This window comes from Sabethes cyaneus, chromosome 1, assembly GCF_943734655.1.
Source record: "Sabethes cyaneus chromosome 1, idSabCyanKW18_F2, whole genome shotgun sequence".
Classification (NCBI taxonomy): domain Eukaryota; kingdom Metazoa; phylum Arthropoda; class Insecta; order Diptera; family Culicidae; genus Sabethes; species Sabethes cyaneus.
In genome coordinates, this window is record NC_071353.1 from 147664815 (window position 1) to 147736719 (window position 71905).

The 71905-nt window shown below is 41.5% G+C and overlaps 5 protein-coding genes across 5 annotated transcripts; 1 reads left to right on the forward strand and 4 right to left on the reverse strand.

Moving 5' to 3' along the window:
- Positions 1 to 8056: 8056 nt before the first annotated feature.
- On the reverse strand, positions 8057 to 12926 carry LOC128746414 (uncharacterized). Its single transcript, XM_053843463.1, has 3 exons — positions 12646 to 12926; positions 12030 to 12577; positions 8057 to 11091 (listed from the first exon to the last, which is right to left on the reverse strand). Exons 1-3 carry the CDS (start codon positions 12924 to 12926, stop codon positions 8057 to 8059), a joined length of 3864 nt encoding a protein of 1287 aa, XP_053699438.1.
- Positions 12927 to 15488: 2562 nt separating this feature from the next.
- Positions 15489 to 37932, reverse strand: LOC128735998 (40S ribosomal protein S10b). Its single transcript, XM_053830510.1, has 4 exons — positions 37923 to 37932; positions 16394 to 16424; positions 15654 to 16103; positions 15489 to 15579 (listed from the first exon to the last, which is right to left on the reverse strand). The coding sequence occupies exons 3-4, from the start codon at positions 16101 to 16103 to the stop codon at positions 15544 to 15546; spliced, it is 486 nt and encodes a 161-aa protein (XP_053686485.1). The 5' UTR covers positions 16394 to 16424; positions 37923 to 37932; the 3' UTR covers positions 15489 to 15543.
- Positions 25246 to 27713, forward strand: LOC128746415 (zinc finger protein 532). The gene is made up of 2 exons (XM_053843464.1): positions 25246 to 26548; positions 26611 to 27713. The coding sequence occupies exons 1-2, from the start codon at positions 25246 to 25248 to the stop codon at positions 27711 to 27713; spliced, it is 2406 nt and encodes an 801-aa protein (XP_053699439.1).
- Positions 37933 to 38885: 953 nt separating the features above from the next.
- Positions 38886 to 40248, reverse strand: LOC128746416 (zinc finger protein 664-like). Its single transcript, XM_053843465.1, has 2 exons — positions 40182 to 40248; positions 38886 to 40128 (listed from the first exon to the last, which is right to left on the reverse strand). Exons 1-2 carry the CDS (start codon positions 40223 to 40225, stop codon positions 38886 to 38888), a joined length of 1287 nt encoding a protein of 428 aa, XP_053699440.1. The 5' UTR covers positions 40226 to 40248.
- Positions 40249 to 55862: 15614 nt separating this feature from the next.
- Positions 55863 to 58106, reverse strand: LOC128742263 (sin3 histone deacetylase corepressor complex component SDS3). Its single transcript, XM_053838568.1, has 3 exons — positions 57721 to 58106; positions 57394 to 57472; positions 55863 to 57320 (listed from the first exon to the last, which is right to left on the reverse strand). The coding sequence occupies exons 1-3, from the start codon at positions 57902 to 57904 to the stop codon at positions 56201 to 56203; spliced, it is 1383 nt and encodes a 460-aa protein (XP_053694543.1). The 5' UTR covers positions 57905 to 58106; the 3' UTR covers positions 55863 to 56200.
- Positions 58107 to 71905: the final 13799 nt, after the last annotated feature.

Sequence of the window (71905 nt, forward strand, 5' to 3'; positions counted from 1 at the left end):
CATCACGGCCTCTGGTTAGAGCGCTCGTGACCTCGAAGGCGGGGTTAGACGTCAGGTATTGTAGAAATATCGGGGGTCTACTGCAACACTGGTCCGGTGTACCCAGGCCCGTCACAGCCTCTGGCGCGAGTGCATGTGACCTCGAAGGCGGGGTACGTCCGCGAGTGTGGAGTAAGCTCTTACGTCGAAACAGGATCGATATTGATCCCAGGCCCGTTACGGCTTCTGGCTAGAACGCACGTAACCTCGAAGGCGGGGATTGTTCGAAGATGCGGTGTATATGAGATGTCCGGATGATTATCTGGGGCCACGTGTGCCAAGTGGCTGCATACGTGTAGGTTTTCGCCAACGAATGCCGGTTCCGTTCCGGCTTTTCGGCTGCTACTATGCTCTCGGCTGTTGCGATAATAGCAATAATGGGTCCTAGTACGAAAAGATAATTGTTCTTTAGCGTGACATCGTGCAGGGTAGGGTACAACTCGCCCTAAACTTTGCCACTGATCATACCTGACTGGAATACTAGATGATTTAATCTCCTTTTGGAGTTTATCACACATCTATGGTCACTTTTATACTTCGTACTGACACCTTTTATAATTATAAAAATATATTATGCAGCGAGTTAGATTTTTACACCTCGCTCTATCGACTACTTGATCTGAAGTGATCGACTCTCATTTTTCCATGGCTAACCGGATCCTTTTCGTAGTAAGTTCAGGCTCTTTTAGCCACTGAACTGCAATTTTATTTTGCGTTTTGCAACGCCCTCTATTTTAGATGGAGGTCTATGGGAGTTTCGTTAAGCACAGTGAGCTTTCCTAACCTGCTTAATTTTGACTACTTAAGATAAATCGGAGGAATTTTAATTTAGCTTTAATCGTTTCCTAATGTATATATTTCATTTAGTCTCTAGGCTTTTAAGTTTACTTATGTTCATTTTAATTTATAACAATATTATTTTACCAGCAAATTAAACGCATACCCAACCTACCTCTATAATTATATAATTCAATTCATACCGAACTCCAGTATACTGCTATCTAGTTGCGTTTTTCTGCAACCGTACCTATGGGTATAGGGTAAAGATGTGAAACGGTAACAAGGGTTTTGACCTAAAATCAGTTATATCTTATTAATTAATGCAGACAAAGCAAAACAGTCTTCAGCAAAAATATTCCTCCTTTATGTGCAAAATGTTGTCTAGAACATCACATTGAGCTGTGTGTTGAAATAAACATGTTACAATAAGAAATGTGATTAGAGGAGTCGTTTATAAACAAAGGTCTATTGCTGAAAATGGGTAAAAGGTAGAAGTTTGATATCTTCAGAAAACATATTTGAAATTGGTTTATCTTTAATATTTTGAAACTAAAAAAATGAAAAAAGTTTACTCAAAAAGTTATTACTTAAATTGTTGTTTAAGTACGCTTAAATATTGGACGACCCCTTCAAAATATGCATCAATTTTTTATTCAAAAAGTTGCCGAAGACCACGTTGAGCTGAGACATGCCGTTTAACTGCAAATATATTTGTCCCGAAATTTTAATTTCTGGTCCATAGTGGCACAGGTCGGCTAGGGGGAGGAACATAAACCGGTGATTGGAGCGTTCAGCGCACACCCGATGGCCAACGAAATGGGCCTAAGATTTATCGACTTTGCCGTCTCCAAGAACATAGTCGTACAAGTATCACCTGGAGGCCACTAAATCAGTGAGAATTACAGATCGACCACGTTTTTATCGACGGTCGGCACTTCTCAGACATTAGCGACGTCAGATCCTATCGAAGGGCTAACGTTGATGGTTAAGATGCACCCTAAAATCTTCGTTTTGTTAATAACATTCTGTACCGACGCCAGCCAGTACTAAACGCGCACTCATTTGAAGCTTGGCATGCCGGAAGAGGACGAGTTGGACGAAGCCCCTCTCGAGGACTGACTATTGGAACACCATCAAAAGTGTAGCGAAGGACTTTAACGGGCATGTGGCACGCAATCAGCGAAACAAATTTGTAAGAACTTATCAAGCCGGCTTTGTCGAAGGTCGGCCTACAACGGATCAAATCTTTACACTGCCGCAGATTCTCCAAAAGGGCAGCGAATACAGAGTTCCCACGCAGCATTTGTTTGTTGACTTCACAGCCGCACATGATACCATCGACCGGAAAGAGCTATGGAAAAAAGAAATCTTGTTCAACAAACTTTGTCCTATGATACCAAGCTAACTAAGTAAGTAAGTAAGACATAATGCGTGAGCAATTGCGCCATAAGGCAATAATGAATCGCAATGCTGAAGAATATACACGCCAGTACTTAAAAGTCATTTTAATAAACTGCTTGTTTGGTTATGACTTTCTGGTCATAATCTTTTGTTATGGCTCTGGAATGTCGCCTTCTCTTTGGCCCATATATTCAAGGCAAATTATCAAATTGTATTACTAGATTTCGTATGTAACTTGCACATTTACAAAAGCCTACGACCAAAACATCTGTTATAGAAAGCTGCGTCCAACTTAGAACGCAAATTGCAAATAACTCACTAATTTGAAGTTCAATTTTGGTATCCAGAATGCCAAGTTTAAACAATCTACAATTAAAATGTATGCATTAGAGTTGTGCCACACGTGAGCACGTGCTCCAGGGAGCCTCATTCTAGAAAAGCCGGTGATTGAAAACCGTTGTCAGCGATTGAGTGTCCTTCTGGCTCGATAAAGAGTCCGTTTTAAATTCCATTTAAGTGCAAATAAATTGATTGAATTTAACGCCATTTACTTGTCACTGACAGTGACGGACAGCGGAAAAACCGAACACGTATTTGATAGAACTGTCCGCCCGTACTGATAGCAAAAGCAAATGTCTTCTTCATCGCAATCGCAATTAATCGAATTGCGCAGTTGACAGATTAATCCTCCGGATGTTACGGACGATAGCAAAATAGCATAAAGTTCAAGCGACTTGAAATTGAAATACTCACCGTTCACAGGATCTAAATTTCATTTTGATAAAAATCTATCTTCATCATTTCAGTTCATTCCTTGACGTTTGTTTCACATCCGGAAACTTCGAAGCTAACGATTCTATTATATTAACTAAAACAGTCTTTCCTGCGGTCAACCGGAAAGCATTACCCGGCCTTTACGGAAAATGTTCAAACAAAACAGTCCGCCCAAAGGAAATCCTAATTACGGCGGAGCCGTTCGACGAGTCGAGCGGAAATTCTGTTTCGCCATCGCCATCTGAAAGCCGATTCATCTTTCCACAGCAAATCCTGTACTGAATATTTGAATGTGTCAATTCAGTAAACCAATATTTGAGCCAATCGTTCAGAGCAGCCAAAGGTCAAATTTCTTTCATCGTCCCACAGACCGAATGTGGCCCCGTGATTCACCAGCAGATATCGAAAAGGACAATCTCTTCACACCGTTTGTCGCTTCGCTCGTCAGCTCGAGCTCGGGATTGATTCAACATCCGATTTAGTTCCACTTCAGCGCGCTGCTAACGACGCACTATTGTACCCTTCAGACAAATTGCAAACCATCGGAAAACGAAAAGGAGCACTTACTTGTATATCTCTGGATATATTCTTCGCAGCAGGTCAATTCCGTCCGTTGCTCAGCACATTTCCTTCACTTTCCTTCACACGTGGCACACTGGAATCTACAAGATTCGAACGTTGAACAGAGTATCAGACTGCGCGCCAATCACACCAAAGGGCCACTTCAGCCCAGACCGGACCAAATGAAATTATGTAGTTGTAATCCTTTTTTCCCGAGGAAAGACCAGGATGGTCCGACGACGACGGCGACCCGACACACTGTAGACACTAACGTCTATGCGCCGTCTACCGAAACGTAAAACACACTCACTCAGCTGTACCAAGCAGCAAGCAGCACGTCGTACACGTCATCTAGCCCCGTTATAATCACCGACAAGCCAAATACTAATTTTCTACCTACTACAACCCTCCGCTCTACATTATTGGGGTTGCAGCGTGGCGTGTCCGGTTTAAATTTAGGCCATCAACCCCATGACCCCAAACAATAGGGTTAAATTTGCACAGAATGCCGCGCACTGTCACTTTTCTTGCTCTTCTCTACACAGCACACTGACCCAGTCCTAGTAGGCTTCGGTAGAATAATAATCACATCCACGGTGACACTTCGATTTTTTCGCACGAATCCTGACGTAACCAGAAACAGCCACTAAACAACGTCTTACGGTATTTTCAGGTGTTTTTTTCCTTATTCGAACCAACAAAAAACAGGTAACAAAACACTACCAACACACACAGGGCTCTCAACTAGCGACCACGTATTCCACTTGTGCTACTGTTCCTCCGAAACATCCGTATCCGAGCAGCCACGTCCAAGAACTGAGGAAACCCACGGCGGCAAGCTCCGGTTTTATGAAACTCGGCAGTCGGGAAAGCTTTCCCGCTTTCTTATCGTCGCCCGCCATATCACAAAGAAAACGAATCCGTGCTGCTGCTGCTGCATTCGGCTCGTGCCGGAAAGCTCCCAGCCAGCCGGTTTCTGTAGGTCACGCATGCGCCCGGAACGCAGTTCCGCCGCGCTTTCGTTCGTTTGTGGAACCACTTGATGAATGTGTTTTTATTATGATGGGAATAATTGTATCCACTGGCACCTCTAGCCAACCCGTCCCGGGTGATCAACCCGATTATTGGACTTTTCAACCAACCAACCAACCAACCAATCGTCGTCGTCGTCGAGGATTTTAAAAGCGCTACGGGTCACGCAAGACTGCAATCAGAAATGCATTTTCCACCGTCCCGAGTCCCGACACCGACAGTTATTTAAATCGAAACGATCAATGTAATCCCTTTTGTGACCACTATACAATACTGACTGGCTTTAGCTTAGCGTTGGTCAATCCGTTGTTGGCTTTAATTGCGGGAAAATTCATGCAAATTGAATTTTGCTTTCTCTGTTCCACGCTCCCCTAGCTTAAACCCGAGAACTGTACGCTAGCTAGCACAGGGGAGTAAAACAATTATGAATGCTAATTTAAAACACTATAAATAGTAGCTAGTCCATCAAAGATTGCAATTGGGAAATGGAAAAATTGAACGGACTCGGAACGGAACGGTACAGAACTTCCGATAATTTCTGAACATTTCTTATTCGTTTATTATTGTACCAGGAACCATAAACTCGACCCATTTCCATTCCAATGAATGCTTTAATGGAGGAAATTAGAAAGCTTATGGAGTTTATGATCACCAAAATCAAATCACTGGACTGAAGTTGCATAACAATTTCCACAATACTACCTCTCTTTGGAATACGAGTTACGAGTTAATGACAAAAACATTGAAGAACTGGCGTCCAAAAACAGATTTTCATAGCGTCCTGTATAAGTGTCGGGACACTGCGGACTACATTTGATGGGTAATTTGCTTTTGGATGTTTGTTCTTTGTTCGCTGCTGATTGCCCGTTTACTTCCAACTATTTTTTAGGGTCTCCTTCGGTATTCTACCCAGGCAGCTGTCTGAAATCTGCCTTGACGTAGGTTTCATCGTTCATCACCGCGCAATTGAACTTCGTCCGTATATTGTTGTACAGCTTCCGAGATCGTGTTTTGACCGGTTCATTTTGTTTTTCGCCGCGATTCGAGCATACTACCTTCTTAGAAGTCGACAATTATGCTCCTCTTTTACCCGATACTCGATTATAGACGACATTTCCAGCTTGTTAACGACATCTCGAACGAAGAGTTTGGGATTGCGCTGGTTGGTTTCACTTTTAGTCATCGCTGCGGCTTCTAGCTTACGATTTCTCCTTTATTCAGACTTCCTGGATGTCGGTAAACGTTTCCCGAACACTTTTATTGCGTTCGCGGCTGTTGGTTTGGGCATTTTTAGCGCTTTCACTAACTTGTCGTGTGACTAGTTCGGATTTTCGAATTTTCAAAAGATTCTTCGTTCAAAGGATGTTTCTATGCTTTCGCTAATAATCGTTTTCACGAAGCCTGGCATCGTAGTAAATGCGACACATCATCGAGGATGCGTTCTGGAGGCTGGTTTGAAGCCGTAAGTAGACAAATATTTCGGTTGGACCTTTCAACAAGATTCGGCACCGTGAACCAAGGATACCTAAAAAACAACGTTCCGAACTTCACTTCTACCACACAATGGTTCTCAAAGTCAACGGAAGCAAATCCAATGCAATAATGCTTTCGGGGTTAAATTGGAGAGCACGATCCGAGCTAAAAAAAACACACCAGCCTCGAGACGTTGAAGAATGCGATTGTCCGATTTTCGGGCCAGTTCGTGATTCGTTTTGTAATCGTCTCGAGACCATAGCCAAGACAAAATGCAATCATATTGAGCCAAAGTCAATTAATTCTGAATTTTAGATTATTTTCACACATCCTGTACTTTAAAATAAAAATAATTTTCCAACTGTTATGGCAAGTGAAATGGCCCAGTAATTGATCATGCCTTCGGTGTATCGTAGAGATACACACACAAACTCATGTGTTATCAATAAAAGAGGTTTGCTGCCGAGCAGTAAACTTATTCGTTATCAGACACTTAATTTGAAAGCGTGCTTCTTTACGGAACGTAAGAGAAAAACCAACTCAGTTTTAGACAAAACTATTTAGTGGCGACGAGATAAAAACTTATTAGTGCGAAAACATACCAAAAAGTGATTTGTGATAAAAAAAATAGTTAAAGTGAGTTCTGCAGCTATAAATTGCACAAGTGCGGCTATCATTAGCCAACAATCAAAGGTGCGTTTTGTGGCAGAAATTTGCAAAGATTGCGCTTTGTGACCGGTACGAGGCGACAGCGGCTACCTACAGTGAAGCACATAGCTTTGTGGCAGAGAACCCGGGGAAAAATCGCGTTTTGCGACCGCGGTTAAAATTGCTAAAAGTGTCAGCGTATGTTGAGGTGGACGAGCCGGAAAACGAGAGGTTATTAGAACCTGGACTAATCACTGACGCCAGAAAACGGAATATCACCGGAGGATTGAATTGAAACCGAGAAATACGAATAAAAACCGACCGAGTACAAAATAGCGTGTTGATTGCTCTACTTATTCGTTGGAAGTGAAAAATTTGAATTTCTTCTTCTCGTTTGTTTATATAGATACTGTTAGTTGATAGACCGGTTGCGTGCGCTGGGGATTGTTAAAAACTCCGCTCCAACATCCTCCCCGCCTTGAGGTAGAACATCAATCCGGAAGTGGACACAACTTCTGAACCGGGCGTTGGTATTCTGTCTTGCCTCGACGCAGCGTAACGATGCGGACTAACCCCTGTTGATCCGGATGCACTGCTGACACCCTGGCCAACTCCCAAGCCGAAGGCGGCACGTTGTCGCTTTTCACCAGGACGAGCTGACCCGGTTTGATGTTCTCCTGTCTGGTTCGCCATTTGCCCCTGGACTGCAGCGTTGCCAAGTACTCGTTACGCCATCTGTTCCAAAACTCGATTGTATCGTTGGACCTTCTCCCAATGATCGAGTCGATTCATTTGCACTCGCGAGACGTCTGGTTCGGGTAACAGGTTTAACGGTTGTCCTACGAGGAAGTGCCCCGGAGTGAGGGCTTCGCAGTTATCGGGTGATGATGACATCGGACAGAGAGGCCTGGAATTCAAGCAAGCCTCAATCTGACAGAGCACAGTGGTCAGCTCCACGAAGGTCAGCTTCTCATTTCCAACAATTGGTCGAAGTAAGCCCTTGGCGCTTTTCACCGCCGCTTCCCAAATACCGCCCTGGTGAGGACTGGACGGCGAAATGAATCTCCATCGTATACCGAGGCTACTGAGCGCTTAGCATCCTTACCGTGTAACATCAAGGCTGTGTAAGTTTCTCTGAGTTGTCGATCAGCTCCAACCAGGTTGGTACCGTTATCAGACCAGATCTCGTTGCAATACCCGCGTCGTGCAATCACCCGTTTCAACGCTCCCAAGAACGTAGCTGTCGTAAGGTCCCCTGCTGCTTCTAAGTGCACCGCCGTCGATAAGCAGACGAAGACCACGATATAACCCTTCATCGATCGCTCTCCTCGAGTGTTACTGCAGCGTATCAGAATGGGACCGGCATAGTCCACTCCGACGTGTGCGAATGGACGATATGCTGTAACACATGCCGCTGGAAGATTATTAACAGTCGTGTGACGCGATGTTCTTTAGGTAGAATTACGGGATGCTTAATGCGAAATGGACGAGCCGAATGCTGCAACCGACCGCCAACTCGCATGGTTCCGTCGCTGTCCAGAAATGGATACATGTCGCTGATCTTCGATTTACAAAAAACCTCGCTACCACCCTTCAAGCTATCCATCTCGCTTGCGTAAACGTCATGTTGCGCTAGCCTTGCGTATTGTACTCTAGCTTCATGTAGTTCAGTTAGTGTGATCGTGCCGGAAAGTTTGGATTGCTTACTTCGCTGTGCCTTCATATTGGTTATGAAACGATTAACATATGCTAGTTGCCGACACGCGGCATGTAAAGTAGACTTGCGTTCAAGAATCTGCCTTTCAATCTCGAAGCTGGTGCCTGGAAGCTTAATCATCGTATTGAGTGTTTGAAACCGTTTACGTACCTCAAGTGTGCCGTCGTCGAAATCTTCCGGTGGAACATTGTGCTTCCACGACGAAGAATCCGCTGCTAGCCAATGCGGTCCAGACCACCAAAGCGGATGATCGACCAACTCCGAAGGGTTTATTCCTCGCGACGAGCAATCTACAGGATTTTCGTGTGTTGAAACATGGCCCCAGTGTCGTCGCGATAAAATATCCAGAATAGTCGATGCTTTGTTCGCTACATACGTGTTCCATTTACGGGGATGGTTGCTAAGCCATTGGAGGACTATCATCGAATCTGTCCAGGCATACTGCTGAATCTGGAAACGTTCGAGCGGTTCCGCTACCTGCTTCATCAGCTTCGCCAGAAGTTCCGCTGCGTTGAGTTCAAGCCGAGGTATAGTTACCTGTTTCACCGGCGCTACCTTTGTTTTAGCTGCAATTAAGCTGACGTGAATACGACCATCTTCGTCGATTGATCGCATATACACAGCTGCGGCGTAAGCTTCCTCAGAAGCGTCTGAGAAGCCGTGCAGTTCAATACGACCGTGAAAGTTTGCCATCCATCTTGGAATTTTCACCTGTTCAAGTTGCCACAAGTTTTGTTTCATTTCTACCCACGCATCCTCGATACACGGGGGCAACGGATCGTGCCAGTTCAAATCGTATAGCCAACAATGTTGATAAAGAATTTTTGCACAAATGATGACTGGTGCGAACCATCCGAACGGGTCGAACAGTCGTGCTGTGTCCGACAGCAGTTGATGCTTTGTGTTAGGACCATCTACTCGAAAGTTTACCTTGAAAGTGAAAACGTCTTCCTCAGGCAACCAATGTATACCAAGCGCTTTCACCGAATTCTGTTCGTCTGGCAAATTGATCGGCTTAGCGTTAACATTTACGTCACTGAGTAAGTCGAGAACCGTTGCTGAATTCGAGCTCCATTTGCGTAGAATAAAGCCCGCATTATGTAGTATCTCGTTAATCTGCTTGATTAACACCATCGCCTCTTGCGCAGAGTCAGCTCCAGAAGTCAGATCATCAATGTAGGTGTGCTTTTTGATCCGGTCAACTGCCTCTGGGTACTGCTTCTCGTATACTTCAGCTGCCTTTTTCAATGCTGCCATAGCCAAAAATACGGAATTCTTCAGACCGTATGTTACAGTCAGCAAACGAAAATGTTGTATCGGCATGTCCGGGGAATCACGGCATACAATGCGTTGATAGTCCGTATCGTCAGGATGCACCAATACCTGACGGCACATCTTCTCGACGTCCGCCGTAAATACAATCGGGTACGATCTGAATCGCAATAGAGCATCAAACAAATCCGCTTTGATATTGGGCGCACTCAGCAGCAAATCGTTGAGTGATACTCCGGAAGATGTAACACAAGATCCGTCGAATACGACTCGCAATTTTGTCGTAAGACTGTCTTCCTTTATGACCCCGTGGTGAGGCAAATAACAGGACCTTGACTGGTCGACTGCTATCTCCGAATCTGGGATTAACTGCATATGTCCCAGCCGTATGTATTCTCTCATGAACGTTGTGTACCTAACCATGAAATTTTCATCGTTCGGAAACCTGCGCTCCATTGCTCTAAGGCGCTTGACAGCAGCGATCAAAGATTCACCGAGCTTCTGCTTTGAATCGTCCAGCGGTAGTTTAACGATAAAGCGTCCTTCTTCCGTACGTGTGAATGTTGATTCGAAATGGTTGATTACCCGTTTCTCTTCCTCCGTCAAAGGCTGGCTGTTGCGTAGCTCTTGGTCTTCCCAAAACATCCGTAGAGTGCGATCGATATCAAATCCCTGATGTACGTTTATCACTGAATGATTGGTGTGTAAACATTCCTGCTTGGAGATTCTTCCTTCGACCATCCATCCGAATATGGAACGTTGTGCTACAGGAATACCGTTAAGATTCTTGACCTGCCCCGATCGAAGTATGGACAGGAAGACATCTGCACCCAAAATGACATCCACTGTGCTCGACTTGTTGAATCGCGGATCAGCAAGTTGCAAACCTTTCAAGTATAGCATATCCGATGCGCTGAATTGCTGGCACGGCAGGGTTGCCGTCAGCTTTCCTAATACGTATGCTTGTATTGTAATTGTATCACTATCGTCGAATCGCGATGAAACTATCAACGATACCTTGCCGGCTGTAGTACCGACTATTTCTCCGCTGACACCAGTAACTTCCACCTTAGCGTTGATCCGCTTCAGTCCAAGACGTTTGACACACGCCTCGGTGATAAGAGATGCCTGAGATCCCAAATAAATCAAAATTCTCACTTCGTTTGATTTGCCATCTACTCCCTTGATATTGGCTACCACCGTCGGCAACAATGAAAATGTGGACGGTTCCGAATTGCTAATTACTGCCTGTGTCGCGTTAGCCGAAATTGAAGACTCCTCAGTATTCTGCTCCTCTGGTTCGATAACAGCATCATTCTGCTGCTCCGGTCGCTTGACGTCTCTTCGGCATAGCAAGGTATGGTGCCGTTGCTTACACTGTGCGATATGACAAACTGATTTCGATGTACAATGTTTCGCCGTGTGTGACGGGCGCAAACAGTTGTAACATAGCCTTGAAGAAAGTGCGAGCTGTCGACGTGCTGGTACGTCCATTGCCTTAACCCTTTATAAGGCCGTGGCAACTACGCGTGGAATTAACACAAACTTCAGCGAAACATAATGTAAACATTCGGTAGAACCTATTTATATTCTTTTTGTTGAGAAAATTGAAAAACTTGAAAAAATTGGTGGCAATATAGTTGCCACTGCCCCTCTAGCGCAAAATGTTGGTGGCAATATGTTTGCCACTGCCCGTTTAGAGCCAAACATTGGTGGCAACATAGTTGCCGCTGCCTGTCTGGCGTAAAACGTTGGTGGAAATATTTTTGCCACCCTCTCGCAGGATCACTTTTAAGAAACTGATCAAGTTTTACCATTTAAATCTACAACTATACGAAGTATTCGTTAACATTTAGCTTTTTTTGCTTGAAAAATAGCTGGAAAACTTGAAAAAATTGGTGGCAATATATTTGCCACTGCCCGTCTAGCGCAAAACGTTGGTGGCAATATGTTTGCCGCAGCCCGTTAAGCCCAAAAAACGTGTTCTCGAATATTGGTTCTAAGTTTTTGGATAAATCCGCATAATCTATCACAAAACGCCGTAAACTGAATATTACCATCCAAAAAGTTTCCAATTTAATGGTTTTTCTACGAATTTAAACCAAATTTACTGTTGACATTCAAAAACCAAGATTTGTTTTCATAAAAGTGGTTCGTAAATTACCATTTTTACAAATTCAGCGATTTAAAAACATTGAGAATGTTGACAAAGGCTATCGGAGCATATTGAGTACATAATATGCTAAAACGATATTGTTAGAAGAGCAAAAACCATATTTTTCGTTGGTGGCAATATAGTTGCCACTGCCTTATAAAGGGTTAAAAGACTCACACTGGTACACTGGGTGGTCGTTGGAACACTTTGCACAAGATATCGGAGTAGCAGTAGCATGAAAAGCTTGAAGTTTCCTTTCGTTGCCACTGGCTCTAGAGTGCTCCTTCTTCACGGTGTCAAGCGATGTTTTCTTCACGAAAGCCGAACAGGTTTCCAATGCATCACAGCGCTTCTGCAGAAAGTCCAAAAAATCCATAAACAAAGGGTTTTCGATGTCGATTATTTTCTGTGCCCAAAGCGAACGTGTGTCTTTATCCACCTTATCCAGCAGCAGGTGAATGAGCCACGGATCACGCGTTCCGTATTCATTGCCCAACGCCTTGAGCTGACGAATGACGTCATCAGCAACATTCACTAGTTCTTTCAATCCATTCGTGTTGCTTGCTGAAGGTTGCTCCAGAAATTCCCGTATGAGTGCAAACACTGTATATGTACCGGAATGTTCAGCTGCGGTAGCTTCACATTGATATGTGGCTCGTGTTTCACCGATTGAATTTTCAAAGCTGGTTGCCGTGCGAGAACTGCCTGCTGCGTCTCCAATAGAGCTTTGATTGCGTCACGTAAATCACTTGTTTCCTCAGAATTGGAACTCCGAACTTAAGAATTTTCCTGCTTCTCTTCCAGATACTGGGTGTAAATATCCTTAACCTGGAAGTACACTTCATCGAACAGGAGCCGATGATTGAAAACTGATGCAACATCCTCCAAGTGGACCGTTTCTTCTTCAATCGCAGTTTGAATAGCGTCGAAATGATTAGCAAGTTCCGTGAGTTTACTTCGCCTTTCCAATACTTCCGCAGCGGACGGCTTCCGGCAGCGGATGTTCTCTGCGACAGATAACTCCCATTTCACTTTCGCATAAATAACCTTTCGCTTCGAAGCGAGATTTTCCATAGTTGCTGTATCCATAATCCGAGCGTGAAGGACCAGAATGTTGAGGTGGACGAGCCGGAAAATGAGAGGTTATTAGAACCTGGACTATCTGGACTAAAATCACTGACGCCAGAAAACGGAATATCACCGGAGGATTGAATCGAAACCGAGAAATACGAATAAAAACCGACCGAGTACAAAATAGCGTCTTTATTGCTCTACTTATTCGTTGGAAGTGAAAAATTTGAATTTCTTCTTCTCGTTTGTTTATACAGATACTGTTAGTTGATAGACCGGTTGTGTGCGCAGGGGATTGCTAAAAACTCCGCTCCAACAGACGCATTTCAATATCTTGGTAGCCAAACAACGCCCGATGGTGGTACCAAGACTGATATAGCCACACGGATCAGGAAGGCCAGGGGTGCCTTTGCAGGTCTGCGAAACATTTGGCGCTCAAACCAGATCACTCTACGTACGAAAACCCGAATCTTTAATTCAAACGTTAAATCCGTACTGCTGTATGCCTGCGAAACGTGGTGCGTCTCATCGGAGACAACGCAAAAACTGCAGGTATTCATTAACCGGTGCCTGCGATACATCATTCGTGCCTAGTGGCCTGATAACTGGATATCCAATGAGGAACTCCATCGTCGGTGTCATCAACGGCCGATAGCCACAGAAATTCGCGAACGTAAGTGGAAGTGGATCGGACACACCTTGAGGAAAAGAGCGAACGAGGTTTGCAGAGCAGCACTCGACTGGAATCCACAAGGACAGCGTAGAAGAGGCAGACCCAGAGGCTCATGGCGACGGAGCTTAGCCAACGACATCCGGGCTGTAGACGAGAACCTGTCCTGGCGACAAGTAAAAGCCATGGCGGGTAACCGTCAGCAGTGGAGATCTCTGATTTCATCCTTTTGTTCTGCCGGACCGGCGGACATGGATACATAAGTAAGTAAGTAATTAAGACGCTTCGATCAAGGAGCATTCGCTGTCGCACAAAGCTGACGATGTCAAAACGCCAATCAGACCGGTAGTCCTCTACGGACTTGATACGGCAACTTTGCTTACGGAAGACATACGTGCACTTTCCGTATTTGAACGAAAGGTGTTGCGAACTATTTTTGGCGGAGTACAAACGAAAAGCACAGAGTAGCGCAAGCGTATGACCAACGAGCTGCAGGCACATGCACTACTTCCATCGTTCACCGGTCCGGTCACGTTGCCAGGATGCTGGACAACTGTGCAGTGAAATCCGTTCTCTCCAAGAGCCCCAACGGCACCAGGAATAGAGGGGCCTACATGCGAGAAGGTTTGACCAGGTTGAAGCCGACGCCCAACGAATTGGTGAACAAATAGCCCACGCAGCCAAGAGCAGTCAGTGGGGAGGAATTCTTGATACGGCAAGAGCCATTCCGGCTTCATGCTGCTGGAAATGAATACGTAAGCCCGAGTGGAGTGGAAACAAGTTCTTAATACGGTACGGCACTACGTTCTTCGATTTTAAGCTGTTAAAAAAGCAAAAGAAAACAAGGAACCGCGATACCTGCTACTGTTTTAGATGACCGAAAGGAATTCCATTGACGGCGCCCGGGCTATCCATCTTACTCCTGGAAACGGTGTTCATTTATTTCACCGCGGAAAGACGAAATATTTTTAAATAGGTAAAATAATTGGAATAATTATCACAAAATATGTGGAAACGACTCAAGTTGTTGAATCGTAACATTGCTAAAATTCATATAGTTCTAAAAATCAAGATATACATATAATAAAACTTCTAGCGTGGTATTCATTGTTGTTCAAATACAATTTAACAACTGCCCCCTAACTTTTCCTTTTTCCGGTATTGAAAAATTGTAGTTCAGCGACTACTAAGCAACGGTCGGTTTTTTTGTTTGTCGATTACCTGGACATACGCCTACTTGGACATGTGTCATACAGAAAAGCATGGCGAACGTTGACAAATTAAAAAAGACTATTGTTTAAATAATAAAGAATCAGAAAGGACAATGTTAGGAAAGATCTGACTTTTGACTTCAGCCTGAACTCTTTTTTTTCAGAAATCGATAGCTTCAATATCACAGAATAGGGACAGGATGAAGATGTTCGTCAAAGTTTTCAATGTAATGGCGTGCGAGACTAAAAAAAATCGTTAGTCATTTCTATTCTACCTGTTACTTTAACAGTATTTCTAGTGAAAAGTAAGTTTTTAGACTACAGATTGTCCTCAGAATTACACTTATCTACGTAGAACATTAGGAAATAGGTAAAAAAAATTCAAAACAATTGAATCATAACAGAACACATTAATGAAGTTTTGAAAAATAAATTTTTTCCAGCATTAAACTGTTTGATCTGTAGGTAAAAAATTAACACAAAATTACTGCTACTGCAGTAATCGCCAAAATTCACGCTGTCCCTTTTCTCAAAACAAACATAAAAAAACACAAACAAATTGTAGACTCCGAGATAAAACAGGTACCTTGAGATTACGAGGGTTATTTGATTCTATTCAATCCGAATGACTTGAATTTCTTTTCCTTTCTTAGAAACGATTCTCAGTTTGACGGTTGTCTCCTCTTACAAGTTAGTTCTTTTTATTAAATATACACAGATTGAAACGTTCCGTGCTATTTTACTGTGGCTTCGATCCGCGTCCGAATCCTCCACGCTGCAAATAAACAGAAACAAAACATTCATAAGCAAACAGTCACTCAAAGAAGACCGTATTCATCGTTAACTTACGAATTCGAAATCTCCAGCTCCGGCACCGACGTCGCTCTTCTTGTCCGGACCGCCGGCTTGCTGTGTGCGCCGATAACCCTGTCGGTCCTCACCGCCCTTCGGTCCTGCTCCGGAATGTGGTCCACCGGCCTGTCCAGCACGAGCCCGCTGTGGTTCCGAACGTGCCGCTCGCTTCAGCGTCGACGGCACAATCTCCGGGGGCAGATGCAGGTACGAACGCAGATACTCAATACCTTCGTTCGTCAGATACCAGTAGTAGTGGCGCCAGGCGAACTGTTCCTTCACGAAGTTCTTCGACTTCAGCGACTGCATCGTCTTAATGACGTGCAGGTTGGGGATGTTCTCCAGCTCCGGGTGCTTCGGGGCGTAGAAATCCTTTTGTGCCACGAGCACTCCCTCCTTGAAGAGGTACTCATAGATGGCGACGCGATGGGCTTTGGGCATAAACATCTGCGAAGCGAAAACGAAACAGTGGAAACATTTATCAAAACTGCACACGTCCGTCCGTCCGTCCCGTGCTGGGGCAAGTTTATTCTAGGTTAATGTATGAAACAGTAGTTGTTGACACTTTTCAAGCGTTCGAACTTTGCGGGTCGGAAAAAATTTCATTTTCTACACTAACTGCCATCCATAAAACTAAAAATTCGGGTTTTCGGGTAACACACAAAGCCCTCCACGGTTTCACACATTTCCCCGCTGTATTTTAAGCTATTTTACAAAGAATTTTCACGATAAATCACCTTGCACGAAATGTGTTACTACAATTCCATACGATTGCCGGAAAGAGAAAGAGCGAAGATTGTCTTCGGTTGACAGTTCAGTCAGTGACAGTTTTGCACTTTGACAGCCGCTACCGCAGAGAAACGCAAAAAACGCTTCCGCCTGTGTGCGGGCTCTCGGACTGCACGAATAATCGAATCAATCCAACGGACAGTTGGAAAGCAGGAAGATTTTCGGTCAAAATTCAAAACATTAGCGGGGAGAAAAGCGTTTCAACAAGTTTGAAACAAACTGTTTATTGCTGATTGCAAGAAAACTTGTACAGCAAAGTTTCGTTAATTGGTGGTTCGTTAATTGGGCGGTTCGTTAATTGGGTGTTCGCTAATTGGGCTATATGACAACTTGAATGTCAAAATTGTATGGAATTTTCGAGTTTAGAAATTTCTAACAACTGTCAGTCGGCCCAATTAGCGAATCAGCTGGAGTGCAATCGTGGCCCAATTAACGAATTCAGGCTGTACCATCCAAAGTGCGAAATCGCTCATAAAAGTGCGATCCTGCATTAAATTGTTTCGGTATCTTCGGCGTACTTTTTCGTTACATTTCAAGCAAAAAGTGCGTCGAAGTGACCGAAACGATTTAACTCAAAATAGCACTTTTATAAGCAATTGCGCACTTATTGATTGGACAATCTTCCTTGCAATCAGTAATAGAAACGAATAAAATACAAATATAGGTTTTTGCGCGGTTATAAATAGCGTCTTTGCGTCATACTGTCATTTCTATTTTTAGTACGAGAGATAGTTTTGCAATGCCTGAACCATAAGCGTTCACCCTCGCATTCACTGTATCCACCTTTTCGCGCGCTTAATGGCAGCTAGTGGGTACACTTTTCAAAAATGTTTATTTGCTTTTGGGATCTCGACTCACATACACTTGAAAGTTCTACAACAACAATCAAGGCTGGATATATTAACTTGTCGTGAATAACGTTGCCAAAGGCATGCTAACGTTTTCCGAAAATTGTACCCACTACTGTGTTACCTGACTCATAACGAATATGCGTTATATATGGGGGAGGGTCTCGTAACTCACAAACTTTGTGGTTTTTCGTTTGATTGATCGTAAATTCGACTAGAGCATATAAATATCAACTATATTCAGACAAATTGAAAGGTAATATTTATTCTAGTTGCTAACATGGTAATATAACACGGATAAAATATGAAAAGGGCACATTTAAAATAAAAAAATAAAATATATTAAACTTTCTTTTAAATATCTTAATCGGCTGCATTCAGAAGCTAATTATTATTTTGAACACGTGTAGTCAAGCACCGAGGGGCAAGACACTGTCGAAAATATATTACTTTTCCCTATGGAAATATTTTTCCAACCTTAATATATTGACCTTTCCCACCCATAATATAACCGAAAGCCCTATAAAGTTACATTTATTTATACATTTATAGGGTTTTAATAGAGCCTAATATATTAATATTATGATAATATTATGAAGTGTCTTGCCCCTCGTCAAGCACATACAGTCAACCAAAAAAGTATTCGGACTGCAGCGCATAAAATTTTCTTTTAGTAATTTTGCACAGTATTTTTGCAAAGAATGGTAACTCATATTTTTTAAAACAATGTTTAACTAAAGCATATTTAGATGCACAACAAAAATTCGGGGAAAAGCTTTCCGTTTTGAAGATAGGGTACATATAGTTTGAATTGCTCAAAAATGCAGCCAAAAAAGTATTCGGACAGTTAACTATTAGTTGAAACAAATGTCCTTTCTCGCTCAACTACTACCTTGTAGGACGATTTACATTCTTGATGACCTGTTTTAATCTATTTGGGATAAAATTAACAATTTTTCAAATATCCCTCTGTGAATTGTTGACCTTTTTTTTTTGCAAGAGCTCGGTTAAAGTCATTGTGATAAGAAATCGAATGATTTCTCATTTAGAAATGAAATTATCTAAAAAGATGTTCAAAAGGGTTCAACTCTAGACTGAATGCTGATGTTTCGATAGCGCTAGGACAATTGTATGGTGCCTACCGCTTAAAATTATCGACAGTATGTTTAGATTCAACATCCCGGTACAATAGGTATGTACCACACAATTACAATTTTGCTTTAATTTCACCTAAAATTGTTCAGATAGTTGAGTTTACATTTAGTTCTATCCAAAAATATATATCTTTGCTGCCTCGGAGCTTTCCATGCACCCCAACATGGTATGACATCAACAACCCTTATGCAAGAGTAACTAAAAGGAAGGGTTACAAGAGAAAAATCACTCGTCAGCAAGTAAACAAGCAATGCGGTTAGTGTCATACCTTGTTGGGATGCATGGAAAGCTCCGAGGTAGCAAAGATATATATTTTTGGATAGAACTAAGTGTAAACCAAGGGGTCGGTCACTCGGCACAGCCGTTTTTATGTTAGGCGACTTGAAACGAACCGAACTGTGCCGGTGCTGTACCGAAAGTGCCGAACTGGAAGATTTGTTAAATTCGTTAAAATCTGATAGATCTGGCAACCGTGCGAGATGATTTTGACAACTGGCAGTGCTCCCATTTCATATGTAAAATTGAGCCGGAGGTGTGTAAAGCCCTATAAATGTTATTTTTATAAGGCTTTAGAGGTGTGCCGTTTAATATCTCTGCAGTGCCGGGGCACTATGTGCTGAGTGTCCGACCCCTTGGTGTAAACTCAGTTATCTGAACAATTTTAGGTGAAATTAAAGCAAAATTGTAATTGTGCGGTACATATATATTGTACCGGGATGTTGAATCTAAACATACTGTCGATAATTGTAAGCGGTAGGCATCATACAATTGGGTCCTAAAATTTGTGATAAAAAGATGATTTTTTTAGCAGGAACGATAAAGCTTCCCATTATGACTACCAGAGTATAGTTTTTTCTTTTTTAAAAAGATGCAGAGCACTAAAAAATTAAAAAACAAAATTATTGTAATTTATTCTCCCTTGACATTAGAGATCTTCCTTGACATAACGAAAATAACACGTTTCTGGCAACAATGATAACTTTTTCTTACTGGCAACTCTGGTTTGACATTAGAGCAGCTGATCGTTTTGACAGTTACAGCTTCGCAGTTGTCTCTTGTGCTTGTCTGCGTTTTGCTGGTCGTGAGGAAGTGGAACATCAAATTTGTACTACTGTGTTACCTGACTCACTGCGAATATGCGTTGTGTTCGCGGGATCGTGTTGGTTCGAAAGGTTTCGAAAAATATCGCCCTTGTATCGAAAATATCGTTAATTTTGATCACTAAAAATAACGTGCTTAAACGTTATATTTCATGCGCCAGTAGTACGCAATAATTGTGTTGTACAACTGAATTGTTATTCGTGCAACTTTTTACAAATTAAATGCAATAACAAAAGCACAACTTATTAAAAATCGTTTGTTATCGATATTAACTGCACATGCGTTATAAACGAATAAAACGTATGGTTACATTTTATTTCAATAATACGCATATTCGCAGTGAGTCAGGTAAAACAGTAGTTATCGGATAAAAGTTTTGATTCGGGCAATGTATTCCAATCCATCGATTCACGGTGCTAGACTTTGTCCAAATCTAGTTTGCGCTAAGAATGACTAAACGATGTCAAACTGATGGCCAACAGTATAATCTCGGTACAATCGACCCGCAAAACAGTATGAAAAAAAAACGCCAACCGAAACTGGCACCGTATTATCAATCCGATTGGTGTGTTCTGCTACTCCGATGTGAATCAGCAGTAGGGCGAACGGCAGACCAAAAATTTCTGTGCGTTTCTAACCAAACGGTCGCATCTCGATGGCGGGTGTTGCATCCGAAAACTGAAGCCATCCACGCTGTGACCAAGTGCAGTCACTACGCTTATTGCTGATTTTGACAAAAGCCTTAATTAAACTGAGATGACCGGAACCGGAAAATGAGCTGTAAACTCAGAAAATGTTTTAGGTCGCGATTGCCAAGCCATTTCCTGACTTTGCAACTTTTGACTTTTTGACACACTATCACATGAGCGTGAAGGTAAACAAAAAGTTTTCCGTGACATTTCAAGACTATGGTTTCTTTTTATAATTCGTGTTGTCTAGACACCGCTTGGCACAACCATGCACAACTATAGTTTGTCTATATAAGGTTGCCCAAATGTTTATTTTTTGTTCAAAATTTCACAAAATTAAAAAAAAGGTTTTTAACGGCAATAGCCTAAAAATATAAAATTGAATATCACAATATGTGTTCCTAGCCCTAACCTCATCGATTCAAGCTAAAAACGACATAGGGCTTTAGGACCCAATTGTCCTAGCGTTCTCAAAACATCAGTATTCAGTCTAGATTTGAACCCTTTTGAACATCTTTTTAGATAATGTCATTTCTAAATGAGAAATCAATCGATTTCTTATCACAATGACTTAAACCGAGCTATTGTAAAAAAATGGTCAGCAATTCACAGAGGGATATTTGAAAAATTGTTAATTTTATCCCAAACAGATAAAAACAGGTCATCAAGAATGTAAATGGTCCTACAAGGTAGTAGTTGAACGAGAAAGGACATTTATTTCAACTAATAGTTAACTGTCCGAATACTTTTTTGGCTGCATTTTTGAGCAATAGAGGTTTTCCGTCAGATCATACCCCTCCTTTTCTTATTTTTTCTCAAAAGTACTCCCAATACGAGTGACAATGGTGCAAAAATATATTTTTTTCGTTGACTCTAGAATTTACTACGATTTTTTAAACAATGCAAATTGCAAGAATGTTGAGTTTCTTTTCACCAAATCACGAATGTTGAGTTTTAAAAAATTCGTTTCGGCTGCACTGTTTATCAAAATTTTCAGATTTTCTGGCAGCATTGCAGAACAGTTTTTGACATATGTGTATCAGCGGTAGAGTGAAAAGGATAAAACGAATGAAAAGCTAATGATTACCTCAAGGGGTCGGACACTCGGCACAGCCGTTTTTATGTTAGGCGACTTGAAACGAACCGAACTGTGCCGGTGCTGTACCGAAAGTGCCGAACTGCAAGATTTGTTAAATTTGTTAAAATCTGATAGACCTGGCAACCGTGCGAGATGATTTTGACAACTGGCAGTGCTCCCATTTCATATGTAAAATTGAACCGGAGGTGTGTAAAGCCCTATAAATGTTATTTTTATAAGGCTTTAGAGGTGTGCCGTTTGATATTTCTGCAGTGCCGGGGCACTATGTGCTGAGTGTCCGACCCCTTGGATTACCTTCTTTTTCATTTCGTTTGTTGCTTGCCACAAGAGTAAAGAGTGGCACAAATGGTTTCGAAGTGGTGAAAATAGAGGACACTGGTACAAAAAGGCATGTAAGACATCCGAGAAGTGACCGGTTGAAATATACGTATTTTAGTTTTTCATTTTTACAGTAGTTAGAGGCTTTAATAAAGAAAGTTTTATATGGGTATCATTTCTAAGAGTCAAAACCGAACATTTAGTGAAAAAAAAATTTTTGACGGAAAACCTCTATTCAAACTATATGTACCCTATCTTCAAAACGGAAAGCTTTTCCCCGAATTTTTGTTGTGCATCTAAATATGCTTTAGTTAAACATTCCCAGGTAACCAATAAGCATTAGTATAAGCAGTAAATCAATCGTTTATTAGCATCCCTGGCGTTTTATACTGCAGGTTGCTGTTTATCAGCCTTTTGACTGCATAACTGTTGTAAATTGGCAGCCACAATTCTATTTAAATTCTTCTTGTCGGTAACGAGCTGCAAATAAGCATTGTCAGCACTAGAAGAGGGCTGGCAGTAAAGTAGCCGCATATTTTGCCAAAATAGCATTTAAGTAGCTTTTAAGGCAACTTAAATGCTTATTGGCTTGCATTTAAATTGCATTGGAAATGCTTATTGGTTACTTGGGTTGTTTTAAAAAATATGTGTTATACCAGAGACAGACATACTATTGTACCAGCGTTGTACCTGTACAATTGTATGTCTGTCACCGTGTACAACGATAGAATCACGCAAGCAAAGTGGTACAACGGTGGTTTCTGTACCTACCTCTTTCACCGTTGTACGAAGGTACAACCACAGAGAACAGACAATTATGTTCATATAAAATTTCATGCAAATGGTGTGTAAACTTTTAAACAAGACGCTAGCGACATCTCTCTTACGCTGCACCAGTTGTCCAAATTCCAAGTTGCCAAATTTATTATATATTCTTGTCATAAACAACATATTCGAAATACTAGCAACTCTATTATCAGTTTCTATAGCAATGGTTGTAGCAACGGCTCGATTGTGTTTATGTTATTTGTTGAACACGGCTAAACATGGAAAACAGAAACCGAACAGCATTTCAAATTTTTCTTTGATTTTTTAAATGTGACAAATAGGCATCTTATTTAGAGTTTTATCACATCGGATCGTACCATTTCATCGTTTTACATAAAGTGCGGTGGTACTAGCAGTAGCCTTTTCGTCTTTGAGCACCGGAAAACCTGTACTACTTCATCAAAATCCACCGTTGGTTCAGCGTTTGGCGCCGTTGCATCGACCTCGAAGGCGGCAGCCTCTAAAATCACAGCCTATTCTCGGTCTGTATGCTCTGTTTGTCTGTATGGTTCGAAACACTGAATTCGTAATCGAAATCACCTTTGTCGCCATGAACTTTATTTTAATTTCAATTGGCCAAAGTTATGGGTCATTCAGCTACATTCATCTGGTAGGTTCGCTTTTTGAAACAGAAACACGGTTTCTCGGACGAATTAAAAAGAAATTATTTAGTCGTTGCTATTTTTCATAAATGTTTACTTTTATTTTAAGCGGTAAACATCGCGTTAGTTACTGTAGCAACTGGTGAATGCTTTGGTGAAAATATGACGAAAGCCGAGCAGGTAACCAATAAGCATTAAAATAAGCAGTAAATCAGCCGTTTATTAGCATCCCTGGAGTTTTATACTACTGGTTGTTGTTTATCAGCTTTTTGACTGCATAACTGTTGTAAATTGGCATCCACAATTCTATTTAAATTCTTGTTGGTAACTAGCTGGAAATAAGCATTGTCAGCACTATAAGAGGGCTAGCAGTAAAGTAGCCGCATATTTTGCCAAAATAGCATTTAAGTAGCATTTAAGGCAACTTAAATGCTTATTGGCTTGCTTTTAAATTGCATTGGAAATGCTTATTGGTTACCTGGGTATCTTTAAAAAATTTTATCAAATTACTGACAAAGAAAATATCTTAAATGCGATTATCGATCTATGAAGGTGTTCAAATATTCGTATCGATATTATTGAAAATTAAACGTAAAGATTTATCGCCACAAAGCTTTATTTTTGCATACACACTTAGTTTTTATTCAGATCTTCGGTAATTTATTTTGCGGATTTGATCAGCATATTTGGAAAAATGCTGAGCAATTCTGTAATTTTTCAAGGAATGCTGAGTATCGTCACTACTTGACATTTCTTAATACAGATCTTCATCAACCGGTGGCGAGTTCGTTAATATTTTTTGCTGTATTTTTTCGCAAAGCGATTCCATTTCGTAACTGTCAATAATTCAGCAATTGTTTAATGAACTATCAGTATTTATTACGGGATAGCCCGCAAAAGCTATGCTGAGATCAGAAAAAATTGCGGGAGTTGTCATCAAGCATTTGTTAGCTGTCAAAATGAAGCGCAATCTAGAAAATACTTTATTGCGTGTTTAAAGTGTGTGGAAATTGTTCAAAATATGAACAATTATAATTCTTCTTAAGAGTTAAGTGGCGCATAGCAGAGCTTCGCTACGTTATTTAACCTTCTTTATATAAGGTATGCCAATTTATTATGTAATTTGTGTTTTAAATATATATCCCTGCATATCTCTCATTCAGTTAATATAGATTTAAATTGTAAATCTTCATTTCCCTTCTCATTCAAAATTTTGTCATCATAAAACAAAGCAGCAAATGCTACTTAGTGCTTCGGTGCAGACTTCGCAGGTAGCTGCAGAACTACAGGACGATTGCGGGGCTGGTGCTACAGATAGGTTAACTCGGAACAACCTCTTTTAGTCCAGATTCCAACATGCGGCGGCTGGCAGAGCCATATCTCGAGGCCAAGTTAGAACCATATCTGTGCATCATAGATCCTATATAATTAATTGTATTTATTTTTAAGATATGATTTCAATAAAAATATTTTTTTAATTTATGACGACAATTCAGTACACATTACCGAAGTATCAGCACTATAATTACGGCTTTCAGCAATAATTTTTGCTGAGAGATTTGTTAATTTATACTGAACAGTCCGCAATTTTTGACATTTCATAAAAATATTTTCATTGCCGAGTGTTCGTCAAGCAAATTAATTACCGAACTGACCACCGAACGTTCAGCAGTTCTAATTTCGTCAAAAAATTACGGTGTTCGGTAAAAAAATTTAAGTGTGTAAAGAACTACAAAGGAATTTCACGAGTGGTTGATCGGGATGGAAATTAAAAAAAATGCAACTGAGCAACCCCTTGCTCCACTGTTATTTGCCAAACGCAGCTGGCATAAACGCAAACTTTTCAAAAACATCATCCCTACTTTATCGACACTCAGTTGAATGCGGGAGGCGGAGGAGAGAAAAATAACGAAGACGGTTGCAATTTTGCAGCATCGAAGTAAACGGAGTATTGTTTGCCGTTGTTATTTTTAGTAGAAAGACGTTTGTGTAGTTTGTTCAGTGCGAGTGTTTCTGGTGTTTTCTATTTCGAATTAAGTAAGTACTGCCTGGTGAAGTATCTATGGTAACAGGAATAAACATTGCAAATTTTCGTTTTTGCCTTGTAGATTTCATTTGAAATTGATACCGTCCGTTGGCTTGTGATAATCCTGCCAGAAAATGGACCGTTTGGTGAAGCTTCGTCACCGTTTATCACCGGGAATTGTATCCCTGAACGGTAGTTCCACGTCGTTGGGCGCTGGTTATGAAACGGCAAATGATGATAGTCTCACATCGGGATGTTCGATGTATTTTTCGATGACCGATGATGAACCGGGGAATGCAGAGCAGCAAACGGAAGAAAAATCGGCCAGGGTGTCGAATGGCCACCGAAATGGTGAGGACAGTTCAATTGACAAAACCCTGGAGAATGATTTTTCCGTTGAAGAAGTCAGTACTATTCGAAAGCCGGTGCTTGCGCACGCTTCACCGGCAACCGTAAAGCTGGCGAATAAGATGAGTGTCAAATATTTGGGAGTTTCTTCGACACCTGCTAAATTACTTAGAAGCGCTGGTAAAAAGATTGCTGTAACCCCCGGCAGTGAGACGGATAATCTGAGCGGATTGGCTAAGCTAGATGAAACGGATGAGGCTAAGCATTCGTCTTCTATGCTGCAAAAGATGAGAGAGCCAAAAATGTCCGATTGCTCATCAGAGGACGCGGAAGAGTCGAAGATAACGCTGGAAGGTAGCGTAATAGTTGCTGTGCCGGGTTTGGAGGGGAATAAATCGTTCGGGACAAACGTACTGGCTAACTTTTTCGCCAATCTCGACGTCAACAAAGGTACACCGATTCCAGAAATCAAAGTAAATCAACCTGATGGAAAGCCGGTTGAGGTCGGTCAAACTCCGCCCAAAGGGCGTGAATCTAATCCGCTGAAGACTTTCTTTGAGTCGCTTAAGAAAAATCCCGATAACAAGCCGGAAAAGGAAAATCAACCTCAGTCGGATCGGCGAAAAAGCGTTAGGAAATCGCTAATTCCAAAAGCGCCCACAAACAATTCTAAAATAAGAAGTCCACTCGTTCGAGGTTCTATCAGCGAAAACCGTGTTGCTTCCCCCATAGCAAAACCTGCCCGAAAATCGGTGCTAACCAAGATGATTCCGGACAAGCTTAAGGAAATGCGAAAAACCAATCAAATGGAATTGGTGAATTTCAAGCGAAAATCTGTTATTCCATCGCCCAAAGCGGTAGCATTAAAGCCGGAAACCGTACCGAAACCAACGTTGCCGCCATCTCGAGCAAAACCCGTTGGCGATTCGCTCAGAACCGTTAGCGCTATGCGTAAATCAGTAATTCCTGGTGGAAAACCTTCCCCGTTGAAGCGAAAATCAGTTGTACCCACAGCCATTGCCTCTAGAAGGTCTGTATTGCCAGCGAAAAATTCTCGTCGCTCGGTAGTTCCCCCGTTTTCCAGTGCAGGTACTTACATCTACCTAAATGGTTTTTATCAGAAAACATTTTAACTAATTTTTTAGTTTCAGTTCCTCCAACAAAAATTGTTCCCCTTCGAGTGCCATCCAAGACGACCGTCACCAGTAGTGATACTTCACTGAAAAGTGTCCTTGGTAAACGGGCCAGTACGGCTGCGACTGCCGATGGTTCGGCCGAACCCGTTTCAAAGCTACGCAAATCACTTGCGCCAGTGAAGGAATCTATTAGCAGCTTACGGCGAGTGTCTCCCCGGGCGGTCAGCGCACCGAAAGTCATTTCGCGAATTCGTCCGCCTTCAACAAACCCCGAAGCAGCCGGTACTGGATTCAAAAAACCGGAGACATTGGCTTGCGAAACTTGCCAGCGTGTGTTTCGGTTCAAATCGTCACTGGAAAGCCACCGCAAGATTGTCCATCAGAACGGTTCACTTACTCAAACAACAAAAGCTTCCGGCCCCAGCAAAGGCAACAAAAGCAGCGAATCGATTCCAACGGAAACACGCTGTCGCTTCTGCTCGAAATCGTTTGCAAACGAAAAATTTCTTTCGAATCACGTAGTTTCGAACTGCGACAAAATTCCGCTTTTGGAAAAACGAAAACTGCTGGCTCACGAAGAGCAACAGCGGGCGGCTGCAATTGGGCGTTCGTCACCGCGCGCTCGTCCGGCCACTGTCCCTCGCGCCAAAATGGACTCAACCGGAAGCAACAAGAGCAACAACCGTTCGGCCGAAGTGACCCCCTCGGACACGTCGACTTCCAGCAGCGTGGGAGACACCAGCACGGCTTCGGCTTCGTCGCTAACTGGTGCCGGTGGTGGTGGTGGTGGTAATGGCAAAAAACGTCCTCAAGTCATGTCAGCCTCTAAGCGGGCCATCGGCCACAGCGGTATCGTACGGACCCCGAAGCGGGAAATGAAGTGCCATCATTGCGGTCGTGGATTTTTAAATGCGGTCGAGTACGGACTGCACGTTCAGGCGCACTCGAACGGTGGATTGGAACCGTCGCTCGACGCGGGCGGGTCGCCGAAGTCGTCCGAAGGGCCGTTGGACGAAACGACGGTGGAGAAAACGTTGCAAACCACCAATGGTGCACCGATCGATATTGCGGCAAGGCTAGCATCGATTCGCAGTCGGATGAAGAGCAGCAACAAGTGAAATCTCTACTAATGATATTTGGGTTTTGGTTATTTTTCGACTCCTGGTTCAAACGTATCTATTGTAAAGCTTACTTTTCGTGATTCCTTTCTAATTATACGATATTTTTTATTTTCTAGAACAAAAAATTAGAGTCCAGACAAATTTACCGAATAAACGGTTTACATTTTCCCTAGTCGGTTGATAGATTATCATTTAATATCATTTCCTGGGTCTGGTTGTTGTCCCAAGGGAACAAACAACCAATGAAATTGACCGTTATTATTGGAGTAGTGTGCAATGAGTTAGGATAAACTGTTCTTAGTAAGCCATGATTTGTTCGGCTCAATCAAATTGTCCATTCTGTTCTGTTCTCAAACGTCACACGTGTAGTAACTATAAAATGGTTAAATTAGATTAGTAGGCCTAGATAGATAGCAAAATAAGAGATAAATATACACTGTGCCATCATCATCAAATTCGTCGGGGAAAACGGGGAAAACATTGTAATAGGCTTCAATTTGTTTTCCACGTGGTAGATGTTTTTTTCCATTTTCGATGGTGAAAACAATCACTTGGAGGTGAATGAAGTAAAACCTGTTTGCTACTAACTTACTTAATCAGCTCCAGGCCGTGGTTTCCTCTGCTGTACGAAGGAGTCGTCTCCATTCCACTCGGTCCATGGCCGCAATTCGCCAGCCACGTAGCCTGCGTAGGGTCCGCAGGTCGCCTTCCACTTGATCGATCCATCTTGCTCGCTGTGCGCCCCGCCGTCTCGTTCCAGTCGGATCGCTATTGAGAACTTTTTTAACCGGGCTGTCGTCCGACATCCTCACGACGTGCCCAGCCCATCGCAGGCGACCGATTTTTTGCGGTGTGAGCGATGGGTGGTTCCCTAAGCAGCTGATGCAATTCATGGTTCGTTCGGCTCCTCCACGTTCCGTCTTACTGTTTATTTGTATAAAAATATCAACAGGCCTACTGGCCCTACTGATACACTTAAACTAGAATCTACGTGTTAGTGTCAGGAAACGAGTTTTCAGTACCTCGCGGCCGACGTTTAAGTCGAAGCTATGTATAAATCGATTGAAATGGCGTTGCAGACCGATGATTGTGCTAAATGTGCTATAGTTGGTTCGCCGATGCGGTACACGCAGAAATGGACCGTTACGTAGAACACGACTTTGGGCGTATATGTTGAGGTTCGCGAGTAGACATGGGCAATCCACTCTCGAGGTCAGCATGTCGCCGACAGCCATTGCTCTGATCACGTCGCGACGAGTGTTCAACAGGTCAAGATCGATAAGTCTGCAGCGTTGTTCATAGCAGAGCAGCTGAAAGGGGTCGTTCCAGGGCAATCTTCGAAGTGCAAAACGTATGAATCGGCGCTGCACTGACACGATTCGGTCAACTCCCTTTTTGGTAGTAAGGACTCCACACAGGCGCGCAGTACTCAAGGGCGACCGGACAAAAGCACAGTAGAGAGCTTTGAGGCAGTAGATGTCGTTGAAGTTGTTGGGGATCCGCATGATAAATTCCAGATTCCGGCAGGCCTTATCGACAATCTATGTGATGTGCTGTTTGAAGTCAAGCTTGGAGTCAAGCAGTATTCCCAAATCCTCGACACAGTTTTCGCGGCGTAAAGGCACGTCTGATAGCATGTAGTCGAAAGCGAGAGGGTTCAATTTCCTTGAGAATGTAATAATTTCACATTTGTTGGAATTTAGCAGCATGCGGTTATCTGTGCACCATTTCGCAAAAATCAGTAGCTGCTCTTGCAGGAACGCGGCGTCGGACGGACTATCGAGCTTAGCATACAGCTTCAAATCGTCGGCAAAAGAGAGATGCGGGCATTTAAGTAGGAAGTTGACATCGTTGAAGTAGACGAGGAAACCAAAGGTCCGAGATGGCTACCTTGTGGAATTCCAGAGTTAGCAGTGAAAGGTCTGGAGGTAAACCCGTCGATGCTAACTTCTAGGTGGCGATCGGAGAGGTAGGAATTAAACCATCGTAGCAACGAGCCTCCGATTCCCAGTTTGTCCAGTTTGGCGATGGCGATTTGATGGTTCAATCTGTCGAAAGCAGCGGAAAGGTCCGTGTAAATAACGTCCGTCTGCGACCGGTCGTCCAAACTTTTTATCACGTCGGACGTAAGAGTTAGAAGATTGGTTGTCGTGGAACGCTGGGGCATAAAGCCGTGTTGATCGACTACGACATATTGCTTAAAGAAAGCAAATACAGGTGCATACACAATAAGCTCGAACAGTTTTGATATCGAGTTTAGTGCAGAGATGCCGCGATAGTTATTCACATTTCTCCTATTCCCCTTTTTCTGAACAGTTTACATATTGTTGAGAAGACACCTGTACTGATTGATAAACTGAACAGGTGGCTCATCGGAGCAGCCAAGGCGTTGATACACTGTTTCAGCAGAACAGACGGAATACCATCCGGTCCAGAAGAACGAGAGGATTTTAGCTTCGCGGCGGCTGATATGACCATCGCGTCGTCGATGGAAAGGTGAGTTAAGCAATTGCTAAGTACGGGGACGCACTGGATGGCTGCGGAAATTTCTTCTCTTGTCAATCTTTCGTCAGTAAATACGCTGGAGAATTTCCGCGCGAATAGTTTGGAAATCTGTTCTGTGTTACTGGCAGTTTCACTACCCAGGAACATTACCGAAGGAAGCCCGTTGTCCTTCCGCTGTTCGTTGACGTGCTTCCAAAAGGATTTGGGATTCCTTTTCAGTCTACGTTCGATGTTGCTCAGGTAATTCCGGAAACAGGAGCGACTCAATCGTTTGTAACGCGTGTTGATCGACAAGTAGTGGTTACGGAGTGGCAACGTTCGATATTTTGAAAATTTCTTGAGAGCGGTCTTTCTCTTGGATTTCAGACGTCGTAACGTAGCGTTTACCCAGGGTATCTGCTTCAGAGCGGGTATGGTTCTTTTTGGGACATGTCGATCGATAGCGTAGTTCAGGATATTGGAGAAAGTCATTGCGGCAGAATCGTTTCGAACAACTTACAATCGTTTCGAACAACTTAGATGCAGCTGATAAACTGGTAATCCCACGGTAGTTTCGTACATTTCGACGGTCACCACTCTTATAAACCGGGAACATATACGAATATTTCCAAACATCAGGGAATTTTCCTTGAGATAACGATTCGTTGAAAATGCAGCAAAGTGGCGCAGCCAGAATTTCCATGCAACGGCTCAAAAGAACAGCCGGAATCCCATCCGGACCAGCAGAATACAAACACTTCAACTTTTTCGCAGCAGTTATTATCATATCGTTAGTAATTTCAAAAATATCGAGATCGATTAAATCGGCAGGAACGCTTTCTGCGGCACGCATAACATCCTCTTCAGGAGAAACTTCAGAAACAAATACCGTGGAGAAAAATTTAGCAAATAGCTCGCATGAACTAGACGCTGAGCAGGATTCCACTTCATCGTAGTACACATCCGTAATAGTCGAGCGGCATTTACGTTTTGTGTTTACAAAAGTCCAAAACTTTTTTGGATTCCGGCGCAGATCAGTTTGAACTCTCAGCACATACGATTTGTACAGACTAGCATTTAACCTACGGTAGTCATCGCTTGAACGCTTGAAATTAAACTTGGTTTCAGTTGATCTCAACCGGCGAAGGTTGCGCAAACATGTGTTTCGTTTCCGTTTCAATTCCCTCACGCAGCGTGTTGTTGCTTTTAAAGACAACGTGGTATCCGTGTTTCCTAAGGCATTTCTTTATCGGGTTTGTGGCTTTATGATAGAATGGCATACTGATCCTTTCAATGTCGTCTTTCTGGTGATATGCTCTGCAATGTAAAAGACAGGATTCCAGCCGAAGATAAGTCGGGAATCTATCAAATCGATTGTAATGATTGCCCGGCAATTTACATCGGACAAACTCGCCGCAAATTTAAACAACGTGTGAAAGAGCATAAGAATGCAACTGAGAACGAACGAGTGAACGAATCTAGTGTCGCGATGCATGCTGCCAATCATCAGCATAAAATAAACTGGAACAGTGCTAAACTAATAAAACCAGTGAGGAAGTCATCGCATTTGAACGCTTGGGAGTCGCTGCATATCACCACAGCTGAGCAATGTTTGATGAATGAAGACGATGCTCCGATAGTATCGCCGCTCTTTCATCTAACAAAGCTGAAGTTGTAACTACTCTCTTATCAAAATCAGTTGGACCTAGCCCCGATGATGGGTAACATCTACCCGAAACCGGTTGGCGAATAAGGTAAATGCTTATTTTATTTTGTAAGAACAACAAGTGATAGTGTCCAGTATATACATCACATTATTAGTTCAATAGTTCTTACGTTGCACGAAGATACGAAAGTGAAAGTAAATTATATCTGTACGTAATGCAGTTTTTTATTTTTCTATACATATGAAAATGCTAGCTGGGGCGAGCCCCCATGAAACCCGCCTGTTAATTCCCTACGAAACCTTGTGCTATCGATGACAACCGGCGTAACAGGATCCGGGGGAGTACCTTGTAGGCGGTGTTTACCAGCTTAATACCGCGATAGTTGCAGCAGTCTAGCCGATCACCCTTTTTGTAGATGGGACAAACCACTCCTTCCATCCATTCCTCCGGTAGCTTTTCCTCCTCCCAAATCCTCGAAATAACCCAGTGTAGAGCCTTTGCCAGCGTTTCTCCGCCATGTTTATACAGCTCTGCCGGTAGGCGATCCTTCCCAGGGGCTTTATTGGTCTTCAGTAGCCCGATTTCTCGTTTGACTTCTTGGAGATCAGGTACTAGGACATTACTATCTTCCATGGGTGCTCCTAGGTTAATTTCCGTTCCGTCTCCTTCTGCGAATTCGTCACTGAGGTGTTCATCGAAGAACTGCTTCCATCTGTCGATCACCTCGCGCTCGTTTGTGATTAGATTCCCTCCCTCGTCCCTACACATGTCAGGTTTCGGTGTGTAGCCCTTCCGAGTTTGGTTAACCTTCTCATAAAACTTGCGCATGTCATTAGCTCGGAATAGTTGTTCTAATTCCTCGGGATCTCTATCCTACTTTTGGCGCTTTTTCCTTCTCAGAATCGTGGTCAACTGATTCCTAGCTCGTCGGTATTTGGCCAGGTTCTCTCTAGTGGCAGTACTTAGATAATTTTTCCAAGCAGTTTTTCCCCTCCGCCGCTTGTTGGCATTCCCCATCAAACCAATCATTTTTGTGTACTCCGAGGCTCTATACCTATAGTGCCTCTCCGATGGCCGAGCGTATTTTTGCTGTACCGTAGATTTTACCGACCTGAGCATTGATTTCTATAGAACTCCAGTCTAAGGGTACCGCCAGAGTGCAAGCGACATGCGACGCGACGCGACATTTCTTGCTGTAGTTACACGCGCGGCTCTTTTTCGCCGGAAGCAGGACTGTGCATTTAGCAACATGTGAGCGAAGTCGTGTCGCGTCGCTGCCGCGTTTAATCTGTACGGGGCCTAAGTTCGACTTAAATATTACACCAAGAATATTAGCACGGTCCACAAACTCGATCTTCTCATTTCCTATTCGTTGTTTCATTATTCAGAGCGATACATCAGTGTCTGTTTTGAATTTGAACTTTTTTGTATTTCTTTATTTGAAAACGTGTTTAATAATAAATAGCTGGTTTATAATACCATTCGGATGCAATTAGAATGCACAATTGCTGAATCAAATGAACTGAGAAAATCGAATGAGTCGCAGAAATGTGAAAAAACCTTTCAAAAAAAATCACTTAAACAATTATTGGATAATATCGGCGCAGCCAAATAAAAGAAGAAACTATATTGATAGCTTTCGAGTATATTATAAGTTGATGCTTCAAATCTGTACAAAATTTTAGTTCTAAGTTAGTTTAGGTTTTGTTAATTCTAAGCTTAGTATAAGACTTACATTTTAGTTTCCTTTTAGGTTGCCAATAGTCATAACTTTTATCTTTAGCCACGCCACGTGGGATCCTTTTTTTACATAGTTTTAATTAAGTTCTTATTTTAAATCGTAAGAATCTTCGTAATTTTTACCTTTAAGTAGTTTAAGTGTCCACTGTTGCACTTCTAGCTTTAGGCCAACTAATTCTAAGTATATATTTAATATAATTTTAAAATAACTCAAATGGAGCGAATCACTGAAAACACGTCTATACTGCACGAGCGTTTTATAGAAAAGAGAATAAATGATATATTTTATCTGACGTTTTGGGTATGCGAACTCGCCGCTGTCACTGACGTTGAAGCGACGCTTCGACGGATGTAGTCCGGAGTCCTCCGGAACTTCACTCTTCTCTCTTACGTCGAGCAAGGCCATCCGTGACACCGGTCGAACCAGGGTCTTTGTACCGATCTTCACAACCGCTCGCCGGCTGCGGCCATCTGGATGTTGGATTGTGCGGACGATTCTCCCTCGTTTCCATCCGCCACGCTTTGCTGGGTCGGCGACCATTACCAAATCGCCAGTATCTAGCTCTCGTGTTTCAATGAACCATTTTCCTTGTCGACGAATTACCGGCAGATATTCGGTTAGGCAAGTTGCCAAAATAACCCTAATTGACGTTGAATGATGTCCCAAGATCTTACAAGTATCTTTCGAAGGACCAGCTCGTTGGATTGTTCTAGGGCTAACATCTTCCCTTCTTCGTCCGGTCTTTTTACCCCGTTCGTGCTCAGCATCAGGAAGTGGTTTGGTGTGAGCGCTTCTGCCTCTTCCGACTCGAGAGATAGATACGTCAGCGGCCTTGAGTTTACCATGTATTCAGCCTCCACGACCAGTGTCTGCAGCCCCTCATCGTCTAGTTTTCCTTCGGCATATGCGTCACCCATAGCCGCTTTGAGTGTACCAAGCGTTCCCAGGCGCCACCCATGTGTGGTGCTCCCGGTGGTATGAAATTCCACTTTGTGCTGGCACTAGTGAAAGTTGTGGATAGTCCCAGGTTTATCTGATCCTGCAGTCCCTGGAAATTTGTACCGTTGTCACTGATGAATTCCGCTGGCGGTCCCCGGCGACCCACAAAAAACGACGAACGCACGAGATGCATGACTCTGTTGATAGCGTGTAGGCGACTTCAAGGTGGACGGCTCGCATCGTCAGGCAATCCGCAAAATCAGCAAAAGCGCAATCCAGCGCTTGCCGTTGGATCACCCCCATTTTACCAGCAGTGGTCCGAAGTAATCTAGCCCTGTGTAGGTGAAGGGTCATTCATGATGTGCCAGGCGTGCTACTGGAAGAGGCGCCATCGGTGGGACTGATGGTCGTGCTTGATGAAGCTTACAGTAATTGCAATCACGCTTCGCCTTCTTTATTACCAAGCGGAGCCTAGGAATTGTGTATAGCTGGCGCATCTCGTTGACAACTGTCTCCACATTTCCATGACGATAGTAGCGATGGTAGCGATTTACCAAGAGTTCAGTAGCACGGTGTCTTCTCGGAAGGATCAAAGGATGTCGCACTTCGTAAACAAAACTTTTCGCAGTGTCGATCCTGCCGCGCTCGCGCAGCAAACCATGTTCATCCAACATTGGCATTAAGTGGTAAATGGAACTGTTCTTCCCGATGGCTCCTTGCCCCGGTTCGTTCGCAACTTTTTTCAATAATGCCGCGACTTCATCTGCGTAGACCTCCCGTTGCACTAGCTTAAAGATAGTTTTTTCCGCTTGTTGAAGTTCTTCCTGCTGCAAATCTCTGGAGTATTTCGACTGTTTCTTGGGCGTATTATGCAGGAATCGCAGCGCGTAGGCGGTGGCGCGTTGCAGTCTATCCCAACAGGCAAACCGCTCGAAATCTATAGCTGGTTCGAAGGCCCTGTGATGCAGAACCGAGACACGAATTTTTTCTGTAGTGGCGGTCAGTGGATCTTTGACCCGTGGCCATTCTTCTTCTGTAAGTTGTAGAAAGTGGGGTCCCGTAAACCAGCTGCTATTCTTGTTGAAGTATGGGCCGCTTCCCCATTTCGTTGCTTCGTCCGCCGGGTTGGACTTTGTCGGTACCCATCGCCATTGAGCTGACGTTGTCGATTCCAGGATCTCGCCTACTCGGAAGGAGACGAACTGTCGATAGTTTCGTGGATCGGATTTGATCCAAGATAGTGCTGTTCTGGAATCTGTCCAGTAGAGAACCCTGGATACTTGAATTTTGAGTTGCTCTAGGATGAATTCCGCCCATCTTGTGCCTAGTACACATGCTTGCAGCTCCAATCTGGGAATGGACCATGGTCTCAATGGAGCGACTTTTGATTTAGTAGCAATTAAACTGCACTGCGGAGTGCCATTCTTGGAGAAAGTGCGTAGATAGACCGCACAAGAATACGCTACCCCGCTGGCGTCTACGAATATATGGTCGGTTATTTGGTCGATCATCTGAATCCATCTCTGCCACTTCATATAAACTTCGTCGCTAACTTGCTCGTCCTATCCTGTACCTTCTCGCCACAAGTCAAAACCTTGCCGTGGATAATAAATGGCAAGAGCAAGCCTAACGGATCAAATAGCGTCATCACGCATCGTATCACCTGCCTCTTTGTTGGGCGCGTAGCTGTGCGAATTAGTGTATGGACTTTCTCACTCATCGTTGTCGATGAAACTAAGTTCATCACTGGAAGGGCACCACAGCATGCCAAGTACTCTTTCTGTTTTCCCAGTTTCAATGAGCTTCAGTTGCTTATCTGCTTCAGGCTGAGTTTCTCCCAACTTGCTCAATACCGTGTCGCTGTTTGATCGCCAGTTGTGCAGTTTGAATCCGGCGCTGCCGTGTACGTATCTCACATCTCTGGCTACCTTCGCTGCTTCTTCCACTGAGCTAAAGCTTGCAAGATAATCGTCTACATAGTGGTCGTTAATAATCGCCTTCGCTGCCTCAGGATACTTTTCCGAATGTTGTTCAGCGTTTCGATTCTTTACGAATTGTGGCGAGACTGGCGAGGAGGTGCTTCCGAATATAGCGACATCCATCATGAAGACCGCAGGCTTCTAGGACGGATCGCTGCGCCATAAGAACAGCTGAAATATCTTATCTGCATTTCTAATTCTGATCTGGTGGAACATCTCCTGAACATCTGAGCTGATTGCCACCCTGTACAAACGAAAGCGTAATAGAACACCTAGTTACGAGGAGAGTTGATCTGGGCCCTTCAACATTGTGCTATTCAGGGATACGCCTTTTACTTTTGCGGCCGCATCCCACACAATGCGGGTCTTCCCCGGTTTCTTGCTCCTGCTAGTAAATACCATTTCTCAAAATTTTCTCATACGTCCGCCATCTTTCAAATCGGTCCGCGGGTCGCACGAATTATCTTGAAGGGCCACATGCGGACCGCGGGCCGCAGCTTGGTCATCACTGCTCTAGGATGTCGTTCTGACATTTCTGCCAACTTATTGGATTTTCGGACCACTATGTGTGGTCGGAATCAGTGTTTAAAAAACAACCGCGCCGCGGTGTGCATCAGGATACGCAACAGCAAGCACGTGAAGTGGCATAGGATGCCGCCTTATCCGTTGTGCTGGCGACGACGACAACCAGCACGCACTGAACCAATATGCGGACGACGGGACGAGTCATTCGTGATCCTCTTGCGACAAGGCTAGGTCAATGGCGCAGTTCATAGGCGACAGCGGAGTTAAAATTAAGGTGAGTTAAGATCCAGTTCCATGCATATAGTGAGTCAGTTGGAACTCAACACCGCTGGTGCAGTGCGGCGCACGCCAACACAACTGGCAGTTCCACCAGTAGGAGTTGAAGAAGCAGGAGCAGTCGGTGGAGAGGCAGAAGGTGAAAATAATATCAGTGGAAGAGCAACGTTGTTGGTAGGTAACCGTTTACAGGTTCAACAGGTTCACCGTTAGTATGAGGTCGAGGTAGAGGCGTCATAGAACATGATTACTCCGGATATCGGTGGAGCTACGGAAACACACAACCAGAGGAGCATTACACACATTACGCATCGTGATGGGGTAATCGGAGCAGAACGGACCACAGACGGCTAGATGGTACACAACAATCGACCACAAATCCAAACGGCTAACTCAACCGCTTGTCGGGAAAAGGGAGAGCAGTTCAACTAATTAAGGGTCGATCTGCTATACCACTTGTTAGGACGAGAAGCTAGGCCCACAGAAAGAGGTGACGTTATGCTGAAAGCCATTCACAACTGGTCATTCAAGTTTAGAGGTGAGAAGGACATTACTTCTTTGAACGTTTTCCTGGACAGAGTCGAGACATTCGTCTGATCGGAAGACGTGACCGATGAGCTGCTCGTAGTCGGCTTCAGTCAAACAGCTGCTGCAAGAAGACGCCAGGGCAATGACGCAAGGCAGCCTAGCATCATGGGAAGCTTTGAAACGGGAAGTACGGGGAAAATTTCTGCCGAGTCAATACGCGCATATTTTACGATTCGATGCAAGTTTCCGGTATCAAGGTTGGAACGAACCATACGCCAAGTTTTACCGAAACATTTCAGCTTTGTTTCGCTTTGTGTCTCCACCGATGCAGGAAGAGGACAAGTTCTTCATTGTAAAGAAAAACATGAGCGAGGACTATGCAGTAATTGTCCGCACAACGCGTTGCTTAAACCAAACTTCGCAACTTCAACCGTGCCGCAAAGGCAAGCGACGTCAGCACAGCAATATCTACGTCTGGGAAGAGTGCACGCGATTGAGCTAGAAGAGGAGAAATTTGCAGAAGCTAATAAAGTCTTGAAACGAAATGGCAGAAGAGAAAACTTGCCAAAAAACATTAATTCGTGGCACAACCGGCCGCAAACACAGCAGAGACAATCGCCAACAGCATCAGAGCAATGGACACGACCGATGCCGGAATCACACACGCCGCAAGAATTGGCAAGCCATGCCGAATAGGATGCAGGAGGCGCCACAGGATTGTGAAATGCAGGTACCGTCGATTGTTGGATTGATTTGTTGGAATTGTGATGAAGAAGGACATCGCTTCATGGAATGGCCGAAAGTGTGTACATTTGGGGAAAGATCCCGGAAAACTGGTTTTCGGGGAATTGCCACATTCGCGGAAACATCTTTCGAAGCGAATTTTGACGAAATGGATTTCGGGGAAGAGTTATACAATCAGATGGCTACCTTAAAGCTTTTCTTTCGTATATTACCTACAAAGATTTGACATAAAAAAGCGATTACAGTTATTAACAGATCATTTTTATGCAAGTTTGTGACAATCTAATCAGCTGCCGCCCACGTCACTGGGTTGTAAATGTATAAGATCGATAAGACCCCATAGTGCAGCATAGGACGCCTCCGATCGATCTTCTTTGACATGCACAAGCTGGTGCCGGTTTCGAGAACTAGAATCCGCGAATGCTCGTCCGCACCGTTCACATTTGAAAGGTTTTTCTCCGGTGTGAGCCCGGACATGTAGCAACATAGAAGCATTCGTGCGGAATGCTTTATCACAGATACGACACACATATGGTTTTTCATTTTTGTGTATCGCCATGTGCACTTTCAGCGTTGACTTGTGTGCAAAAGAATTTCCGCAAACATCACACCTGTAAAGTTTTTCACCGGTATGAGTGCGAAGGTGCATCAGCAAATGGTAATTTCTGTAAAATCCTTTGTCACAAATGGTGCACTTTAGCGGCCGTTCGCTGGAGTGCGTTTTCATGTGATTTTGCAGGATCGATAGGTGAATAAACTTTTTACTACAGATTTTACACTCGAACAAGTCTTGTCCCGTGTGCATTCGCTGATGTCTAGTAAGGTACCCCTTTGAACTGTATCGCTTCTTACAAACTTCACATTGGAAGGACGGTTTACGGTCTTTTCCGCACACGTTACATTTGTTGGACCTTTCGTCGGTATCGGAATGAACGAATTCTTCGCCAGAGGTGCAACAACACGCGTCGGGATGAACAGTCGTATGCAGTAATTTATGGGATTGCAAGCTTGATATCTGTGTGAATACCTTTCCACAAATATCACATTTAAAAGGTTTTTCGCCAGTATGAGTGCGAATGTGTTGCTTCAGATTAGGATTACTAAAAAATCTTTTGCCACAGATATCGCACTCGTGCCGTCTCTCAGTTATATGTGCTATCATATGCGTCTTAAGTCGTGATTTGACTACATACGTTTTATCACAAATGTCACACCTGTACCAATCTTGTCCTGTGTGCCACCGCTGGTGGTCAGACAGTTTCTGCTTTGATCTGTATATTTTTGTACAAATTTCACACTGGAAGCAGCTTGCATGCGACGACTTGTGCAGGTTCCGGGCACTGAGACTGCAGAATGCTTTCCCACACACGTCGCATTTGAAAGGCCTCTCGCCGGTGTGCAAGCGTAGATGAATTCTCATTTCGTATATTCGTGCGAATACTTTGCCACATATTTCGCATTCGTTTGGGCTGCTGGTATCGAGCGTTCTTGAACTGGCATTATCGGGCGCTTTAATCGGCTTGTTTGGACTAAAATCAAGTGACATGTTAGTGAAATTAGGCGGATAGAAGTGTAAACTTACCTGTGAATGTTATTCTCGGAAATATCCATATTTATTAGATTCATATATCGGAATATTTTGTAATAACACCATTAATAAATTCAGTATAATACAAAACTTGCTAAAACATAAACGAAACGTTCTTACGATTCTTACACATTAGACATTACACTCTTAAAAGCCTCCTAAGCTAACGTGATTTGTTTACATTTTTCTAGTTGCGCCTTAATCGCGAATCACCGGAATCACCAGAGATGCCATATTTTCTAAAAAAAAATGTCTGCAGCTGTTCGAAACCCGAAAAAAAATCGAGCAGTTTTCCGGCTACTCGAATTTTCTGGTTTAAAATTAAAAATAATCTGCAAAATCTGCACACTTTTTCAGGGAAGTCTGTGAAAGTTTAAAGAGCTTTTAACAAAAACCTGCACCAAAACAATAACAGACTTTGTAACAGTTTTTATAATTGCAAATATCTGCAATTTTATAATGATCTGCCAGCTCTGCAAGACGACTCCAAAAATCTGAAAAAACTGCTCTCAAAATATTGTGAATTGCAAGAAAAATTGTCCAATCAATAAGTGCGCAATCGCTCATAAAAGTGCTATTTTAGCTTAAATCGTTTCGGTCTCTTCGGCGCACTTATTGCTTGGAAGATAACGAAAAAGTGCGCCGAAGGTACCGAAACGATTTAATGCAAAATAGCACTTTTATGAGCGATATCGCACTTTGGGTGGTACAATTTTCCTTGCAATTGACAATAATTTTCACGTCGAAATTACGTGAAAAGTTATGTGATTATTTTAGTTGAATCAACATACAGTCAACTTTCGTTCGTTGGGCTATCTTTAACTGGGCTACGTTTTAATCGGGCTCCCGTTAATTGGGCTATAGCCCATCTAAAACGAAGTCAAACGTCATTTCTGACAACGTATTTTTTCTTCCGAGGGGCTCTTGAATATAGTTCATTTAAGTGTGGAAAATAATTTATATAGAAAATATTAAAATTAATTGAATGGAACACAATTGCATCATATCGTTTTCCGATCCCTTATGAACTTGACCCTCCTATTTTTAGCATCACGGTGAAACAGTTAAAAATGCCAATATATATTAACATTGTAGCATGAAATTCAGCTATATACTTATTAAACAATCTAGAACTAAATTTCAACAATGAAAAGATTAGGTTCCACTTTGATTCTGTATTTAATATAAGTGTATATTTTTATAAACCTTTCTGCGACGATTTCGACAAAAACAATCGATATATTGCGGTTATTTACATAAATTTTCATCCTGTTGCGGCGGTAGTCCGCATCGTCAATCACCGCAACGAGAACAAGAAAAGGTGGCCAAATATTTTTTGGTTTATATGTGCAAATGTTACTGATGCTTTAGCAACTAAAACTACACTCAAAATAATCCACACGTCCTTTCCACGTGAAAAATCACGTAAATTTCTCTACAGGGATTTACGTGACTTTCAGGTGATTGTTATTGGGAAAAATAATAACATCTATCTGATTTTCACGTTAACGCATTAGTATGCGTGCAAACTACCTGAAAATCACGTAAATAGTACAGGAAAAACTGGGTGGAAAATATTCACATAACTTTTCAGGTAACTTCGACGTGAAATATATTTTGAGTGTACCATAAAAAGCTTCTTTTAGCCTCTTACATTCAAGAATCTGTTTTATATAAATTCACTGAATATCATAAGTATAAAAATTGGCGTAAATAGTAGCAAAATTTAAGAAGTACGGAATGATGATGCAAATATCTAAACAATAGAAATTGATCTATTTGTATGGCAGCTCTGAACAAAAGCACATCCTTCAATATTTGGCGAACTCAGCATTGGGCGATAATGTATCGATATCACTGGTATCGACATTTGTGGACGATATTTCGATAGAGATTTTTTCGAAATATAGTTAATTTCGGCATGCATATAAATAAATACAACAGCTCTGTAAATGTTAACACGTTATACAGAGTGTTATAAAATAAATGTAAAATGCAGATCGTCACGTGATGCGAGCAATTTTGCTGATTATGCTTTCAACTGAGTATACGTATCGATATGTGAAAAATATCGATATTCAATTAACGAAAATTCGTCAGCTTCGCTCAATATAGAATTATTTTGACAGCTTGCTGTAAACTTTCCGAGAATGAAAAGATTTCTTGCAAAGCACAATATCCATCGGTTTTAACATCTCAGCCCAATTAACGAAAGTCTTTCACTAAACGGGCTAAGAGCTTAGTGCAATTAGCGAAAGTTGACTGTATATAGAATGCCAGTGTCGCTGCAGTGCACTATTATCACAGAGAACAGATTAACAGGCTCGAAAGAAGTAATCGATTTTTTGTGTGTAAAATCTGCCGGTAGCGCCCTCCAGAAATAGTTTGCCAAACGCATCAAAAAATATCCATGTACCTTTATCAATATTTCTTTGTGCTGGAGTTACATAGCAGCGATGGCAGCGACATCAAGATTTAGTTTGCCACTTAGGGCTCGAGGGGTGCTCTATTGAAGGATTACTCGTAGATTACATAAAAACCTTTTACACACTTTTTGTCAATTACCTGGTAGTCTGTTCTCTGTGCTAAGAAGTACCGTGGACCCCCGTTCGTTTGACCATTTTTAATCTGAACACTTTTTAATTTGAACCCCGTTGGTTTGCACGACGTGCAAATTAAAAATGGTTCAAACGTCATTCTCAACATTAAATCATTTGTTTATGCAGACAATGCACATAAACACGATTTGTTTGTACTGGCCTAGCGTGTTTAATCGGTTTAACATTTCTTTTTCCTAACGCTTAAGATAGAAATCCGATCGGAAAATGCATAATATTCGCACTTGCAACTGCCAACTAAAACAAACCACCAAAACAATAACAAAGAGCAGGGCGGCCAGTTCACACAGGTTTCAGCTTGTTCGGGTTACCAGTTGTTCAGATTAAAAAGTAACCTCGTTAGTTTGCATGAGGAATCGTTCAAACGAACGGGGGTCCACTGTACCAGAAAAAATCGAACCAGAAATATTACTGAATGCACGTGAAACTGTGGAATCCAGCTTGACCCGTACAGTAAGGTCTGTTAGATATGAGCTCAACCATGAAGTCAATCTATAAGATATACCGAGTTTAGAGAGCTTCTGCAAGAGTATTCGATGATCTACTGCAAGGGTGGATTGACCCAGCGGGCAACCGGGCAAATGCCCGGTGGGCCCCAGTAAAAATTTCATCGTTACACAAAATGAGATTTTCCAAAATTTTTATTGCAGTTTAACTCTTTCTACGACTCACGAATGTTCAATTGCTGGGGCCCATGATTCATGAAATCAACCGATTTGATGATTGAAAATTCAGCTTCAAATGGGACTATTGGGGCCCCGAACTTCAAACCAAAATTTCTCTTTCAATTGAACTTTTTCTATGACTCACGAATGTTCAATTGTTGAGGCCCCGTGATTCATGAAATCGTTTAAGTTGAGCTGTTGGGGCTCTAGCTCCGAAAATATTACCAGCTTCAATTCTGAGTATTTAAAAGTAGAATTAGTATTTCATCCGCAGTTATTTGACTACTTATAAATATCGAACTGTCGGCTTAAGCTCCATACTTAGTTTACTTCAGTGGCGACGGTCCGTTATCGATCCTGCGCCGAATAAATTATTGTCCTCCAGTACTCAATCCTGGGTTACCTTTCTACAAACCCCTCGAACACCAGCTGAACGTGCATCACCCTCGATAGCGCACATTTATCAGTGCGATGTCTACTCCGAAGTCTACGGCCTCTTCTTGATTCTCTGCTTAAAATAATTTTGCCTACTCTTTCGTCGGGCATTCTAGTCACGTGACCAGCCCAGCGCAGACTGCCACACTGTGCTATCTTCATTATAACAGCATATTTAAATTCTTAATACAGCTCGTGGTTCATGCGTCTGCGCTACACTCCATTTTGGATTTTGCGTCAGTTATATGCGAATTTGCAAGCTACGGGACTTCAGCTACAAAATGTAATGCCTGCGTAAAGGCTAATTCGCCGCTGCAATTAGTCGTTTTATTTTGCGACTTACATCGTTGTCACATGTCACGAGCATACCAAAATATATTCAGTTCCTCTTCGACACCAACACCATTTGGATTTCCACGCCATGTACTTCGCTGCTCTACTTTTGATTTCAGTGATATCGACGTCATCCGCAAAATCAAAAAGCACATGAGATCTCATCTGCTATTCTGACTCATAATTTTTATTCATCCAGCGTCACACGAATCAACGTAACTAGTTCTGTGGGAAAACCATGTCCCAGCGTTAACTGTCACAGCTCATTTCGTTTGACTGAATCGTATGCCGCCTTGAAATTCATAAAAATATGATGAGTCTGCAAGTTGTACTCCCGGAACTCGTCAGTTACTAGACGCAGGGTGAATATCTGATCCATCGTGAAGCGACCCTCATGAAAACCAGCTTGATACTCGCCGACGAAGAACTCAGCTAACGGACTCAGTCTAAAACACAGGATAGGCTAGGGATAGCGCCTTAAAGGCAAATTTGAGCAACGTAATGCCTCGATAGTTTTTACTCGCAAGTCGATGTCCGTTGGGACGGGAAATGAGACCAATCAACCACTCCACCGATATTTATTTTCCTCCCATATTCTGTTCCTGACAATGAGGTGGCGAATTGTTTCGTACAGCTGCTCGCTCCTCGCTTTTAGAAGTTCAGCCAGGATACCATCCTTTACAGCAACCTTACCGTTTTTCAGCTCACTGATTGCTCTTTTGACCACCTCCTGTGTTGATGGCTCCACAGTTTGGCCATTCTTATCATGTACCTGCTGATCTTCGTGTTTACTTCTCTATTCAACAGCGTCTGAAAATACTCTTCCACCTGGCTGCTACCGTCGTTTTGTCAGTAAGCAGGTTGCCAGCACTATTATTGCACATCACAGGCATGGCAAAATTCTTGCATTTGACCGGTTTATAGAAACTCCGTGTGTGCGAACCTCTCCTCTGGACTGGCGAGCACGTGCTCTTCGTACTGACGTTTTTAGACGATGGGTTCTTTTTTCCGCAGCTCTACCAGGACGAACCAAAAAGATTCGCGCAGTCTCGGGCATTCCTCACATTGGAATCGTGTGAAGAAATTCTGCAGAGGATTCGCGCAAAATATCTTGCTTATAGAAGCAGGATTCTTATTGGAGAATCCAAGAGTTGAATCTCAGGGATAGCTATAACTCGGCACGGGAATCGCCTGCACTATGAACTGTTCTGTTCTGACCTGAAGACGCAGTAAGTTACTCATATATACTCAAACTATTGACATCCTATCATTTATAAAATCAGCTTATTTGATACTTGCAATTTTGCATGTCATCAACCTTATAACTGAAAATCTGCAGAAATATAAATGGGTGATAGATGAGGAAAACGTTGCATTGCTTGTAAAGATGCACAGTGGCACTCATCAGAATGTGGAAAGTTCTCTTCTGGGTTCGCTGAAGCACGGTCAGTAAAGAATCAAATATTCACGCTGCGGCAGATCCTCCAAAAAGTCCATGAATACAGAATTCAACGCACAATTATTTCATTGATTTCAAAGTTGCGTTTGATACCATCGGCCGTAAAATCATGGCCATTCTAACCTCGCAGTGGACTTTATCAACCTGATAGTACCTCATGTGGGCTGTTCAACATGCCGTTGCAGGATGAAAGGAGCAATACACAGGCACAATCTTCAGCAAATCTAGTTTAACAAACCTGTGCATAGACTTCACAAATGGAACAAACTTGGGAAGGTGGCCGTTTCGCGCACATAGCGCACATTCTATCTGTGAGATGCAGGTACTAGTAAAATCCATCAAGTTCGTCGCCACAGAACGACCGGGCATAAAACCATGCTGGCCGACTGATATATAGTTTTTGGTGCTGTTCAGAATTATACCACTTACGATGATTTCAAAGAGCTTTGATCCAGCAGAAAGACTGGTAATGCCTCTGCGGTTCCTTACATCTCGCTTTTCCCCTTTTTTAAATAGGGAAACATATGGGACTGTTTCCACAGCGTTGGAAACTTCCGTTGCTCAAACGATTTGGTGAAAATTCGACTGAGAGGTACGGCAAGAGCAGTAGCGCAGCGACATAAAATAATAGCCGGAACACCATCGGGACCAGGCGAGTAGGAGCTCTTCAGTTTCTTTGCACCAGAAATGACCATTAGTGATCGACATCGGACCTGGTAAAGTCCGGATAGTCCGGTCCGAAGTCCGATCGGAACGAACTTTTAGAGTCCGATTTTTTATCGGACCGGAACCGGAACGAAACGTTCCGGAACCGGACTGGACCGGGTATTCCGTTGAAAGTCCGGGGTACTTTTGACAGTAAAACTGATCGCAGTGGAAACTGTCGCACTGTCGAACCAGGGAAATGCGTGTTCATAGGAATCTCCAACGTTTCCCTAGCAGTAACAGTGAGACTGCCATCTTTTTTTTACAATTGCCCTAGGCCATTATTATGGTCTTTGGCTAACGCTTTTTGGAGTCGTGCCGCCACAGGCAGAGTCTGGATGCTTTCGCAAAACTTGACTCTGAACTTTCTTTTCGCTTTGCGAAGCTCTGCGTTGTATTTGGTGAGAGATGCCCTGTAGGCCTCCCAATTAGACATGATATTAGCCCTGTTGAATAAACGCCTAGCCTCCCGAAGAAGGTTGCTGAGCGATTCATTCTACCAGGGCAGGTCACGGCAGACTGTCCGCGTGATTAACGGACAGTTTGCAGTATAAGCATCTATAATCCTACTTTGTAGGTCATTGGCTTCAGCGTCCAGCTCAGATGGTGTGCGTATATTAATATGACAGGAATTCCGAGAGTTTCCCAGATGTTCTCTCCTGAGAACGATATGCCTGTGGTCTGATAAACTTGGTTCGTCAGAGACATGAAGTGCTGCACAGAGTGAGATCTAGGACCTCATCTCTGATAGCATTAACAAAAGTTTCGAACATTTTACTTTGAAGAAAGTTTTAGCGTGGCTTAACTGTTCGAAAATGATGAACAATGAAAGAAAATGCAATATCAAAATAAAAATCATAAAACGTGAATTATTTCTAAACATGTCCCCTCAGATTTGTCTCATTTTTATTAAAGATAGCCTAAAACATTTTCTAAAGCTGTCGAAGAGCTATTGATGTACACTCTTTCAGCTTTTTTTTAATATGACAAATTTTTAAAAATATCCAAGTTTTACTTTTTTTGAAAAACTAAAATTAAATCAAATTCTACGCACAATGTTGAACAAATTATGACATATAAACTTTTTTCTTAGGACCAGCCGTTCTGAAGTTAGGCCTTTACAAATATTTTATGAAGTTTTTGTCATTCCGACGTGGAACCACTGAAGAGAGATTACTATAAGAATATGACTTAACTACAAAAAGGTGATATATAAATTAGCGCCGCCCGTTGAAAAAAAATCTGAACTATTTTCTAAATCATTTTGAAAATGAATGTCACCTGAACAACATTTCCAGCGTAAAATACAGCCCACACAAGTATATTACATGTACGCTTGCGCCACGTAGTGAGACAATTCTATACTATTGTCCAAACTATCTGCAAGGCTGCTATTATTTAAACAATTTTCCCGAAGAAAGTAATATTTTTGGTAGCTCATATCATGATATACGCATATACGGATATACGCTAGCACCGACCGATGAGAAAATTCTGAACTATTTTCTATACCATCACTTGGTACACTTGCACCTTTTTCTCTCTAAGCAGTAATTTCTTATAATCGCTTGGAATGAAAGGGGTACAAGTGCATATAACTTAGAAGGAAAGAGGCGTAAAAGCAAATAACATTTTCAAAAATGTCTTCTAAATCCCGAAAAACAAAGTGCTTTTCCAAGACATCAATAGAATTTAATAAAGAAATGTTAACACAACCATAGTGCGTCATTAGTTTTGTATTATATGACCTGACGAATTTTCTAGATGATGTTAACTTTGGAGCTGATTTTCTCGAAATTTACACTTTTTGTCATTTACATCCTTTATCTTCTGACCCACTCAATTGCTAATCATAGAATTGAATTTTTTTGGTCGATTATAGTCACCTTTAACCATTGGGGGGTTGGGATTTGAACCCGGGTCCTCGACGTGAGAGTGGTGAATGCTGACCACTACGCCGGAACTGACCCCATCAGTAGAATTGAATGGAAAACATTTTTTTTTTTTTTTTTTTTTTTATTTTAATTAATTTAAGGAGGCCCACCAACACACCCCCACACCAAAGAACTCGCACATAGAGTCCCCTGGTAATGGACTCCTCATTTGGCAATAAAAATCTTAATACGAAAACTAAACGAAAAAACAGAAACTAAATATAATGCAACAATTAAAAGGTGTGTGTGATGAGCTATATAAAAAGTAATATCATGAAGTAGTCGTGGGATGTGCCCAGTGGAACTAAGTTCCTTTGAAGGGTATCCCTAGAGTACTACAGGTTGGTGATTCTAATGAATTTGGTTAAGTGTAGCTGTTTCTAGCTGATGCAAAATCATAGCAAAAACTGGCTGATATATGATTTGTAGTGCTGCTTCAAACGGGTTTTAAAAAGTACACGGTTATTTAAAATTTTCAGTCGTTCAGGTAGTTCATTATACACCGATGGACCATAAAACGAGATCCGAACTTGACCCATATTTGTAGAAGCTCTGGACCGAACAAGGTTGCTCGCATACCGGGTGTAATGATCATGATTTGTTATAGACAAAACGATGTTATGATGAATATTTGGGTTTTTTATTGTGTCGTACATGAACAAACTGGTTTGTAGTTTACATAGTCCGCGTAGAGGAAGAATGCTATGCGCCATATTTGTGTACAGTTGAAGGGAAGAGTATAATCGCGGTAGGTTGTAGATGATTTTGAGGCATCTATTTTGCAATGTTTGCAGTTTTTTCAGCTTGGATTTGCAAGCGTGTCCCCAGGCGAGAATTAGGTATTGCATATGGGAATGAATACAGCCATGATAGAAAGTCAAGAGGGCATCTCTAGGCACAAACTTACTAACACGGTACATTAAGCCGCACAAGGATGAGACTTTCCTTTGGACATGTTCTATATGATCACCCCAGGAAAGCGTGGAGTCCAATACCAAGCCCAAGTATTTAAAATTCGATACCAATTCAACTCCTTCTTGCTCAAACGACGGGTTGCTATGTGTAGGTATTTTTTTCCTTGGTGAGTGGAAAACCATGTATTTGGTCTTTGATAAGTTTAATGAGAGCAAATTTGCATTAAAGTATCTCATAAGGCTTCGTGCACAAATTACGTAACGCTCAGAGGGGAGGGGGGGAGGTTAAGCTAGTGTTACTTTTTGTTACATAGGGGAGAGGGGGGGTCTTGAGAAGAGTTACGTAACAAACTTATCAAATTGGAAAAATACGGAATTATTTTTTGCTGAATAAATCTGAGCAGCTGAAAACCGTTTGGCTCAACATGCAACATGGGGTGATGCCTAATTGCTGTTTCAGCTGTGTAACTCTGTGGTTTTAGCCTCGATTCTACTTGATCAAATCCATTTTGATCAACATTTTTGTTCTGAACTCAGACTTGGTTGTGTTAATTCATACAGTTTGATCAGATTTCAGAATTGACATTCTAATCACAGTAGTTTTGATAAGAATGTAGAATCGATGCGTTTCTTGAGTTTGCAAAACTAAAAACAAATCAAACGGATTGTGCGATTTTCATTCAATGATAGGGGGGGGGGAGGTTTAGTTAACGTTACGTAATTTAAAGGGGGGGCTATGCCAAGCGTTACTTATTGTTACATAGGGGAGGGAGGGGGTCAAAAACTATAATTTTTGCGTTACGTAATTAGTGTACCACGCCTAAGTACCTGCAAGTCACTGTTTATTGATGACACAATAGATGTAACATCGTGGTTTGGATAGAATAAAGCAGTATCATCAGCAAACAATTTAGGAGTTCCATTAAGCGGTATGTTTCCTATATCATTAATGTATATAAGAAATAAAAGTGGCCCAATATTACTACCTTGTGGAACTCCAATGTTTATAGATCTTGAAGAACTCTTGGCATCTTTGAATGTCACAAATTGCTGCCTTCCACTCAAATAGCTCCGAATAACATCGTTCGCTAATCCCCGTATTCCATAACTTTCCAGTTTTTGCAAGAGAATGTCGTGGTTTAATGTATCGAAAGCCTTCTTTAAATCAATAAAAAGACCTCCGACGATACATTTGTTGTCTATTTTGTTTATTAAGAAGTCAACAAGCTCAACGATCGCCGTAGAGGTACTACATCCTTTCCTAAACCCGTACTGGAATTTATACAAAACATTGAACTTATTCAAAAAAATTTATTAATCTCTTCACCAATAGTCTTTCAAAGATTTTATTTATTACAGACAGTGTAGAAATAGGACGATAGTTGCAAGGGTCAGACTCATCCCCAGATTTAAAAACAGGCACTACTCTTGCAACTTTTAAACAATCTGGGTACCTTCCTTGGCTCAGTATTCTGTTGAAAAGCTCTGTAAAAATGTTTGAAAATGCATTCGAATTTTGCTTGATAATACTTGCTGGTAGATTATCAGGTCCACAGCTTTTTTTGGTATCTAGATCGTTTATTACAGAAGAAACCTCAGCTAAATCAGTGGGTTTAAGATAAATTGTTTGCTCCAGACGGCTTACAGTTGCCAATGGATTGAGATTATTTTTCGGAATTTTTCCAGCGAGATTCCCGCCAATGCTTGAGAAGAACTGATTGAATATTTCACTGATTTCAGAGCTATTTGATGTTTTGCTACCATTATTTTGTAGTTCAATCTTAACATCCCGTTTGGTTCTCCCCATTATTTCGTTTAAATTTTTCCATACTTTAGCACTACAGGTGTCGTCAAACAATTTTTTGAAATATTCGTTTTTACACCTCTTTTTAACAGCATCAAGTTTTTTTGTTACATGGTTCAGCATTTCTCTCAAATGATTATTGTTCGGATTCCTTTTTACTTTTTTCAAGTATTTGTTTTTGAGTTTAATCCATTGCCACGTATAATAATCAAGCCAAGGACATTTTTTGGTTTTTAAATTCACTCGTTCATTTTTAGAAGTGGTACAAAGATTTGAAATATTATTATAAGCCGTTGTTATGGACACAATCGACTCGTTTACATCTTCAGTACAAGTGAAGGTATTCAAAAACTGTGTAAATAATTGGTTTAACCTATGCTTGTCAACAATTTTTTTGCTTAAAATAACATGTTCCTTTGGATTAACAATTTTAAAAGAAGAAACAACTATTAAGTGATCACTCACATCCGTATAAATTGTATCATTTTTTATATAAGTAAGATCTTCTTTTCGTCCAATAAAGTGGTCCAAAATATTTCCACTGACAGGGCGAGTAGCAAACGTATTTGAGCAAAAATAGTCATACGAGTTCAGTAAGTTTTCATAACGACGAACAGTGCTGTTACCAGCTAAGTTAAATGGAATATTCATATCTCCAACGATAAAGCGTGGACATGACGTGTGCGTTGACAATAAGCTTTCCATCTCATCTTGAAAATAATTAAAATCGAATGATGGCGGTCTGTATACGCCTATAACATCATACAGCAACCCATTTATTTTTATTTCAATTTGAATCATGTGCATGCCCTCAATGAGAATATTTTTCTTCACATTGTAGCTTAATTCATTCTTCACATACACCGCCAAACCACCAGACGACGTGTCACGACAAGAGAAGATTGAGTTGTAATTTGGTATTTGATACAAAGGACAATTTTCAGCTTTCAACCACGTCTCACCAATTACCAATATGTCAATAGGAACTTTTATGCTGTCCAGGAATAAAGGAATATTGTCAAACTTCTGCAAATTATTCATTCCCCTTACGTTCCATTGTGCTATACGAAGGAAATTTTTTCCGTCATCAGAATGATTTAGATTGAACTCATCAACATTCTCGTGGTATGAATTTATTCTACTAGTCATTTATTATACAATTGACACGGTTTTATATCACGGACAAACGAAAAGAGCTTAATAGTTTGTGTTGTTATTATTGCGCTTTCTCTTAGGAGAGGGAGTTTGCTTTAGAGGAGATTTTTTAGTATAGCGATTAACTAGCTCATCTAAATCACTTCTAGTTTTTATTACTTCCGGCGTCGAGTTTTCGTTTTTCTTGACTAGTACATTGCCCCCCCTGCTACACCAAACATATTTTATTTCTAACTTATCTTGGTGGCCTCTCATTTCGCTCAGAAGTTCCAACGATAGTGGGGTCAATTCATCGCGTATAGTGATGGTTGTTGATTTTCCATCTATTGTCAAGCTAGGATCGATTTGTGACGAAAGCAGTTTACCAACTTCCCTTTTCTTGCTAAAAACAATTTCCTTACTGCCTTCATTGGCAAACACTGCGCGAATGGGTATAAGCGAGTTTTTCGGTTTGTTTCTAGCATTTAGTCTAGTAGCTGAAACCAGCATGTCGGAGTTATTGGTTACGCCATGGCAAGAAAAAACTTTTTCAACAATCTCTTGAGTATTTTCCCCAGGGATAAACGGGACCCCGAGTACTATTGCATTGTTACAGTTTTTTTCACGGTTACCTCTATCTACCTGATGTTCTAAATTGTGGACTGTTTTAGACAAAGTTAGTTGGTTTGTTTTCAATTTATCAACTTCCTTTTTTAAAAATTCATTTTCCTTTTTCATTTCTTGAAAGTCCCCTACAATGCCATCAAACTTAGCTGACAGAAAATCTTGAGATTTCTCTATTGCTGTTGTAATTTGCTTTACCTCTCCCCTAAAGTTTTGCATTTCTTGGGATACGGCACAAGCCACCGCTCCCTTTAGCTCAACTGCAAGTGATTCAACAATCGAAGTCTTGAGATTCTGCATCTCCATAATGCGTTGGTATATACTCGCACAGTTATGGGAGCAAAAGTACGGTTTTTCCTTCATGCGTCGCGCAGCATTCCCGGTGATGTTACGGCACTTAAGATGTGCCTCAGTGAAGCAATACATGCAAATTATCAATTTAGAAGAATCCTTTTCTGGTTTGTTGCATTCAACGCAAATTGAACATTCATTTTCCATGTTTACCTGTTTAAAGCAACAATGAAAATCAAATCAGCTGCTGCAGCGCAAGTCAGTTTATAAGATAGTAATCGAAAATAACATACAAGAAGCGATAGCTTTTACTCACACACACCCGTCTAAGTATTCACTTTAATAGTACAGAATAGTCAGCAAGATAAAGTTATTATGCTAATGGAAAACGAAAAAGTGTTATTACTTATATGCTGGAATGGAAGATAGAGTAGACGATTTGCAATACTAACTTGCTGTGATTGGAGTTGTTAAAGATTTTTTGATTATGATATTTAACGCATTTATTTTGTTTGAGTTTTTGCATTGCATCCGTTCGCTCAAATTTGACTAAACTGGCTACTCAACCTGGACTACCTATCCTTGCACACAACATCGCACGCAAGGAGCTTTCGCCCCTGTTGTAGTCGACAGAAATCACACAGTGTTACAGCAGCACGAAGCAACGGCTTGATTGCGCACGACGCCAATTCACTGTTTCAATTAATCTATTTACTCAGTGGGATTTAAAACAACATGCATTTGCATTTATTATCGCATCAACAAAACCACAAGACTACTAGAAGGGCTACTTCAGCACCCATACACCAAGTCGAACCAACGGCTTGATTGTGTACGACGCTTCGTTCACTCTTTTTTCGCTAAATCTCACGATTCACTGTGTGCTGAAACAGAGCTACTTCAGCACCAATACACCGAGCCGAACCAACGGCTAGATTTGTGCAAGACGCTTCTTCACTCAATTTCCGCTTAATCTGTCGACACAAATAAATATTTGAACGATGATTTTGATCCACACTAGATAAGTAGAAAAAACTATATGTGTGCCACTATTTGAACCTAGCGGCAGTGCATCATACTCAACGGTATTTATATTCACGAAGTTTGTTTACGATGAGAAATTTAGAGCAGCAAAACAACAACAGCAATAACAGCAATCAGCGGTCTTATTCAGCAATAAAACAATACGCTACTATGTCTTCCTCCGATACTATTTCATACACCAAGCAATTTAATCACTTTATCGAATTTTCCCAACACAATATCCGTATCTCTGATTTATAGCAGCAAAACAATTTAACTGATTTCTTAAATATGAATTTATACAATATTTTTTACGCAATATACACTCCTTAAATTCAATTTAAAAACCGGCAAGAAAAGGAAACGACTACACCGATGCAATGCCAAACTTCAAAAAAAGATTTTGTTGGTTACTTCTAAAGTTACAGCTGTTTGTATCAAACGTGTCCTGAGTGCATAAAAACTTTGTTTTTATCGAAATCGAATTTCTAACTTCGGTACGCTATTATTTCACAAACCGCTCACTGCTATTTTTTATAAAGCGGATAAAATTATCTTTTTCCGACCTGTCGTTTTAGCATCGGTATTCCATTTTTTGAATTTTTAGAGGCGCTGAAAGACAATTTTTTTTTATTAAAAACTGACTTATGTCTGAATGTGCACCATTTTGGAATGCGCTTGAATTTTCGAAAAAAGGGTAGGTTAAACAGAAAGTAACTTAGTTTAGGAATTTTCCATGACGGGTAAGCTACCAAGCACCAGTCAATGGTGCCGCAATGTTTTATATAATCCATTTCAAGGAGCCGGATAGCGTTTAGAAGTTACAGATTACAGGTTCCACACATTCAGAGCTTTGCCTTTGACATTTACGTACTTTTTTAAAATTGATAAATTTTGCATCCGGACAATTTCGGACTTCCGGACCGGAACCGGAACAGAGCTAAATCGAGCCGGAACGAAATCGGACATAAAAAGTTCGTTCCAGTTTTTTACCGGACCGGAACCCGGACTTCAATTTTCGTTCCGATGTCGAACACTAATGACCATGTCGGGAGTGATGTCAAAAATGTCCAGATCAACAGCACCATCGGGGACACCTGAGGTAGCTATTTCAGTGCTGAAAAGTCGCTTTTAACCATTGCAAGTAAGTTTTAGGTTTAGTCTAATCATTTGGGTCACAAGACCTGTTGATATTTTGTGAACAAATAAATAAATTTGACTTCAACTCGAAAATAAATGCATATTTTGGACTTAAACAAAGCCGTGGACGCATTCTTGGCCATGCAACGACCACTGGTTGGCATCCATCCTTCCAGTAGGCGCATAACATGGTAGAATCAAATTTCAAGATTGTATACGGACGTTTTCCTAGCAACGTTATTTAAGCCGGATTAGATTACCACTGTTTGGGGTCCGGTTAAGCCGTAGAAAAACAGCAGACGACGAGAGGAGACGCTAGGCCTCCTTCGGTGAATGATGAAATGTCAGCTTTATCATATAATGTAAACGTGTCAGCTTTATCATATAAATAAATGTGTTTTCATGTCAACGTTTGCTGCGATCATGATTGAAGACTTGCCTTCAAGTTGGAAAATCCTGAAGAAAATGTATCGGCGATTTACATCTTTTACCATTTTACTATTTATCAATCGATTTTTCCACTTTTGAGCTTTTAAAAGATAGTAAAAATTACGTTTCGATCCCCAGAAAACAACCAGGATTTTTTTTGTACAGATTAAAAACATTTTTTTCTCTCCAATCATATAGAATATTACAGATGCCGCGTACGGTTGGGTTCGACTTAGATCTTACATTATAATGCAATTTATGCTTCAATTCTAGACTGACCGACCAGTTTCCTTGTTTCACTTCTGTGACGATTCGTACGATCCAGCAGATTTGTTGTCCGAATAGTTTGTGTAAAAAATAGAAAAGCGACCAGAAAGTTTCAGAACTGCAGCTGGAGACACAACAACAGACACATATGTAATGCAGGGGTGAAGTTGAGATCCGATAGATGCTAGGCGCTAGCGAAAGTAGTAGTAATAGTTAGGGCGCGTGGGGCCTGCTTCTACTAATTGGCACGCCTCTTAATCGAGACCTTGCCACGGCTCAGCTGGCTGGTAAAGAAGCGCACCTTCTGCCCGTCGGCCGTCTTCTTCACCCAGATGGCCTCGCTACCGATGGCGCTGATGCTGGCGGCGAAGCGCGGAATGTCCTTTCCCTCGACATAGACCGCTTGACCGCGGTGGAACCAACGCCGCTCGTACAGAAGCTTACCATCTTCGATTCTGGTTTCCACCAGTGGTTGTTGGCCTCCTAACGGCTGAGGCTGCTGCTGCTGTTGTTGTTGGTTGAGGCTGCTGTTTGCAGTTGATTGACTGTTATTAACGGATGGTGGATGCACCATTTGCTGCTGTTGCTGTGCTGGTGGCATCGGTTGATGATTCTGGTTTTGGACTTGATTCGATACCGAATTGTTGGACAATGGTGCAATTGATTGGTTCGGAATAATCGGCTGTGATGGCGCCATCGGCACTGAAGAATACATAGAAATACTGACATCATTTGTGTGGGAGGTTCCTCCCGAAGAATTGTTCATTTGATAACTGTTGGCTGAAGGATGGTTCGATATACCGGCCAGTGTTGAGACACCGACACCCATTTGATTGCCATTGCCAGCAATGGAAAGACTATTCGAATGAGGACGTATCGATTGAACTGCTTTTCCACGACTGATCAGCTTCAAATCGTTTTCCACCTCTTTCTCGTCCAACAACAGCACCAACTGGCCGCTGGTCGGTTTGCGTCGCTTTTCCGGAACCGGAAGCGGTTCGTTCGGACGTCGCCGCAGCTTGCGTGTCACGGTTGGTTTCAAATCAATCGAATCACCCGTCAGTTCCATCGTAGCCCTTTCGTTTTCAATCATCTTTCGCCGATCCTCGAAGTCCGTCATCAGATTCTCCCGTAAATCGACCTTTTTCTCTTCGTACTCTTTGACGGCTGCATTTTTCTCCAGAATATAGTCACGTTCAACGCAACTGATTAGGTACTCGCGATAAATATCGTTCAAACGAATTCGCTCGTTAAATTGATGTTCTAATTTCTTTACTCGTCGTAAATACTCGGGATGCGTTCCAGATCGCAGCTCTTCCAGTTGTTTCTTCAGCGAAGCCAGCTTGTCCTGATACATCCTGACACAAGGAAAAAAAGTTAAACTTGTTAATTTTTACCGACATAATAAACGGCAAGTAATTGGAAACTTACTGCTCTTTAATTTCGATCGGCTCGTCTATGTTGCGATGGTTGCTGGATCCCATCTCGGTCTCACTCGCTTCCTCCGTATCTAAAAGCATCAGCGATAAGAAATAATGTTGCATCATTATTCAGAAACATAAATGTACAGTTCTCCATTCCATTTCATCTGTGGTAAACAATAAAAACAAAAACAGGGCAGCAGCACAAAGCGAGCGGCCAATAATGGCTCCCTCTTCTTATTTATCACTAACTTTAGCTACTGTTTCGCAACCATTTTCTAACCAAACAAAGCAAATCGATGCGATGGGAAAATTGCATCCCACCAACCACTCTTACCTTCCTCGCTGTCGTCAATGTTGTCCTCTTCCAGCAGGGGAACCTCGTCAAACAGATCCTGCTCCAGCTGGTCGCCGTCGCCATCGGTTTCGTCGTAATCGTGCTGATTGTTTTGATGAACCACAGCTCCTCCCGATGCAGCACTGCCGTGGCTGTTGTTCATATGCCCGAACGACGAAGACATTCTGCTGTTGCTGCTGCTAAGTACGACGAACCCTCCGGTAATCGGATCGGAATTCAGGAATATTACCACTTATTCTAGGCAATCAGTGCTCCACTTTGAAAACACAACACTTTTAGTTCCCGTATTAAGTGGAAAATGTCGGCCAGCAAAACGTTTCCGTAGTAAAATGATGAAAAAACAATAATATAGATTAGTGATGTCTGACTGACGACGCGCGTCCAGGGATGCCACATATAATTCTGTGTTTTTTGTTGGAAAAATCTGACAATCTGTACGGCGAGGAAAAATATCTGTGCAAAAATCTGTCCAATGCAAAACAATGAGAGTGAAAGAGATAGAGTCCTTTTATCTGACTATTTCCGTCTCTTTCACTCTCATGTAAAAGCTCAAAAATCTGTTTAATCTGTGTAATTTGGCGAAAATCTGTATTCTATGCATACAGATTCTGTACAGGCGATTTCTTTCGAATATCTGTTAAACACAGAATAATCTGTGCATGTGGCAACCCTGCGCGCGTCCAGAAAAGCACCCTCTTCGAATTTGGCGAACCTGAACCTGTATACGACGCCGATGACAGGTTGAGTCAGACGAAAGCGAGAAAATGGAAGAGAAAAGAAGGTATAAAAACATCGAGACATCAGGACGCAGCCTGGTTCGACAGCTTGTCAGCAGCAAATTGAAATGAAATGAAGATGGCGCTGTGCCCTTCGATTCAGGCACCGTGGACTCCCGTTCGTTTGACCGTTTTTAATCTGAACATTTTTTAATTTGTACCCCGCTGATTTGCACGACGTGCAAATTAAAAATGGTTCAAATCTCATTCTCAACATGGCATCATTTTTTTCCGCAGACAATGCACGTAAACACGATTTGTTGGTACTGATCTAGCGTGTTTAATCAGTTTCACATTTCGTTTCCCATCGATTACGATAGAAATCCGATCAGAGAATAAAATATTCGCTGCTTGCAACTACCAACTAAATCAAACCGCCAAAACAATAACAAAGAGCAGGGCGGCCAGTTCATACAAGTTTCAGCATATTTAGGGTTACTAGTTTTTAAAATAAAAACTAACCCCGCTAGTTTGCATGAGGAATCGTTCAAACGAACGGGTTTCCACTGTACTACACTCAACACTGGGTGAAAAGATAGAAGTAAAGCGGGGTACGCTGCTGAAAAGAAAACAGCTCAAGAAAAAATCTTGCTATTTACCGAAGAAATTTTGACAACTCCAATGCAAGCAACCACCTGTCAATTTTTCTTGTGGTAATAATTGCGCCGGATATTATTCCGTACGGAAAAGTGACGTTTTAATTCACCTGCATGTAAAACTGCGCCATCTGAACGTGAAATAATATTTCTTATGAAGTGCGTACTGCTTAAGAAATCGTAAACGAAATCGATTTCTTGAGCATTTCTTGTCCTATCTTTTTACCCATTACTTTTCAGCAGCGTACCCCGCTTTACGGTGAACGCGCGGAAAGAAAACGTGCGATGTATTAGGAAAATGTCAAAAATGCTATTAAAATATTACGAACACGTCCGCCATTATGGCTCGTAAAAAGCTGGATAGCGTCACCACCACTATAGTTTCCCAACTAAATGATTCTTTTGATTTGCACACTGAAAACCTTTGGCTCTTCTGGCGTTAGTATATCCAGCTTTTTACGCGCTATAATGGAGGATGCTATAAATTGTGTTCGAGATATGCGAACAATCTTTTTGACAACTCTGCATACATCAAAACTGGGCACTCTTCTCTTGCAACACTACCGTGCTCTTTCTTTCGTTTACGCAAAAGTAGGAAAGCAATAGTTTTGTTTACATTTCGCACATTATTGCTCTCCTTCTTTGGCGTAAACGAAAGAAAGAACAACACTGCCGTACAGGAGAAAAGTGCCCAGTTTTGATGGATGCAGAGTTGTCAAAAAGATTGTTCGAATATTACGAACACAATTTATAGCGTCCGCCATTATAGCGCGTAAAAAGCTGGATATTATCTGACAACAGTGCCAGCGCAGGTGAGCGGCGTTCTCGCGCAGCGATTGTTGTTTGAGTCTTGGCTTAAGCGAAAATTTGAAATGATCGTTTTTATTGACGATGGAATGAGACTCCAGTGTTACGTCTGTTAGTCTGTGATTCGTGTCTCCACTATTACTGGTACACCCACTATTACTGGTACATCCTATTTATTTTGCTATGGCGTCGTAAGCTATATTTTTAATTTCGAATAACTTGAATTCGTTTGTGCAAGCTAATCAAAAATGCATGTCATCTTCTTTTGGAAATTGAACCGCCATCTTCTGATCCATAAGCACTCACCGTATGATCTGTCCCATCTGCATATGCAGAACAGACAGTGAAAATATTGTGTATCCAGCACTAAATTGGACTTCCGAAAAAACGGCAAATGCCTTTTCTTCCGTACACTCTTAAATTATTCTACCTGTAAATTGGTCAGATTTAGTTAAAGTTAGGTTGAAACTACTCAAAATGCCCTTAAAGTGTACAAACTCAGATTTTGAGTAGTTTTTCAACCAAAAAATTGGTAGTAGGAACTTAAAATTGCGTTATTTGTCATGGAGAATAATTCAATTATCGGTAGCAAGTAGCCAAAATTGGTTGAAATTTTTACCCAAAGTATGAGTTTGTACACTTTAAGGGCATTTTGAGTAGTTTCAACCTAGTTTTAACTAAATCCGACCTATTTACAGATAGAGTCATGAGTGTACCGTACATTAAAACTGGTGTCGGCTGTAGTGCGCTGTATAACACGTCTCATTTGCTATACAGCGCATTACTTCTGACACTAGGTTTAATGTACGGTTCGGAAGAAAAGGCGTTTGCCGTTTTTTCGGAAGTTCAATTTAGTGCTGGCGACACATCTTTACATTTGAAGCAGTCGATAATGTCGATAACTGACATATATTTTTGCTGTCAGTCGAATTGGCCTTGCCAGCGTTGAAAGAGATTTCGAAGGCTGCTCGCACTTACAGGAAATCTCGTGCCGAACTGTCAACGCGTGAGTGTTGACAAAAGCAAAAATACTTCCCTTTCTTTTTTTCTCACGCAAAACCCTGAACAATATTAGCAACGCTGGCAAGGCCAATAGAGGTTTTCCGTCAGATCTTACCCCTCCTTTTCTTATTTGTTCTCTAAAGTACTCCCAATACAAGTGACAATGGCGCAAAAATATATTTTTTTCGTTGCCTATAGAATTTACTACGATCTTTTAAACAATACAAATTGCAAGAATGTTGGATTTCTTTCACCAAATCACGAATGTTGAGTTTGAAAAATTCGTTCCGGTTGCACTGTTTATCAAAATTTTCAGATTCAGGTTGAGTGAAAGGGACAAAACGAATGAAAAGCTAACGGTTACTTTCTTTTTCGTTTCGTGTCTTGCTTGCCACAAGAGTAAAGAGTGGCACAAATGGTTTTGAACTGCTGAAAACAGAGGACACTGGTACAAAAGGCATGTAATACATCCGAGAAGTGACGGGTTGAAATATACGTATTTTTCTGTTCTTTTTTCATTTTTACAGTAGTTAGAAGCTTTATTAAAGAAAGTTTTATATGGGTATCATTTCTAAGAGCCAAAACCGAATATTAAACAAAAAAAAAAATTTAAGGAAAACCTCTATTGCGAAATTCTATATGACATGATAGTATGTGTGCTGTGAGTCGAATGAAAGCTTATTGGTATTAGTTTGTAAGGCCACTTTAACACCCTTAAGCAGCTTTAAAGTGGTTTGAAAGCTGTGAGACTAATGAAAGCTTCTACTACCCAGGTAACCAATAAGCATTAAAATAAGCAGTAAATCAGTCGTTTATTAGCATCCCTGGCGTTTTATACTGCAGGTTGTTGTTTATCAGCTTTTTGACTGCATAACTGAATTGGCATCCACAATTCTATTTAAATTCTTCTTGTTGGTAACTAGCTGCAAATAAGCATTGTCAGCATTATAAGAGGGCTAGCAGTAAAGTAGCCGCATATTTTGCCAAAATAGCATTTAAGTAGCATTTAAGGCGACTTAAATGCTTATTGGCTTGCTTTTAAATTGCATTGGATATGCTTATTGGTTACCTGGGTCGTTTATAAAGCCACTTTAACACCTTTAAGCAGCAGTAAAACAGTGTTTATGGCTGTTTAGAAGCGTATTGTTTAGCAGGAAAATCCGCTATTGAGCTTGTTTATCAGCTTTGGAGAAAAGCTGGTTTGAAAAGCTTAAAGTAGCTTGAACATCGCTTGTTCAAACACCATTTAACATACCATTTAAGTGCTTACTATAGCTTAGATCGCCTCAAACCAACTTGTAAACAGTAATTGCAAAAATGACCAATCGTTTTTTCAGCTAATATAGCACAATTACTGACGGGTTGTGGAGAGGCTGAAGAAGTGCTTGATCTGCTTGTGACACTATTATGTGAAGCAGCTGATTTACAGCGCATTCGTTGGTTGCTTAAACACTTATAGAATACATATAGAATAGGCCTGTGCTTGAATTTATTCAGTGTCTAGAGGGATGGGAACTATCTGTAAAAATCGTTACTGATAACTGTCAGTAGTTTTCGGTTCGTTACTGATATTTGTCAGTAAACATCAGTAATTTTACCCATCACAGTATTGAAGCAAAAACGTAAGAAATTGTAATACTCAAGGGGTCGGACACTCAGCACATAGTGCCCCGGCACTGCAGAAATATCAAACGGCACACCTCTAAAGCCTTATAAAAATAACATTTATAGGGCTTTACACACCTCCGGTTCAATTTTACATATGAAATGGGAGCACTGCCAGTTGTCAAAATCATCTCGCACGGTTGCCAGGTCTATCAGATTTTAACAAATTCAACAAATCTTGCAGTTCGGCACTTTCGGTACAGCACCGGCACAGTTCGGTTCGTTTCAAGTCGCCTAACATAAAAACGGCTGTGCCGAGTGTCCGACCCCTTGGTAATACTAAAATTGCGTTATTCATGGTATCTTTATATTGTAATTTACCAAGTGGGCTCTTCATTGGGATGCGTATAGTCTACGCACCAAATTATATCTGACGAAAATCGGTAGGCCACAGTGGGCCAGGCCCGTCGTAAGAATGCTGGACGGCAGTGCGATGAAAACAGTTCTCTTTAAAAATCCCACCGGAACCAGGAACAGAGGATTCGACGTGCAAGATGGCTCGACCAAATCAAAAGTGATTCGCGACTGAGAAAATGGCGACGAGTGGCCCAAGATCAAGTTGAATGGAGACGACTGCTTGAAACAGCACGAGTCACCCCGGCTCTATGCTGCCGATAACAACGACGACATATTAGACCGTATGAATAAGAGTTAGAGCAAATGCTTCCATACGATTTAAACGGGAAAAACAAAGCAAACTGTTTTATTCATACGGCCTATTGTGACACCCTCGTCTATCGCTGCTCCCAAGCATTAAGTTTAATCTAGCTTATTTTTCTAAAGGGACGACGTAATTGTATCAGTAAATGTTAATAATAGCGGACCCCAACTGATACTTGTGATATTCACCCTTATTCTGCGAGTCACATGACTCAATACGACAATTGTCACTTAGGTGACTCGCCACGGCGAGTCGAGTCACCTAAGTGACAATCGTGTCACCTAGGTAAGAAACCCTTGTCACCTAAGTGACAAGGCGAGTCACCTAGGTGACAATTGTCACCTGATTCGCGGTGACTGCAACATAGTCACGTCACTCGCCTCGCAGAATAAGGGTAATTATTGCTTACTGATAACTATCAGATAGTTTGAGTTCTCCCATCCCTAGCGTCTACCACCTATATTCCAGGGGTGTGAAATTGTCAAAATTTTGCGGGCTAAACATCCACGGACGGCGACAACTTGGAACCAGCGAGTATACCGAAAATAACAGCTAATATTACTTAAATTATAGTTAAAAGGCTGTGCCGTACTGCTTTCTAATTAATTTCAGTGGTTCTAAAATGAATAAACCTTTAAGTAGGCACCAGAACCAAAAGTACCAAAACCAATGAGTGGGACATGTACAATGTATGTAGTTTGACAGCCACACCACCCCGCTGCTATATCCAGCTTTTTACGAGCCATAATGGCGGACGTGTTCGTAATATTTGAATCCAGCTTTTTACGAGCCATAATGGCGGACGTGTTCGTAATATTTGAATAGCATTTTTGACATTTCCCTAATACATCGCACGTTTTCTTTCCGTACATTCCTTTAGTTTACCGCGAACGCGCGGAAAGAAAACGTGCGATGTATTAGGGAAATGTCAAAAATGCTATTCAAATATTACGAACACGTCCGCCATTATGGCTCGTAAAAAGCTGGATAGCATTTTTGACATTTCCCTCATACATCGCACGTTTTCTTTCCGTATATTCCTTTAGTTTTAAGCGTGGTACGCTGCTGAAAAGTAATGGGTAAAAAGATAGGACAAGAAATGCTCAAGAAATCGATTTCTTTTACGATTTCTTAAGCAGTACGCACCTCATAAGAAATATTATTTCACGTCCAGATGGCGCAGTTTTACACGCAAGTGAATTAAAACGTCACTTTTCCGTACGGAATAATATCCGGCACACAAGAAAAAATGACCACAAGAAACCACAAGAAAAAATGACAGGTGGTTGCTTTGTATTGGAGTTGTCAAAATTTCTTCGGTAAATAGCAAGATTATTTCTTGAGTTGTTTTCTTTTCAGCAGCGTACCCCGCTTTACCGTGAACGCACGGAAAGAAAACGTGCGATGTATTAGGGAAATGTCAAAATTGTCGTTCAAATATTACGAACACGTCCGCCATTATGGCTCGTAAAAAGCTGTTAGATTGTGTTAGATTTTAGAAAATCGGCATTTTAGCAAATAAAGCTTTTATTTTGAATGGTGTAGTCACAGAGAACAGACATCCATTCAGGAACAAATTTTTCGAGAATTCTTGGATAAAATTTCAAATTAAAATCACCTAATATGCTAGCGTCACCACCACTATAGTTCCCCAACTAAATGATTCTTTTGATTTGCACACTGACAACCTTTGGCTCCTCTGGCGCTAGTATATATGGACTATAAGTGTTATGCTAGCGCCAGAAGCTAGCTGTTGTGAGTTTAGTGTAGAATTTTATGCGCCTTCAGCGACATCATCACTATAGTTTCCCAACTAATTTGACATAAGTTTTATCCAAGTGGGGACCTTTCGCTTGGATGTCTGTTCTCTGTGTTTTCACTTCGTTCGCATACTGTTAGCGTTTCGTGCAAAAGTAGCTGTTTTTTTGTTTGCATTATTTTACCAATTTTAGAATGTTTACCTTCCAACTACGTGATTATTAGATAAGTGCAAGGTATTTATGTACTAAAGCATAGTTAAAATACAATATTTCATGCATTATTTTAAAGATATTAGATAAATAAAAAGTTTTCGAAGTTTGAATCACGTTTTGAGGTGTGATTCAAACCACAGAGAACAGACATCCATTCAGGAACAAATTTTTCGAGAATTCTTGGATAAAATTTCAAATTAAAATCACCTAATATGCTAGCGTCACCACCACTATAGTTCCCCAACTAAATGATTCTTTTGATTTGCACACTGACAACCTTTGGCTCCTCTGGCGCTAGTATATATGGACTATAAGTGTTATGCTAGCGCCAGAAGCTAGCTGTTGTGAGTTTAGTGTAGAATTTTATGCGCCTTCAGCGACATCATCACTATAGTTTCCCAACTAATTTGACATAAGTTTTATCCAAGTGGGGACCTTTCGCTTGGATGTCTGTTCTCTGTGTTTTCACTTCGTTCGCATACTGTTAGCGTTTCGTGCAAAAGTAGCTGTTTTTTTGTTTGCATTATTTTACCAATTTTAGAATGTTTACCTTCCAACTACGTGATTATTAGATAAGTGCAAGGTATTTATGTACTAAAGCATAGTTAAAATACAATATTTCATGCATTATTTTAAAGATATTAGATAAATAAAAAGTTTTCGAAGTTTGAATCACGTTTTGAGGTGTGATTCAAACTTCGAACACCCACGAATAATATCCGGTTTCTCCGGGTTTTCATTCAGGAAAATTGCATTGATAAAGCTGTAGAAAGTAAATTTCCTTTAGATGTGGTTCATGGAGTTCGAGAATATTAGCAATTGACTTCAGAAATATGGATTGAAACTAATTATTGTGTGAAAAATTTAAATCACACTGTTAGGTGGATTTAAAAGGACAGTGTTTAGAAACATGATGTGATTTCACTTATTTAAGTTGAATGACACTAAAAGCATTAATACTTTTCACAGTAATACAAGTATTCGATGTCTGAGACTGAAATATTCGAGCTTTGAATGTCGACCATGAAAGTGTTCGAAGTTTGAATCAAAACCGAACAGCAGTTTTTTAGGTTTTTTCATTATAAAATAACATTTTATCCTCATTTTTTAAATTTTCCCATAAAAATAAATAAATTGTCATGCTATTGAACCATTCATGGGAGTAGAATAAAGATGTTTTCGAACATTTTACTTTGAAGAAAGTTTCAACATGGCTTAAGTGTTCGAAGTTTGAATCAAAACGATATGCATTACTAATGAATAGTAGCGCAACTATTGGTACTACGACAACTATTGGATCAACTACCCTAACAAACGATTTTTTTGTAAGTTGTGCTTTTGTTATTGCATTTAACTTGTAAAAAGTTGCACAAATAACAATTCAGTCTCACAATAAAATTATTGCGTACTACTGACACTTGAAACACAGAGAACTTGAAATATAACGTTTAAGTGTCGCTATTTTTGGTGATCAAAATCTCAGATCAAAACTAAATACATTTTTGATACAAGGGCGATATTTTTCGAAACTTTTTGAACCAACGCATATTCGCAGTGAGTCAGGTAACATAGTAGTTTTGATCTGAGAGTTTTGAAAGGTTAGATTTTTTCCCCGAATTTAAGCAATCCGTCTCACAGTGAAGCGTCAAGAACTGCATTCACCAGAATCTTGTATCCTTGCTTTCATGCAAGCTTGCAAGCGACAGCAACGTGAGCAGCGTGCCTATTTTCACCACGTTTACGTTATTCAAACCAAGCTGTGTAAAGAATTTAATTTATTTTTGTTCCGAAAAATTTGGGTTTTCTGGGACAGAGAATATCCTACTATTTTTTTGATTCCAAAACATACTTGCTTTAATGTTAATTAATCTGTTCCCATCCAGGGAAAGTGCTCCGGAATGCCATTAATCTTGTTGAAAAATGTCATTTTCTATGTTACGGTTACCTGACAATGCAGTACCCCGGATGATTACACTGCCTTTTAGATCTGAATTAAATTACGACTCGTCCCCGATTAGAAAACGATTTTGAATAAGCATAAATTACTTCCACGTACGACTCGGAAACGGGATGGTGGGTTTTTCCCATGCGTTCGACCTTTTCTTGTCCGATTTGGTCAGCGTGCTGTGGGAAGCACTGGAATTCCGTACGCTTTTGCTGTAATAAATTGCTCCCTTGGGTCGACCAAGGAAACAAGAATGACCATTGTGGAAATTTGTGCAAAGTTTGAATATTCCCCGGAAACGGGGAAGGAGGCCGGTATTCGAAAACTGCGGTCCCCGAAATAGCATGAATTATTTTCTGTATGTGGGCCAAGCATGAGAGTGAAACGGATTTTGTTTTCAATTCCATCGTCGATACTAATTAATCAATTCAATCATTATGGAATACAGCAAATTGATGACCACCGGATAAGCAATTGTTGGCCAGCCATCGAGTACTATCGCGAACCGACAATGCAAGCGGAAAATGGCTTATCAAACCGGTGCCGATGGCTTGTGGTCCCCTGTCACAATCTCGGCTGCATTAAATTTATAATTAAATTAACACGCACATATTGATAGTGGTTTGATGGTGGCGGAACGCCACCCGTTTGCCAGTTCGGTTTTCAATCCGTGTGGTGGTCAATATTTATAGCCCCCCGGCTTAAGTTAATCGAAAATGGTTTTGATTTTGAACTGCCCATTCCAGGCGTTTTGCCTCTCGCTAATGTGTCCCACCATTCCTTCCGCACAGCTAAAAATCACATAATCCAAAAGAGACATCGTGCTTTCCATTTTTAAAACAATTTAAATATTTATCTTTCTCCGGTTACAAACCGTTCCTCCTACCCTCGGATTCCGACGACGACGACGACGACGACGACGATGACGATGCGGAATTCTGCTGCTGATGCTGGGAGCAAAAAAGAGGCTAATAAAAACTCATCCCAACCCCATGACTACAACTACGTTTTTGTTCGTTCCGTTGCTGGTCCAATCGTTGAGTTTGAAATTTATTTCCTGCCCTTGCTAATCTGCAGTTTAACTTCAAGCTCTAGCCCGGATGACTGGCCGTACTTGTTCTCTCTAGAACCTAATGGTCCAAGGAGGGAAGAAACGTACGACGACGGATCGGTCCATTGCTCTGTTCGCGAAGCTTCCCGGGTGGCATACCTACATTCCGTCCTTCGGACGGTGGAGCAACACCTCCGTAGGGCGGAACGTCCTGGAAGCCGGTAACGGGGAGTGAAAGGGTGTAAAATCCTGCACCGCTTCGCCGGAGGTACTTTCCGCGAAGGCCGCGCACCCTTCTTCCAGTCAGTATCAGAGCCGCGGCGTAGGGTTGAGATTTTTATTGCTTTCGTCTTGTATTATTTTAATTCGATTCTGGTCTGTGCGGCAGGCGGACGGGCGAGCGATGATGATTCTCCCTCTATCGTCATTTTTTGCACGGAACAACTCCATACGCCCGCCCGCCCGCCAGCCGAGCATTCATTTGTCTTAACGACAGTTGTAACAAGTCAATTAAACCAAACCCACCGGGCTGTAGGGCCCGGATTGGACCTGGAAATGTAAGACAAGATGAAGAACCGGCAGACGGGAGTCTATTATCGTCGTTGTTGTTGTACCGCCACCGACCGACCGGGGAGCGAGTGGAATTTCCCTTAGACTTTATCGGGACTTGGGGAACTGACAGACAGTGCCAGAGTGCAGTGGTGCAAATCTTCCACTTAATACAAAAGGAAACATCTTTATTTCCTGAGCGCGTAGCGGCTTTTGTTGGCAGTGTCATTGTTGGGTATTTGTCTTTGGGCTAATTTCTCTGGCAGAGAAAGCCGGAAAATGACTTGTTTTTAAAAATCTCACGTTTCTTTCCGCTGAATGCTGTTCCGGACGGTTTGAAGTTCCCGTGGTATGGGAGGGATGGGATTATTCTTTATTTCTCTTGTTAAACTATGAGGTAGTATGGAATTGAGAGTAGATGTTGTTTGAAATGCCTACATACGTATTCCTTGTCTTAACTTATAAGTTTTATGGAAGCCAGTCCCGCGCCTGCATTAAATGGCACAACCGAACTGTACCCTTCAGAAAGTTGTACCAGCCGCTATTACCACTCGTGGAAAGGTGGATACGCTTGACCATTGTAGCAGAACGTCAGCTATCAACGTAGTTCCACGGAATGCGGCGTGACGTAGAACCATGTGTTTATGTTTTAACACAATGTAACTAACAAACATGACTTGATTGTACAGTAGTTAATAAAATTACACTTCTTACTCAGGTTTACGATTAAATATAAGTATTTTTGCTTATTATATCATCAAGATCAATAGTTATTGGCTCAGCCGTATCTTGCGATCGACCTAGTGGAGACCAGAGGTTTTTAGCGGATTAGGCTACCTAATGCGACCTGGAATTAAATAAAAAGAAAACTTATCCAATTTAATTCTACTATGTATAATTTATTCTTGGCAGATACGTATTTCGCCTGCGACTTGCAGGTGAAATTTAATTCCAGGTTTCGTATTCTACTAAGACGCTTCAATAACTTCAGTACCTAATCTGTGAAAGAATATTCCTGTTTTAAAACAATCCGTGGGTAATGATTTCTACAGTGGTTAACTGGTAAAGCGCTCCCAGTAGTTAACTGGCATTCAGTGATTAACTGGCAGCAAAGCGCCCCCAATAGTTAACTGGAAGTAAACGCACCCAATGGTTGACTTGCGATACCGTTCTCAGTGGCAACTGACAGAAGAGTAGCCAAGCGGTAAAAAGATTCAACCTGGACAAACGACAACAAAATATCCGGATTCTATTTACTTGCGGGAATTCAGGATCTTGGCCCCATTTGCAGTATTGCGGCTAAACATAATATTTTCGGTGGTTAACCGGATGGTTCCGAGTTTAATTTAATTACCGATGGTTCCCGACATACTTGAAATCTGTCAACATGGCGGATAGGAACAACGGTAGAAGCGGTCGACGGAATGGAACGGTGAGTTCGAAAGGGACACTCTCGAGCACAGATTACCGTTGACAGTTGGCAGTACGTGGCTTCGATCGGGAAAACATCTTCGACGACAACCGAGTCACTTTTCCTCAGTCTAGAAGTGGTGTGTGGAGCATCGCCATGGATAAATTATAGAGATAATAAACAACAAAGTACTGACATGGTTATTGGTCTGGAAATAACCAAGGAAGTCATGGTCGTTTTAGTAACAACATGCCAGAAATCCGGTACAGCCGCAATTATTAATAGGCAAGATCGTCTCTTTGGTATAAAGCATAAGAATCTACAAACACTGGAAAAAATATGTGATGAGTACAATTTAGTGCCAAGGGAGCAGTATCGTATGGGTGCCACAATATCGCATGCAGAGAAAGTACATGCCCTGCTAATTTCTAACCCGACGAAGTACAAATTCATCAAGGGGTCGCTAATGAAGAGCTCTGTAAGGAAACAATCGCCGAATTGAAGCAAGTATTCCAGGATGTAGAAGTTGATGAACCTGAAGAACGGAAAAGCCACAACATTGCACTAAAGTCTAAAAAGTTGACCGCAGATGTTTCAGATGTAAAGAAAGTGGATACCGTCATCCGGGGATACTTGCAACACCGGGGTTACTTGCAACACTTATGCGCAACGCGCTTTTGACAGCTCTAACGCATTTGTTTATTAACATAACCATTTGTAGTCAATGGGGTTTTAAAGAAGGGACGTTTACCTATTGTTTAGTTAAGTTTAATCCATTATATCATTGATTTGCTTGTTTTTATACGACTGGAAAGTAATTTCATTTTCAGAGTCGGAAAAATGGATGCGCAAAGTTGCGTCAGTGCATTGACATGAAATTATTTTTTATCGTTTGGTTCCTGTACACAATTAGTACATCATATAAGCTAACAAATAGCAACTTTGAGCTTTATTTATATTTTGAACTTGGGGAAGTGACGATGAATTCGTGATGTTACTTCCAATATGGCACGGCTTGCAGCACTTGTAAAATAGATATGTAATTAGAGTAATAGACAGTATGTAAACAGTATGTTTGCATCTGTACGCTGTTATTTTGTCTACTGCCATCTCCAGAAAAATTAAAATTGTGAAAAATTCCACGTGTCTTGAAACGGCAATTTGAAGTTCGCCGACATGTTGAATTTTCACCGAATATCTTTTAAAAAGCGATAGACAAAATTGGGAAACAAAAAACGCCTCCAGTAATTCTTGTTTTACTACAAATACATTCAAAATTTCTAAAAATAGTCATTCACGATTTGAAATCAGATTTAAAATCATAAGAAACGCAAAAATCAGAAAAGTGTTGCAAGTAACCCCGTTTACTGGAGTACTGGTTTACGGTGTTGTGCGGTAATTAAACGAATCTTGATTTTGCGAATTTAGTCCAGCATGTATTCCAAAAGTGTAGAGATTAATTACAAAATCCCTAAGAATCTTGGAAAATTAGATTTCGTAAACTAATGCTATCTTATAACTCACTTTTGGTGATTCATTACCGTGATGTATGATGCTGTGCAGCGTCAGTGCCCAGTACGGGTAACATTGACCAACGGTAGCAGTGACGGTTAACATTGACCGAAGCTGCGCGACAGCGAAAGTTTTACCTTTCGGTGCGGTTGTAAAGTTTATTTCCATGCCAGTCTCAGGGGCAAGCGCAAACGTTTGCACATGGAAAATAACAAA

Coding starts and splice junctions, on each gene's coding strand:
- LOC128735998 (XM_053830510.1), bottom strand. CDS start 16,103: ATGTTTATGCCCAAAGCCCATCGCGTCGCCATCTATGAGTACCTCTTC. Junction 15,580..15,653: donor GAGCTGGAGATTTCGAATTC/GTAAGTTAACGA, acceptor GTTTATTTGCAG/CGTGGAGGATTCGGACGCGG.
- LOC128746415 (XM_053843464.1), top strand. CDS start 25,246: ATGGACCGTTTGGTGAAGCTTCGTCACCGTTTATCACCGGGAATTGTA. Junction 26,549..26,610: donor TCCCCCGTTTTCCAGTGCAG/GTACTTACATCT, acceptor TTTTAGTTTCAG/TTCCTCCAACAAAAATTGTT.
- LOC128746414 (XM_053843463.1), bottom strand. CDS start 12,926: ATGGAAAATCTCGCTTCGAAGCGAAAGGTTATTTATGCGAAAGTGAAA. Junction 12,578..12,645: donor ACCCAGTATCTGGAAGAGAA/GCAGGAAAATTC, acceptor ACGCAATCAAAG/CTCTATTGGAGACGCAGCAG. Junction 11,092..12,029: donor CGACCACCCAGTGTACCAGT/GTGAGTCTTTTA, acceptor CATCGAAATCAG/TTTGTCATATCGCACAGTGT.
- LOC128742263 (XM_053838568.1), bottom strand. CDS start 57,904: ATGTCTTCGTCGTTCGGGCATATGAACAACAGCCACGGCAGTGCTGCA. Junction 57,473..57,720: donor CATTGACGACAGCGAGGAAG/GTAAGAGTGGTT, acceptor TGATGCTTTTAG/ATACGGAGGAAGCGAGTGAG. Junction 57,321..57,393: donor CCGATCGAAATTAAAGAGCA/GTAAGTTTCCAA, acceptor TCCTTGTGTCAG/GATGTATCAGGACAAGCTGG.
- LOC128746416 (XM_053843465.1), bottom strand. CDS start 40,225: ATGAATCTAATAAATATGGATATTTCCGAGAATAACATTCACAG. Junction 40,129..40,181: donor TCCGAGAATAACATTCACAG/GTAAGTTTACAC, acceptor ACTTGATTTTAG/TCCAAACAAGCCGATTAAAG.